Raw genomic sequence first — 72,089 nt, 5'->3', positions numbered from 1 at the left:
GGAGTAACAGAAGTGATTGATTTTGACTCTAGGTATAAAGGAAAGGAAAGGAGAAAAAGAGCAGCCTGACCTAGTTTCAGGAGTGATTAGTTTGCTAAATAGGTGGAGACGGGGTGGGTAAAGGGAGGGTTTCCAGACAGGAAATAGGTACAAAGGCCCAGAGGTATGAATGGATCGGTGTGGTCAGAGAGATGAAGTAGAAAGATTTTGCTGAATCACAAAGTTCAGAATTGCAATTAAAAGTTTGAAGATGTAGGCAGGAGGGCCTTGTTTTGAAACTGGACTTTATCCTAATGGCTAATGGCTCTCTTTAGTGTATATAAGAATCATCTTGGGAGCTTGTTAAACTGTCCCACTCCTGATTCAGCAAGTCCAGGGTCAAATCTTGAAAAATGTTTTTTTTTTTTTTTTAAAGATTTTATTTATTTATTTGACAGAGAGAAATCACAAGTAGATGGAGAGGCAGGCAGAGAGAGAGAGAGGGAAGCAGGCTCTCCAATGAGCAGAGAGCCCGATGCGGGACTCGATCCCAGGACTCTGAGATCATGACCTGAGCCGAAGGCAGCGGCTTAACCCACTGAGCCACCCAGGTGCCCTTGAAAAATGTTTTTAGCAAAAATCCTCAGTGACATTTTTGAAGGTAGTTTTTGTTCATCCCTTGAGGAAAGAGCGGTAATAATTGGAAGAGGTTTAGGCATTCTAGTCAGGAGCACAGCATTCTTCAGAATAACTCAGGGTGGGAAAAGAAGGAAATTGGATGTCATTGATTTGATCTGATCAGTAAAACCCTCAATCTGGGATTCAGGAGACTTGGAATCTGAGTTCAGCTCCCTTATTAACTAGCTGTGTTTCTTCAGAGTAGTTAATCTAATTTATCTGATTCTCATGTGCATTTTTTGTTAAAAAGTATTATGGTGAAACTTCCTTGTAAGTAGATAAAAAAATAAAAATAAAATGCTTTAAAAATGTTTATGCTTTATGCGACTTTAATGGAGGTTTCATGGTTATGAACTACGCAAATGCCACATACTGATTAGATCAAAGATATGACCCAAATTAGTAGTATTAATGGATACCAGCTAACACTTAATTTTATGTTTTTGAAAACATCTGTCTTTCCTTTTACTCTTAAATATAATGCACACTTTAAGAAGTGCATAATTCCTTGTTCTAATTAAAAATCAAGGCATGCTTTCTTCCTCATTAATTTTATTATCTGTGTTACATTTATAACTGTAAAAGATACTCCTTTTAATTATATGTGATATTTTTAAAATAACTCCATAGTTCTAGTGCAGCAGCTTTTAATGATTTACCAATAATGTGTTGGTGTATCTCAACACTATTATTAATACTGCTTACCTTTTCTGAATTTTTGGTTCATCTTATAGATTGCCTAGTAGTTTGCAGAACGGCTTTTAATTTCCAGCCTTGTGAATACATATGAAAATCTTAAGGGACTGCTTCTTTCATGACTAAATAAAAAGCTGAAAATTCAGACTTTTCATTTAACATTTCTATTAATACACTAATACAGCAAGATTAACAACTGGGCTTGTTTATTTATTTGTTTGTTTAACTTAAAATAAGTGATTTAACTCCCAGGGCCTCAATTTCTTTTTTCACTTATTTTCAATTAAGTAAATGCCTAGAATTTTTTTAAAACCTGTCAACTTAGTTGTTTGAACATCTCATTAATGGGATTGAACACAGATTCTTAAATCATATGAAAGACATTTTTGTCTTTTGTTTTTCTCTTTGCTTCAGGGCCACAAACTACAACTGGCTAGCCATGTTGCAAATACATTTATTGTATATCAGAAGAATTAAAAACAAACAAACAAAAAAAAGAAACACGGGAAGATGAATGAAAACACTTTGCCATTTATTTTGGAACAGTTACTGAGAGTATCCTTCATAATAAGGCTAATTGCTTAGGATTTAAATAGAGGTTCTCAGACCAAAAGAAGAAAGGCGTGGTCAGAACTTACCGTTGGTATCCTCCTAATAACTTCCCTACCACTACAAATTCAAATAGCTAAGAGATATTTATGTGCTGTTTGCTAGGAACTGTTATAAGCATTTTGAATAAATGACCTCATTTAATTATCTCAAGGCCACAATATGAATATATCTTAATTTTTTAGTGGGGGCCACTGATGCACAGAGGCGTCAGCATCTTTCCTAAGGTAGCCCTGGTAGTCAGAAAGTAGAGCTGGCATTCAGACTGAGGGAGTCCGACGCCAGAGCCAGCCCTCGTCACAACCTCTCCCTGAACTGGATGAGCCTCTCTTAATTTGGAGACACTCAAATAGAGTTTGTCATCGATCACAGGCAATCACTTGGGTTTTTGCTGACATGGGATGTTCTCAGTTTCAGTGATCTCTGCCAAGTAATAATAGTGGACTGTAAATTACATAAAATGAAAATATCATCTCTTTATTTTTTGCACAGAAAACAGAAGCTTGTTCAAGTCTATATTCCTACATGTTGGAACAGTTCATTCAGAAATTCATTTTAAAAGTGGGCATTAGGGACGCCTGTGTGGCTCAGTGGGTTAAGCCACTGCCTTCCACTCAGGTCACGATCCCAGAGTCCTGGGATCGAGTCCCGCATGGGCTCCTTGCTCAGCAGGGAGCCTGCTTCTCTCTCCGCCTCTGCCTGCCTCTCTGCCTGCTTGTGTGCTCTCTCTCTCTCTCTCCTTCTCTCTGACAAATAAATAAATAAAATATTTAAAAAAATAAATAAAAGTGGGCATTAACATGGATTCATGTGCAATAAAGGCAAGACCGCTGTTCTCACACAAGTGACTGGAGTTACCACAGAAAAAGTCAGGAAACCTGATTTCTTGGCCCAGGGCTGCTAGTAAACACCTGTGTGCTCCCTTTTTTTCCTTGTTTCTCCTCACCCCATCATCGCATCGCAGGACTGAACTAGGAAGCCTCCAATATCTCTTTCAGCTCCAAAATTTTATGATTCTATAATTAGGAATAAAAAATATGACCCACCCCTTCAGTTAAACATGGAAAATAGATCATCCCAGATTTCTGAAAAATATACCTTTAATCTCATGTAACACCTCAGGTTCATGGTATCTCGGAAGAGCTATACCAATCACATTCAGCTGCTTCACTTATATAGTTTATGGCGAGAATTGGTTTGCTTTAGATAACACACTCTTGTGCTGTGTCAGTGTTGCTAAGATACGGTTTTGTAAATAAAAGTTATTTTAAATATACATCCTGGTGCATGGAGGGGGGAAAAAAAAACATGGAAAGCAGTTGGCTAAAAATCTAAACTATCTTATGAGAGGACTGAGACAGCACTTCCAATAAATATTTAATAAGTGCATCTTAAAATTATTTTTGTCTTCCAAAATGAAACGAGTGAAGAGAGGGTGAGGACCCAGAGAGAGAGCAAGCAATGCTAAGGTCAACAGAGATGATGAGTTATTTTGCAACTCGGGGATTTGGCCAGTTTGAGAAGACACTGACACTGTTGCTATGTGGCTCTGTGAGGATATTTTGTTCTTGAGGTTTACTTCTCAGTCTCTTTAACCAAAAGAAGAGAATTTGATTGCCATCCTTTTAAAAAGATCAAAAAGGGCCTTATCTTAGGAATTGCTGTTGAAGGCTGAAGAGATTCCAACTGAACAGCTTTGTCCCCATAAGCAGGTTACCTGATAGAGATGACAGAGTAAGTTGTTCCCTAAGTGCTGGGCAGTAACAGACCGAAGGTCCTGTGGTCTCCAAATAATGTCTCCATCACAAACTAAGTCCCACTGTTAGATACCCACGTCTTAAAGCCCCAGTGATTTCCAGTCTTCAGGAGCCCTTTGGAAATGTGGAGTGAGGCATAATTACTTTTTGGCTCATGCGTTAGAAGTGGATTTCTGTGCAGTTTGCTGTCAACAGGATTAAAGGGTGATGAGAGATGAGGGGTCTCGAGGATACCTTGGTTGCCAGGCCAGGAAAAGAAAGAGCTGGAAGCATACTATAGGGTTTCAAAGTCAGATTGTGCGGACTTCAACCATTTCAGCGAGGGCCGACCCAGCTGCTAGAGCTTATATTTGGCTTTGTGCACGAGGCCTGTCCCGTTAGCCTATTTCATTTACTTTTTATGATTCTTGGCAAAATTCGTATTTTTCACATTCAAATTATCAGGCTTCATTCCTGGGCTGAGCAGACTTGTCCTGTCTCCCAGCTTGGGTATATTCAAGAAGTGTACCTTGATGTTATGTTTGTCAGTCAAAAGTCCATTAGGATCTGATATGCATCTGATATGCATCTGAATGGATTTAAAGCCTCACCCCTGTATGAAGCCTCCTAGGTCTTCCTAACACTGACTGATTCGGGAAGGGCCACACTGAGAAAACACTCTCTCACCCACTCACATGGTGTCAGTCATCCACATCAGCCTACCCATCAGGAGCTGTTCTATAATCAGGTCAGCACAAACAGCTCTTTTCTTCCGCTCCTGGGATCACTGCCTTCTATTCCCATTATTGTTATTACCATTATTACATGTTCAGCATCTTCATCAGACTCTCCCAGACCAGGAGTCGGTCCTCACAACCCAGACATTCTATGTCTTAGCACTCCCACAACCCCTACCAGCAATGTCAAGCTGAGTACTCTGCACAGCATTAGCTATTAGTTGATATTTCTTAAATAAATGAAAACAAGGGGTGCCTGGGCGGCTCAGTGGGTTAAGCCTCTGCCTTCGGCTCAGGTTGTGATCTCAGGGTCCTGGGATCGAGCCCCGCATCAGGCTTTCTGCTCGGCAGGGAGCCTGCTTCCTCCTCTCTCTCTGCCTGCCTCTGCCTGCTTGTGATCTCTGTCAAATAACTAAATTTTAAAATCTTAAAAAAAAAAAAAGAAAAGAAAAGAAAGAAAGAAAATGATACGAGCAGGGGACCATTTCACTGTTATTTGAAACACTATCTGAAGGCAATGAACATTCTTAATATTTCTCTCAGTTTCTTAGAGGGGAAAATAGGGCTGAAAATTTCAACAGTGATTTGGTTGTTTTTGTGTGTGCTGGTCTGAGTAATGAGGAGGAGCTCTCCTTATTACCTCAGAAGCTGGAGCTCGAAAATGGTAAGTGATGAGTATTATTTGAATCCATAGGATTTTACTTATTGTTGCCACCCTGGTTTTGCTTCAATCTGCTTTTTCTTTTTTCCCTTTTCATCTGACTCAGGATCACGTACCTTCTTGTCTTTCTGTGTCTCTCCCCTGTCCAGGTTATAAAAATAAACGAATATAAGAGTAAATAAATCACTCTGCTAGTAAATAAAAGGTTAACTTGCAAATTGCTAATGTCTGACGCTAGGCTAATATAAGGACCCATACCATATATTTCTCCTGTATGTGTTCCTGGGAAAATCCTTGAAGAAAGTGTTGGATTATGAGATTCAGGCTGTTTCACAGAAATGGAACCAGAAACAATACAAGTGGTTTTCACTGCCAAAGAAAAATCAAAAATAGAAAGCTTGCCAGAAAGGGACACTAAAAAAGTAGACAGACATAATAATAACAAACTCAGGAGTTCAAACTTATTGTCTTCAAATAATTCTATGATTCTAAAGATTTGGGCATGTTATAAAGAGCCATTTCCTAGAATTTTCAAGAAGCGACACATCCTGGGTATTTGTAGTCAACCCTAATTGTGGTTGAGATGATGCTCCACAAATTAGTAGTCTCATGGCCTTGGGTTTCTGAGCTCTCTAACACCTACTGAACCTGAAATAATGGATGGTTTTTTTATGCACAGTAGAATTAAATGCTCATTGAGCCCTCTGTGTGTTGGGCACTATCTTATTCACTATACACATGTTGCCTCATTGAATCCTCACATAACGTATGAGGTAGGAATCATCATTTGCACATGTTTTAAATGAAATAGCTGAGATACATAGAAGTTAAGTCAGTTACTCAAGGTTACACAGATGGTAAGTGGGAGAACTGGGATTCAAGCCCAGGCTAAGGGCTTGAGAACCCACACTCTTAACTATTATTCTCTAAATCAATGTGTTTGCAAAATCTTAGAAATGGAAGACACTTTAGAAAGAGTTTAATACAAACCATCTTTTACATTTGAGGAAAACACGGGCTTCCCAATCAGAGATTTGGTTGGGATCACTAAGTGACAGATTTGGGAGAAGGAGCAAGGTCTTTGCATCCACACCTTGAAGTTCACTTTGACCTGGGCTATCTGAGTACATTCAAGAAAGCAAACACAAGAATATTTATTTTGAGAAAAGTCTTTTGTATGATTTAGATAGTTTACATAAGCTCCTGTACCTGTCCTGCAGGAATTTCATTTCATCTGCAGCTTCAGAAGGAAATAGTTGAGGGGCACCTCGGTGGCTCAGTCATTAAGCATCTGCCTTCAGCTCAGGTCATGATCCCAGGGTTCTGGGATTGAGCCCTGCACTAGGCTCTCTGCCCACAAGGAAGTGTGCTTCTCCCTCTCCCATGGCCCCTGCTTGTACTCCCTTTCTGTCTCTCTCTGTCAAATAAATAAATAAATAAATAAAATGTTTCTTAAAATTTTTTTAAAAAAGAAGAAAAGAGTTAATAAAGCAGAAGGGAATAGAAAAAAAGTGGAAATGAACAGAATTGTAGCTGATTTTTGACTCACTGCTACATCTTCAAATATGAGAAGGGATGGCTGTTTGATGGTTCATCCTTGATCCATCACTTACTAGGATTTCAACTATATAAGACAACAAAAGATTTTTGCTGCTCATGGTCTCTTGGGGGTTAGTTTCATCAACCAAAATCTTTTTCTTTCTCCCAAGTGTGGTGACCTGTGGCCCAAGAAAGTATTATAATTTACATCTATATCTATCTCTGTCACTTTGTAGTGTAGGTTTTCATCCTACTAATGATAAAGGTAGAAAAATAATAGAGATGAGAGTCATGCCCTCTAAAAACAGACTACGGAGGCTATGGAATTGGAACACATACATGTTGTGGACCTTGTTATAGCAAGGCCTCTCGGTGTGTGCGTGTGTATGTGTGTACCCTGACTCAAAGGCAAATTCAGAGGCAAGTGGTTAATTATTTAAGGACTATAGAAATATGGGCCAGCCCAGACTTAAAGATTAACAGGAAATTTTCAATAAGAATTTTGTTAGGAATATATCATAAACTAGACTTCACTCAAACCTACTCTACCCTCAGATCACTGAGAAGCAAGTTATAAGGAAAAGGAAAGAAGGTATAGGTAGGAATGACGTCAATCCAGCAAATAAGACAAATGCCCAGCATATAACACAAGAGGGTCAAATTTCAGAGTGGTCTCCATTTTTCCTCCAAGGATCTGAACAGCTGTTGTCAGAATTGCCTTAATCTGTTGATTACTTAAGTATAGGTAAATGATTCTATCTATCTGATAGCTAATTGGCATTCAAGATTTTGTTGGGTGCTTAAAATAATCTTTTAAGGTTTGACACACTGTTTAAATAATTTCTAATCTGGCATTTATTATTTAGGGTATAGGCTAAGTGACTTTAATACGGACAACCCAAAATACTTAGAGCACTTTGACACTCAGAGATACTATGAGTTAGGGATTGGAATAGGACAGAGTAGAGGTGGCTTACTTTGTTCTAACATGTCTGGGGCCCCATCCAGGAGGATGGGAAGGTCTGGGGGTTATCCAAATGGCCAGGGGCAAGAATTGTCTGCAGGGTTCTTAACTGACATTTCTGTACTGTAGCTGGAAGGACTTGAAGGTTGAACTTTGCTGTGCCCGTCAACCAGGCCCACATGTGTGACCTCTCCATGGGTCTTGGGCTTGACAGTGCAAGGCAGTTAGGTTCCACAGGTTTCTTGAGACTGAGAGTCTGAGAAAAGCTGAGTGGAAATCACATGGCCTCTTTCAGCCAAGCCTTGGAAGTCACACAGTGTTACTTTAGCCAGAATTCAATGGGGGCAGATGTCACAAGTTCTTCAAAGGAAAAAGACATAGACTACACTTTTTTTAAATTTCTGGTTTAAGAAACTGTCACAAGGTGCTTAAATAAATAAACACTCCAAAGGTGAGCAGTCCAGGGCTGGGGATGGCTCTTGTCTTCGACCTGCTATTTCCAACCTCTATCCAGCTGTCACCATTATCTAGGCAACAGAAAGGAAAGAGTGCAAAGCAAGCATCCGTAAAGAGATGAGCGGAAAGTGGCAAATCTCAGATTCTTTCATACCTCATTGGCCTAATCTTAGTCAAATGTCCTGAGACTGGCAAGAGAGCCTGGGATAGTGTGTCACTATGTAAAAGAAGGCATGTGGTCAAGACTGAGGAATTCTAGTGCTAACGTCACATGAAAAGAAAGCATACAGGGAGACAGAGGGCCTCCGTCTGCCCCTCTGTATTTCTCTCCTCCTCCAAATCCTACACACTCTCTTCTTTCTATTAATATCATTCTTCCTCTTCCCCAAAAAAGACAACTCAAAATCCCTTCTGCCTTTCCATACAGCATGAAGTTAGGATTACCGGGTGACATTTAGTCTTCTCCATCCGCTCTGAGTATGGCTTCTCTTTAGCCTGGCAGACATTAAACCAAGAACCCAACAAAATGTGTCCATGCAGAGCCTCCCAGCTGGCTGTGGACAAATATCCTCTGGCTACTGTATGATCGAGAAATAAACTATCTTTTTTTTTATTTACTCTATTTTTGTTTGTTTCTGTCCAACTAATATAGCATATATCCCCAAATCACTTGAATTTCCTGTATTTATTTCAGTTTTATATTTAAAGATGACTCCAACAACAAAACTATGCGTTACAGCAATTTAGGATTGAGTGAAGTGGAGTCTATTTTGCTTATTTCCAGTTATTCGCTCAATGCTCTCAATAGACGCTACAATACAGAGCACAAAGAGAAGAGCAGATGGCCTGCAAAAAAGAATCAAAGCAAATTTGGCACTCATTGTTACCGTCATTGCCACTTCTTCTGCTTTTAAATCGGAAAAATCATTATAGCTCATTTTGCGAAATTTTCCTACAGAGTCAGTGAAACCCAGGGATGTTCTGCAATCAAGTTAGGAGGAAACCCTCTCCCCCGTGCCCACCCCTTGTCCAGACAACTGATGTGAGGCCACCTGAATATTGCATGTGGAATGACTAGGTGAGGACTATGTGCTCCCCAATGGACTTCCTGAGCTCCTACTCAACCCTTAACTATTTAGGGATGATTCAGGAAGGGGTAACAAGTAGCAAGTGTTGAAGTAAGATTCTACGCCAAAGAAGGAGCCACTCTTGCCCAGGATGTCATAAGAGCAAAATGGAAACTTAGATAACTTTCACATCCCTGTGAATGCTCTGCTCAACTGGAAATGCAGTGTGCCTGGTCAGCCAGTCCCCAAACGCCAAGTCCCCAAACGCCAAGCCAACCTTGGGGCTCTATGCTTATTTCCTTGTTCCTTATTCATTTTATTTCCACTTTTCCCTGTTCCTTTTTCTTGATCCTATAAAATCTCCCTGCTTTCTGCCCCATTTCGTAGTTCTTGAGACCCTTGGGAATGGAGGCTACCGGCTTCATGAAATTTTAATAGTTTGTTTGTATCACCTAAACTGTCTTCTTTAATCATTTTTAACACAAGTTATGTTTATTATTTTTTTTGGAAGAGTCTGTGTTCCTTGATTCTGTCCTAAGTCCTCGGATGTTTAGTTTGCAATTCTGAGATCAAAATGACATAATTAAGTAGATGGTGTGGATAAGGGATAGTCTTGTTGACTAGAGTTAGAGAAAATAAAACATATTATTTTCAATTGTAACTGAAAAATTATTTAAAAAATCTTAGTGAACCAGTCTTCCTCTACAGAACCTAGTTCCAGTGATCCTTGCTTTAAATCTGCCTGGGGTGTTGGTAGTGGACAGGGGTAAGATTCTACCCAGAGTCTACTTACAGAAAGCACCAAGATTCTCCACCATAAGCAACTTATTCCAAGAGGAAAAGATCATTAAGAGCATAGTCCAAAGTCTGAAAAGAAGAGTGTTTCTGAATACAATTGTAAGAGTGTTCCTTAGTTCAATCTCCATGAGCTCACCATTGAGTGCTAGAGCAAGAGAGTTGTAAAATAGGCCAAAAATGAAAAAAAAAAAAAATCTGGGAAATGTCAAGCACATGTTTGAGTTTCAAATATGAGATGGGGTTGGTGACACAGACATAAGCATTCTTCACACTGGGTGTCTGCAGCTGCCACCTGGCCAGCAGTGGACATTCATGTCAGTGAGTCTGCCATAAGATTTCTAGAGCCTTTGAGACCGAAAAGATTGTGCTGCTTCTCCCACATAGACATTCAAAAATAATAATAATCCCAAGCTGTTAAATAAATATAAGATCATTTAAATAAGTTATGCTTTTGCTAGAAAACTAAATCAATGAATTTTTTCAAATAGCCAATAAATTTTTTGTTAAAGTTTTTCCAATGCCTATATTTTGTTAGTGCTCTAAGCCTATAACTTAACCTGTCTGCTGGGTAATCCAGGCTGGCTTTAAAAGCAGTCTCTTTGGAAAGGAGAAGACCTGCCATTATTTTACTTGGCACAGATATCATCTTACTTAACACAAAACACCTATCACAAAAAGTGTTAGCAGAGACAGAAGACACAGCCCAGGCAAGTGGGATTGGGAGAGGAGAAGCATGGCAGGTATCACACAAAGTCAATGGTACTCATTTACTTGGGCACCTGCCTAAGATCTCCAAAAACCATTCAAAAGGAATTTGTAAGGAGTCTAGAGTTTTTGCAGGGCAGTTTAGAGAATAGAGGAAAATGGTTTATAATAACTATGATTCTATTTTTTACTTCTAGGTTGATGTGACCTGGCTATTTTATTGTGGTAAAAGACAAAGTATATTACAAATCATTGAATCCTGATGATTCAAAGTCTTGAGGTACCATAACCAGAAATCTTTGAGCATTTCTTGTATTACAAAATGGCATAGATATTAAAAAAAAAAAAAAATTGGATTACTCTGCAAGTGCCAAAACATGCCTGAAAGTTATTTTCTCTTATATCCAATGTTCTGTCATTTCACTTTTGTTCAGGGCAGCCAACACTATTTCTGTTTTTTGTTAATCACCATTTTAGGACATGTATCAGAATCTCAATTCAATTCAACCAATACGTATTGAAGACTAACCATATATCAGGCACAATTCAAGGTGCTCAAATACAGAAGATGATGAGCGCATAGTCTCTGTCCTCAAAAGCTTCACATTGAAAAGAAACACCAAAAAAAAAAAAAAAATTAGAAACAAGTATGATTAAATTCCATCATTTATAAACCTAGTAAATAGAAATGCATCAGTAATGTAGCACCACATGGAAAGAATACCTAATTTAGTTGGTGGACGTGGGGTCTCAACGAGAAAACATTTCTAAACATTTATCTTTCCTGGGGGAAGAATAGAAGTTGACCAGGGGATTAAGTAGGGGTTGGGCACTACCCAACATTGCAAAGTGTTTTTTTTTTTTTTTTTTTAAGATTTTATTTATTTACTTGACAGGCAGAGACCACAAATAGGCAGAAAGGCAGGCAGATAGAGAGAGAGGTGGAAGCAGGCTCCCTGCTGAGCAGAGATCCCGGCGTAGGGCTCGATCCCAGGACCCTGGATCATGACCTGAGCTGAAGGCAGTGGCTTTAATCCACGGTGCTTTAACCAGAGGCTTTAACCACCCAGGTGCCCCCAAATATGCAAAGTCTTGAGCATTGAACAAAGTCATAGAACATCTGGCCTAGTGAGAGACTGAGAATGCTTTGATGTAACTGAATTGAAAAGTGTGTGTGGATACTTGGGGAGGTGAGCCAGGAAGGATAGGAAAAACCCACTTAATCCTAAAAGTATGAGGAATTGCTAAGAAATGAAGCAAATAAGCAGCATGATAGGATTTGCATGTTAGGAAATTCATCTGCCAGCTGTTTGGAAAGTAGAATGGAAATGATATTTAAGGCACTACTTGAGAAGACTAATTAGGGAATGACAGGGTTTCACGTAAGGCTTTCTTACCGAGGTAGAAAAAGAGAAAGTATTTCAGAAGTAATGTTGGGGAAAAGGAGCAAGAAAATTAAGGTAATTCTCACTTGTTCTTGTAAGTGGCTGTTTCACAAACTGAAACAAGGAAAACTAAAAGAAAAAGAAAAGCTGGGCTTGTAAGCAAGGTGGAGAGTGGTGGTGGCAGCAGTTATAGAAAATAAGTTTGCAATTCTTATGAGAGATCCGTGTGGAGATATTAAAGAGGCATTTAGAAATGGAGATTTAAAGAAAAGGAGTCTAGGATGGATAAAGAGGTTCTCTGTCAATTCAATTGAACCTTGAACAACGTAGGGATTAGGGGTACTGACCATCCCCCCCCAACAAAGTTGCAAATCTGTGTATAACTTTTGATTTTCCAATAACTTAACTAGTAATAGACTTCTATGGGATACCATGTTGATAACATAAACAGTAGATTTACATGTATTCTATATATGTGTTATATACTGTATTCTTATAATAAAGTAAGCTAAGAAAAATATATTTTATTAAGAAAATCATAAAGAAGACAAAATACATTTATATTACTGTACTATAAAAAATCCATATAAATGAACCCTTGTGTTGTTCAAGGATCAATCATAACTGATCTTGTTGCGTCTTACACAGATCATCTTGCACACTGTATTTAATCATTTGTTACCAAAATGTAACATTTCCCTACTCCGTGTTCCATTGAATAGGAAACACCTTACAATCATTTTATAATATGAGTAAGAACCAATTAAATGTGATCACAGTAAGAGTCAGTTTTAGAAGTCAAAAATGCAAAGATAGTGGCTGAGAATGAATTTTCTACTACCATGTTTAAACATAGCACTTCATTAGAAGAGACTCTTTCTTTCTTTCCTTTTTTAAAGATTATTTATTTATTTATTTGACAGACAGAGATCACAAGTAGACAGAGAGGCAGGCAGAGAGAGGAAGGGAAGCAGGCTCCTTGCTGAGCAGAGAGCCCAATGTGGGACTCGATCCCAGGACCCTGGGATCATAACATGGGCCAAAGGTAGAGGCTTTAACCCACTGAGTCACCCAGGAGCCCCTAGAAGAGATCCTTTCAATTATTGTATGCATTTCTTACATTGCCAAAAGGCAATGTGGGATAAAGTTTAAAGGCATATTTTCTGGACAGACCATTTTTTGCCCCAGTTCTGCCTCCCTTGAGCTGTGTAATCTTGAACAACTCACATAAGTTCTGTGTTTCAGTGATCTCATGGGAATTGAGGCTAATGAGGCAGTAGCACACAGCACTGGATTCTTGTAAGAATTAAATGAAATGTTACAGGTTGAGCATTGAAAAGGGGGCCTGGAATATAGAAAGTGTTCAACACGCATTATGTGTCTTATCTGAAATGAACAGTAGTTTTTGTTATTCTTCGTACATAAGTCTACCCAGAATGGGGAAGAGTGGTCTCAAATTTCCTTTTATATCTTATTGGCACATGATGTACATAGAAATTGTGCTCATTTCAGAAGGGGGTTGATACAAGGTCAATACATACATTTTAATTCTAAGGATATGGAGATCTTTTCCAGCACTAAGGAAAATAAAAACATATTCAATATTTTAAAAATATATTTAGTTTGGGAGAAATTTAGCTGTTTGGCTTGGTTTCCAGTAACCAGACAGCTCAAAGTTTCAGTTTTTCCTAATAATGAAGATGCAATCCAAGTCTTAGTAAACCAACTCTGTGAAGGACAAAAAGGAGAGCTTGTAAAAGCTGCAAATGGAAACAAATGCAATTAATAAGTCTCAACCGCAAAAAAAACTGAGGGTAATATTTGTTCTTGGGCTTTCCTGTGATGCATTTGGAAGCAAAGCAAAATAGCTTGGAGAGTGAGTTGCCCATGTAGAGAAGAGGATGTGGGCAGGATCCGGCCGCATCAAAGAGGGAAGGGCAATCTGAGGAAATGAGAAGTTTAAAAAATAAAGGATTCCAAGTCAAAAGTGCCAAATCAAAAACAAGAGAACCCCGGCCCCTTCTCTGAAAAAGAACCTCTATCCCTGCATCTTGTGTTCAATGAAAGAAGCAAGAGCTGTAAGGAAGGTAATTTAGGAGCAGTACCATTCCTTGCTACGTGATGCTCAATTCAGCTTCTGGACTATAAAAATGACCTCATTCTTTCTCCTAACTTTCTAGATATTTATATGCTTTCCTCTGAATAGTCAACGGTTCTTTTTTAAAGCTTTGTTTATGTCTTACAGTTTTCTCAAAATAAGCACTGTGTTGAAAATTATGTATTTTAAAATGCACCAAAGCAGCCTCTCACACCAGTTTCTTTTCTGCATACATTTCTACTATGCATTTTATAGAGTCATTCCTGGATGAAGTTTTACTTAAAAAAAAAAATGAAAGGTAAGCATGGCAAGGCACAATGTGGAGGAAATGGAAGGGTAAGGACATGAGGACACTAAAGCATATTTCAATCTATCTAAAATAGCTTCCTATACAATGCACAACAATTAGATACATCTTTTGGAGAAAACAGCATAAAAACAAAGAAAAAAATGACCATGTAGTACATTTTGCTTCCAGGAAACCACCCAAATTTATCAGTTTGGAAATAGATCCTTAGGATATTTTTGGCAGAAATAGTTTATTCTTCTTCATGTTCACATGTTCAGATATCTTTTTCTTTTTTCCCTCTAATTTAGAGGCAAACTGGTACATACCCCTAGTATGTATAGTTTACCCCTAGGCAAACTAGAGACATACCCCTAGCTTCACCTATGTTCTGGTGTATTTTTCTTTTGGTAAAATACAAACTTAGTATTCATCTTTAGCCTCACAGAATATTGGTCTAAATGGATTCCAGAAGTGTTGGCTAAGGATGACTTTCATACAGTGACAACATTGGTTGCCAGGTTGTTATGCCCTCAGGTTGACCAACATGCTCTGAATCAGATTCCAAACTCCTGAGGAAGAAATATTAGGAAGAGCTAAGGTCACGCATCCATCCGAGTCCATCCATGGATGGGTAGGCTTGAGAAGACTAGGGTCGCATTAAAACCATGGAAGCTTTCAGGAAAGTGTGGCAATGGGCTGAGGGGAAACCATGAAAATTATCTACTATAGGTTCTATGTAGGGTTTATTCACCAACAGGATTAAAAGCAATCAGGCAGGGGCACCTGGATGGCTCAGTGGGTTGGGCCTCTGCCTTCAGCTCAGGTCATGGTCTCAGGGTTCTGGGATCAGGTCCCACATCGGGCTTTCTGCTCAGTGGGGAGCCTGCTTCCCCTTCTCTCTCTGCCTGCCTCTCTGCCTACTTGTGATCTCTCTCTGTCAAAATAAATAAATAAAATTTAAAAAAAAAAAAGCAATCAGGGAAAGAAACTGTTTGGAAGAGGTATACTTGCGATGTGGCTTTAAAAAACAAACAAACAAAAAAAAACCAAAAAAACAGAATTGTCAAGCTGTTCTCCAGGGTGGAGGACACAGCAGTATTGTGGCAATGACAAACAGGAAACACAAAGGATCTCATCTCAGCTACAGACTGGAGAGCTTGTTCTTTATCCAAGGTCAAAAAAGGCAGGATAGTTCAGATGACACCATTCCTGTCAGAAGGCCACAGAAACAGAAAATGACAGTTGCAGATAACCATGTTCTTCTACCAAGTTTCTCTGTGCTTTTCTAAGAGTGATAAATAAATAAGATCTTAAAAAAAATTATTTTTTCATGAATGGGCCTGCTTCTCCATGTGCCTGGGTACTAACTGTATATAGTCTAGGTGGTTTGTAATTTTTCTTTGTTCTTCTAAATCCTGAAACATTTCACTATAAATCTAAGTTGGGGCATCTCTCAAAACTTCTTAATTATTAGTAAATTATATTATTCTAGACTGGCGGGGGAGAAATCTTGTCTTAAAATCTCCAGTTTCTTGGTTCAGAAGTGAATCAAGATAAAGATATGGAAATTTCAAGTTTCAAGGAAGAGAGTCATTCATTTAATTAGTCTGCATTAGAAACTGAGAAAACCATGGGAATGAGCACCCAGGGTACTGTGTCTGTGAAATGGGTGCAGAGGGCCAGTGATGGAGTGAGGTATCAGAGGATGAGGTTCTGGAGAGCATGAATGACCCCAGAGCAGGGTCATTCTCCTGGAAGACTTTGGGTAGGGTTTTGACACTATTAGGTATGGGTTTTGAAGGGCCTGAAGTATCAACAATGAATGACAAAAACCAAAGAGTACATGTAGAGGTTTTTGCAGTAGTCCTAAGATATGAGACAGGACTAATGGGAGCTGGGCTTCTGTTTTTAAGTTTTTAAGAATTTAGAGACATTTAAGAGGTAATGAAATCTCTATTTGCAAATCTAACTCTTTGTGGTTAAGACTCAAATAGAAACAAAGCCTTTCTTTCACTTCTTCCAAGATTTTTGTAGACTTAGTTTGTCCCTGCTTTTTATAAAGTTGTACTTATGTGGGACATTTGGCTTAATTTTAAGGACATTTAAAATAGGCAGTCCTTTAAAAGATCATTCCTAAAAGTAGTATTTGTGAAATATTCCTGAAGCATGTACATTTTATTTATTACTCGAGGTAATCTTTTTCCTTGCACCAGACTAATAAAGAGATGTACCTGCACCACAAGATTAAAAATATTTGGGAAACCACCCTTATTTACCTGTGCTTTTGCTTACAGCAATCTTCTACAGTGAAGAGCACTGTGAGAACCTATCTTATGAAGCTCATTGCTAAACTTATTGTAAGGATGCTGTTGCAATTGTTGTTTCTTCTAATATGCAATATCCTTTTTAAGAGGACCTTAGAAGAAATTTCTCATGAGTTTCTCCTAAAAACTTATTGCTTTTATCTAATGAATACTTAATCACAATGCAAATACTTTTACTACTAGAGACTTTCATACCTCTTCTATCAAAAGTACAGAAACTGATGGAATAATTATGCAATTATACTACTTTCTACTAAGGAAGCAAACTTGATCTGTGTGGCCAGGATTTCCAGGATCCTTAGTACTCAGAGAGTGGGATAGAAAGAGGAACATGAACTCCATGTGGGCATGTCCTTTGGCCTATGGACTCCTTGCACTAGGGGTGGGGCATGGCTGAAAGAATCCTCATTAGAGGGGGCAAAAACTGTCAACAACCAACTGCTAGCTGCTGAATGGAATGAGTGCTTGAGTCTTAAAGGATAAATCATCTGACCAGCATTCCAGAGCACTACTACAAGATCAGATCAACACCAAAGTTTCTGAAATATCTCTTCAGTCACAGGTTTCATGCCCAATATCCACAATTAGGAAAAGCACAGTGAGATACCCTTACTAATAATTCAATCTCCTTAGTGGAAAATTAACAGTTTCTGAAAATCAATCATAGTTAAGCTTCAGCAGCACCGGGGTGGCTCAGTTAGTGAAGCATCTGCCTTAGGTTCAGGTCATGATTCTGGAGTCTTGGGATGGAGTCCTGTGTTGGGCTCCCCACTCAGTGCAGTCAGTGTCTGCTTCTCCCTCTCCCTATGCTCCCCACTCATATGCTCTCTCTCACTCTCTCTCTCTCAATCTCTATCTCAAATAAATAAATACAATCTTTAAAAAAAAGAATTAAGAACGTCAGGATAGACATTTATAGTGTTTCACTTCTTTATTTATAAGTCTATTTGGATTCATTGATCTTGTTATTAGAAAAATAACCTTGGTGTATTGCTAGAGTATTTGTATATGCTCCTTAAGAGGTAATTTCTGTTAGAGGTATGAAACAACATTTATAAATCTCAATAAAATCAGATAGATATTAGTTAAAAGGATAAGCAGATATCTTTAATCCACTGAACATGAATGCTTAAGCTTAGATTGAAAAGCTAAGATCAGTGAGAGGAGAGAAATACTCTCTTCTGAATGCAAAATACTGAATATAATTGAGATACACTAGAAGAGTGTTTTTTTAACTCTAACAAATTTTAGTTGAGTGTTTCATTCTATCAAATGCTTCAGACAAAACAAGAAAGACTAAAGCTATGGATAAACATTTCTGAGTAGCTCCAGGAAAGAAAACCAGTAGCCCCAGGAAAGAAAACTTACTTTCAAGTAAATCAGCCTCCTTGAAATTTTGAGATTGAAGACTCCATTGAGATTTATCTATTTATTGTTAAGATTTTATTTATTTATTTGACAGAGAGAGACACTGTGAGAGAAGGTACAAAAGCAGGGGGAGTGGGACAGGGCGGAGCAGGCTTCCTGCCGAGCAGAGAGCCCAATGCAGGGCTCAATTCCAGGACCCTGGGCTCATGACCTGAGCCAAAGGCAGATGCTTAATGACTAAGCCACCCAAGTGCCCCTCCAGTTAGATTTCTGATAAAATTAAGGGCCTCTTTCTCTCCTTTTTAGTACTCTCTCTCTTGAAAAATATGCCAGCACTAAAATATTTACCCATAAAATAATGAGGGCTCTGAATCCCTAGAGATACTTCCATGGACTCTACCATTTCAAGAAGGCCAGAAGGGAACCTCTACCTTCCAGTCCTTTTCATTCCCAGTATCACCAACCTCATCCAGACAATTTTATACCACTCTTGCTCTATGTTATCCTCTCCCAACCTCTCCTGCTGAGTTAACACTTCCTGTTAAATGTCACTATCCAGTTTAAAATTTGAAATAATTTTCCCTTTACTACTGAACAAAGAACAAACCGTTCAACCCACTATTTAGATCTCTCTCTGATTTGACCACAATTTGTCTTTTCTCCCCATAAATTCTACTTGTCCTTCCTGCTGTATTTCTTGCATATACCTAATAGAACTTTCCCATCCCCCTCCAAGTTGTTTTGCTTTTAGTGCCTTCTTTCCTGTCCCTGCTTATTAAGCTTATGATTCAAATATCAAGTTCTCTTTAATGTGGCCCTTAGGTCTTTCCACACTCTCTATATCCCCATGACATTTAGATTGTCATTCATATGGTGTTTGGTATATATTTATTTATATATGTATTTATTTATACTGCAATCATTTATATACATAATTTATCTCTTTTTAAGACAGTCAATGCTTTGGGTTTGGGATATGTCCTGTATACATTTTAAACCCACATTTATTTATTTAATAAATTTTTATTGATATCAATCACATGCTTGGTACTCGGTATAAAATCATTAGTAAAACATACATAGCCCTTGCTATGGAACATATAGATAAGCAGACAAACCACAGATAATAAATTGGCAATAAAATAAATAATTATAAAATGTGAAATTCTGTGAAAGAAATAAATAGACCATTTAGTTTAAAGGGGACAGAAAGGAAACCCACTGACAATGATTAGGAAAGGACTTCCCAAGGAGGAGATTGAACTGAGAACTTCAGATTGAGAGGGAAGCTGCTATAGGAAGAGCTTAGGGAAGAACACTCCAGATGAAAGGAAAAGCATGAGCAAGAACCCTAAGATGAGAAAAGGAAAACCTTTAGAATGTTCTAGAAACTGAAGTAAGGTCTATGAGACTAAAGCATAGTAAGCGAGAGGAGGAGTTGCACCAGATGTGATTGTAGAGAAAAGCAGTGGCCAGATTATTTACAGCTTTATAGTCCACGATAAGAATTTTAAATTTTATGCTACATGTGTGAAGTGAATTCAATTCAAGGAGGCATAATTCAATTTGCATGTAAAAGCCCTTGTAAGCTCTTGTGTGGAGAATGAACTGAAGGTGCAGGAACAATAGAGAATCAGGAAAACTAGTTAGAAGTCTAGCTCTCTGATGAAGTCATAGAACGAGATGGTGGTGGCAGTGGAGAAATACATGGTGTTGAGATGATTTATGAAGGTAAAATTAATGACCCTTAGAAATGGATTTGAAGTGGAGATGAAATAAAGAGAAGAACTAAGGATAATTTCCAAGCAACTGTGTGATTAACAGTTAATGTCAGTCTTCTTGAGGAGAAAGGGATTTGAGCAATTAATAATTTAGTTTCTGACTTGATCAAAAATCACTAGAAGATTCTAGAAAGATGGCTTGAAGATGACTCTGCTGATCTCCTCCCAACACTGGTCTAGATACTAATAGGAAACCTGACGGGAGCATCTGGGGCCTGGCTGCAGGTCAGAGTGAGAGCCAAGTCCAAGTCCAAGTTACTGCTGGTATTGCCTGTCCCTTCTGGGTTGGTCAAGAACCTTGAGATTGGAAGTTCTTGGAGAAGATCAAAATGCTCAGGAAAAGCTATAAACTGTGTCCAAACAAGGGGAAGATTATTTGTAAGAAGACCTGTGGTTCTACCTGACCCCAACAGAGAGAAACAGTGTTGGTCAGAGTCCTCCTTGCCTTTGAGTCTGGATGGAGAGGAGTGGATATTAGATTACAGAAATGGCTATGTCAGCTGTAGTAATGAATCTTGCAACACACATATTCCGTTTTGAATTCATAATGTGCCGTATGATAAATAATGGTTTTCTAAATAGAAAAGAATATCTAGAATTACAAGTGTAAAATCACCTCAACCAAGGTCTAGCATATCTAGAATTAAAAGTATTAGGCCACTTTAGGAAGACCTCAACAACTACACTGTTAGTATCCTCATGTTACATATGGAGAAACTAAGGCACACAGAGAGCAAACCACTTGCCCAAAGTCACATAGTGGCCAAGTGGTGGAGGTGATTTTTAATTCAAGCAAACAAAATCTGGCTACAAATGGCTTATAGTAATAAAGATGCCCCAGGTTTGGTGGCCACAGAAAGCAAAGCATTTTATCTTACTGTACCGTCAGTTTATCAGCTATAAAATGTGGTGTGTGGGTCAGATGACTCTTATGGTCTTTTCCAACTCCCAACCTTCCAACTCCAACCACATATCGGTGTCCTTAAATAAATGAACATCATGGATTGGACATCAGAATCATGATCCATTAGACTTAGACTTAATAATATTAAAAAAATGATTTTTGCCCTCTCAATGGAAACAAAATAATATATGGCATTGAAAAGAATTATATCAGCACTGATAGTTTTTAAGTAAACCAATACAGAGAATTTTCTTCTGTAATTTGTGGTTAAGGTAGTTTTTTCAATAAATAATATCAGGCGAAGTAAAAGAAGAGCCAATGTGAAGGTTTATGTAGCTAAAATACATCACAAATAATGGCCTAAATTAATGGAAAAATAAATTTGGTATTTAGCGAATTGTTTGTAATGCTGATATTGGAAGTAAGACTATCTTGAATCTTTTATAGTGCCTGACAAGCTGAATAAAAAATAAGCTTGTAACAGCAGAAGCAAAAGTCAATGGATTATGATATTAATGAGTCATGCAATGATGAGCAATGAGTGCAATTTTTTATAGAAGTTAATACAGTTAACTTCCTCAAGAGTTAATGTTTTTAAAACATTTTATTTGGAAATAATCATAGATTCATTGGAAGTTGCCTTTCACCAAGTTTTCTCCAATAGTTACATCTTGTGTAATTATTATACTATATTAAAATTAGAAATTTGACATCGGTACAATGTGTGTATATTCCATGTCATGAGTTTGTTTCAAACCTTAGGAAAAAAATCCTTCATTTCTTCATAATTCATGTGCCTTTTCAACTATACTTGTGGCTGAAATTTTCACTTGGGTTTGACATTTTAACACGATAAAGCCTGTTCTTAAATAAGGGGATCGTTGTGTGATCTTGCCATATTTAATGCACTGCTTAAGATATTCTCAGCTTTAACGAAAGTATATCCCCATTTGTCCAAAAGCCAGATTTTATCTTATCTTTATAGGGAAAGTTACTCCAAAGTAAAGACATAGTTGAAAAGTCTCTTAAAACATTTTTTTTAATGGTAAAATTAATCCCGGTGAATGTTTCTGCCTGAAGACAGAGCTGGTGTTTCAAATTCTCTACACTCTAAATTTACAATTTTCTTTTCTTCTAGCTGCTCTGTGATCTTATCTGCTTTAGGATTGTTTTGGAGTAATTTTCTCTGTACACCCTGATCTTCTGACAAGTATATTATCAGCTCAATTTATCATTATTGTTGGTCTTTGAGTCTGGTGGAAAAGGCAGTGCCTGAGTTCCCTCCAACACACAGAGAAGGTTACTGACCCTCAACTCCCTCCACTGTGTGATATGATGTGGAAGGACTATGTTTCAGGAAGGGCAGACTGGAGCTCTAAACCTGACAATAGCATCAGCTAGATTAGGCTTACTTAGATCTTGCTTAGCCTCCATTTCCCCATTTCTATAAGTTATAAATTCAAGGACTTCTAAGATGTGTTGTTTTTCTTCTTTTTCAGATTTATTTATTTATTTTAGAGAGAGAATGGATAGGGGTAGGGACGGGGTGGTTGCAGAAAAAACTCAAGCAGACTCTGAACTCTGCACAGAGCTGATGATCACTGGTGGAGAAACTGATCACTGAGCTTGATCCCACAACCCTGAGATCATGATCTGAATGGAAACCAAGAGTTGGAGGCTTAACTGAGTGTGCCATTCATGTGCCCCTAATAACCACTTTCTATGTTTAATTCAAGAGTTCTGTGATTTCTCCAATTACCTAGGGCATGCATATTCAATTTTGTAGCGAGCAATCCTTAGTGTAGAATGTGATCAGCAGGAACATAATTTTAATTCTTTGAAAAGATACAGTTAATATGCTTGAGACATCAGTGATAACTTGGATGATGGGTCAATGAATCTTTTCCACCGTGATATCCTGGCTTGGCCACAGTCTTGACCATTGCACATTCCAGAGTAGGAAGCCTCTGCCAGGCTTTGAGCTGTGCCGGGACATGAGCAGCAACAAATTGAAATTCCCCTGCTCAGTTGCCAAAAGTCTAAGATAATGGATGTTGTGTAGTACAATAAGAACAAGAGATTGGGTGCCAGTCCTTGGTTTGAATCTCATCCCACCTCTTGCTAGCTATATTTATAACTATATAGGTGGATCAGGACTGAAGGGTGGGTGAAATCTGGACAGAATTCTAACAACAAGCACATTTCAAACTGCCTTCTGGCAAAGAGATGCTCCTGGACCTAGAAGTGTGATTTCCAGCAAGCAGAAGTCAAAGCACTAAGTAAATCCTGCCCTTAAACTGTGCAGTCAGGAGAAAGTAGGATGACCTCACAACAGGTAAGTATGAGCCATGAGAACGAATGAAGATTAGGATTCTAGACCTTTGGATTTGGAAAAAGAGAACCAATGACCTAGCCCTCAATATCCTACTCTATCCTGACCAGTGGTTGTTGACTCTCTGCTTTGATATTCCCAACTGTGGGTAATTCACCACCTCCCTGAGTAAACAGTTTAATTTACTGCCTTCCTAATTGCCTTCTTAATTCACTCCTTCCTAATTAAGTACTGTCCTTAATTTTCTTATATTTTTCTTATGCAATGTACTGAACAGGGGGTAAAAAGGAATATGGAAGAAAAAACAACAGCAGTTGTTGCTAAACCTTGTCCTAAATGTTTGACAGTAATTTCATTGTTTCCCCCCCTCCACAGGAATGATTTAGCCTCAGAATCCATGAATTGTTATGCATAAGCAATTTTTGGTGAGCATTGCCTTTAGGCTTATTTTGAATTTTATCACTTTAGAGAGAACCAATTTATATTTCTCAAAATTTTACATTATTGTGACCAAGTTTTAAAAGAATTCCAGAATGCTTTCTTGTTTTATATCTATTTCAAGTACATAGTTTGATGTTTTCCCCAAGCTCTTGCTTGAAGTGCAAAATTGTTCCCATAGCTTTGGTAATGCTCCTTAGATTTCTTATTAAAAATAAGTTACAAAAGCATATTGTATTAAGAAAAATTAACTTTAACAAAAATGGACAGTCTTCAGTGGAACCAGAGCTACAATGACTGTTTCATAGCTGTAGCCTCCCAAATGGTTAAAAAGAATCCTTTACTTCTTTTCTCAAAATGGAGGGTTCTTTTGTATCCTTCTATGTTTCCTTAAATAGATAGGGATTATATATGAGGACGACCAGAACCATTAAAAATGAAGGGACTTTGTTTCAGAAGAATAATTTGTGTTTTCTGCAGCCACAGTGCCATTATATTTTAATATCTAATACATAATTACCAGAAATTTGCTTCACTACTCAGCTCTTCAGACTTTGCACTCCAGAAAAAAAAAAAAAAACATTATTAATTCCTCCATATATGCAGATATAGGAAAGGTTTACAATGAATTTGAAAGGCCTAACTTTTTTAAAAATTTTATTTATTTATTTGATAGCTATCACAAGTAGGCAGAGAGGCAGGCAGAAAGAGAGGAGGAAGGAAGCTCTCTGCTGAGCAGAGAGCCCAATGCGGGGCTCCATCCCAGGATCCTGGGATCATGACTTGAGCCAAAGGCAGAGGCTTTAACCCACTGAACCACCCAGGTACCCCTCAAAGGGCCTAACTCTTAAAGAGTTCCCCATCTAGGAAATAAAGATATTTTAAGAGGAATATTTATACATACTAACTTAAACAGTGAAGATTACCATAAAGTGATTTTTAAAAAATGACTTTCTACTAGTTAAATATGATTTTCCAATAAAGGTTACTAATTCTGGAGCTTGAGAACAGAGCAGTGTTGAAAGGGAAGGCTCCAGAATTTGGATTCTGAATTTGGATTCTAGCTTCACTGTTACTACCAATATGGTGCTGAGCAAGTTATTTGTAGTTAAATCTAAATCTATAATTATATGCTTAAAGATAATACTAACACAAATATTTTATCTCATTAAATCCTTGTGATGAATAGTTATATAACCCACAAAAATCACCTCCTATAGCACCTAACCTATAGCATTGCTTAGTAAATATAAGCACTATTACATTATTGCTTAACTCTGGATTCTAGAAATATTTATTGCATTTGCCATATTCTAGATCCTGTGCAAAGTACTGAGGATATAAGAATGTGAAGTTCTCTCTTTTATTGGTTCTCAAAATCTAGTACAGAGGAGAGAAATAAAGAGATATGGCAGTATAATGTGAACAGTGCAGTGACACAGAAATGCGGGAACATAGTCTAGAAGGGTCAAGGCAGACATCACAGATGAGACATTGCACTTATGGATGGCTTTATCCCTGGAAGTCTTTTCATTGATACAGACTTCTAGAAATGGTTCTTGATCCTTTACCAGTTATGCCAGACTCTCCATGAATAAAGTTTCTAGAAATAAATTATATACTTCTAAAATCTGCCATAATTTCTTTAGGCTGTTAAGAATGTTGTCTGGGCACTCTTCCAGTGAGTATCATTAAACAAGAGCATTCAAGGCCTTTCCAGAAGCGTCAAGAAGTTCTATGGGGTCTCTTGGGATTCTTCACTGATGGAAGAGAATATGTAATCTTATATCACATAATGGTTTCAGTGTGGTCTCTGGGATCAGGCTCCTGGGATTGACTTCTTCCTCTTTTATGAGCCCTGGCTTGCTGTGTGCAAAATATTCCATTTCCCTAAGCCTCAGTGTTTTCCCCTGTAGAATGGAGAGCATAATATTGCTTATTTTATGAGAATTAAAGGAGCTAATACATGTAACGTACTTGACAGATGTTAAGTGATAAATGGAACACCTCTGTTTGTAATTTAGTTCTATTTCCCTGGATAGTGAAGGGTAAAGGATTTTGTGAGTGTCAAATTAGATAAGGACTGGTTTCCATTTACATTGTTGTGATAGCTCTATTTTCTCTGTGCTTGTTCATAATGTTCTCATTTAGTGTGTAAATACGTTTTAGTCCTGACATAGTGTGCTCCTGGTTTTATGACCAAATCTGTTGCTATGCTTACCCATGGTTTTATTTTTTATATTTTAATAAGAATCCATTGGTTTACATTTTTATCAGATTCTTATGAGAATCAGCCAGAGCTAAATAGCAATGCTTTGCTGAATACCCAAGACAATAAAGAAAGGAGCAGGGCCTTGGCAGGAAGATATGTCACCCATGGAAATATGAATAATAGACTCTGGACACAGGAAGTGGAGGGAGTGACATTCATACTAAAATAAACATGCTGATTAATTAAAGTTTTACTCACCATGCTTTGCTTGTAGGAACTTCATTGTTCGTTTCACCAGCAGCCAAGCTGTATTGTCGTTCTCTGATTTCTAGAGATTATTGTCTGAAATGTTTTATTGTAACTGAAAAAAAGCAGCTCCAGACTCACCAGCCATTCCCTACCACATGATAATTTAAAAAAAAAAAAAAACTCACATTTGGTGGGTTCCAACAATCAGACATGTTTATTCAATTTCAGCAGTAGACCAAACTCTGATGATTTACCTGTTTCAATTTCTAACCCCATATCCTCATGCTGCTCAGATTTGATGGCATTTATGCAAGGTTTTCTGCTTACACAAACTTTTTAGAGCTTTTTCAAAATTGTGAAATATAGCACACATACAGAAAATTGCAAAAAGCTTACTTGGAGAACAAAATGAGTAATTATAAAGAGAATGTCCATTATGAAAACGTGATGCTTTGGGGGTTCTCTACCTCACAGTGTCTCCTCCAGATGCCACTCCTTTCCTGTGTGCTTGAGGTGACCATGGCCCTGATTTCACAGTAAAGCTTTATCTATTATTTCCCCAAATATTGTGCATCCCTAAAAGTGTAGTAGCTTATTTGGGGGTTTTTAGAACTTCATATGAACGGTATCATACAAATGTATTATTTTTGTCTAGTTTCATTTATTTAATATTGTCTGTGGAAAATTTAGAATTTTCAACTAAAATGTCCCTAAAGACATCAGGTTAGGGAAGGGCTAGTCAATAAGGGTAGTGAATTTACTTACTTCATACAAGGTATGAATGCAAAATTTTAAGAGATTTAGTGGCAGGCTTTAAGTGACACCAAAAATGGCCTTTTGTACTCCTTCTGGGATACCATCTTCTCATGTGTGTAGTCATTTGTCAGCTAACAGAGATAACAATGGGAAAAGAAGGCAATATATTTCTTTAGCCTTTGTATCAAGTCAGCCATACTACTAGGTTTCCCTAGTGTAACACACTTGTAGTTATGCCCAATTGATCTTCACTTAGTTTACTTGGTTATTATTTAGTAGCCAAAATGACTTGAATAGCAAATTGCAATGAAATAACCTTGTCAAATAAAAGTTAGGAGGAATTCAGTATAGTTAGAAATAATAACTAGCTGCATACCAAAAGAGGTCACCAAGAGAGCCTCTGCATTCCAACAAAATGGTTCTTCTTCCTAAGCTGATTTTTTGACTAACACAAATTTCTGCTTAAATCAAATAAAAGTGCACTTGAGTGTCACATGTACCTATTGCTTTCAAATTTCTAACATATTCCATACATGTCCACAATAAAATCACATTTTCCTAAGCAACCTAAATATGTTTAACTAACTTCTGAGTCTCCTGCACTATTCTAGGTGCTGCTCATATGCCAACAGCTGTATTCAAGGAAGAAATATCTTATAACAATTGGACTTGGAGCCAACAGGTTAAGGGCACAATAGGGAAAGTGAGGAAAAACTGGGAAGAAATCAGAGAGGGGGAAAAAAACCTTATGAGACTCTTGACTCCAGGAAACAGGGTTGAAAAAAGAAGATGGGTAGGAGGAATGGGATGACTGGGTGATGAACATTAAGGAGGGCCTGTGATGTGATGAGCACTGGGTATTATATGTAACTAATGAATCCTTGAACATTATATAAAAAATTAATGACATAGGCAGGCTCCAAGATGGTGGAGGAGTAGGAGACCTAAATTTCATCTGGTCCCAGGGCTTCAGCTAGTTATCAACCATTTTGAACACCTATGAACTCAACAAGAGATTGAAGAAAGAATAGCAGCAACTCTATGAACAGAAAAATGACCACTTTCTGATAGGTAGGACATATGGAGAAGTGATTCTGAGGCAATATATGGGAAGATAGACCATGGAGGGTGGGGGGAGAAAGCCTCCATCAGCTGGCTACCAGCAAGTGATACAGCAATGGAGCACAATACCAGAACTTTCAGAAGGCTGCTCTGGTGAGGGATGTTGCCCCAATGGCTAAGAGGGGAGTGGAACCCTTGCTGTGACAGTTTGGTCTCAGGACCCTCAGGGTCACAGAAAGACTGGAGTTTCCTGAGTGCAGCAGAGCTCCCAGGTATCAGAGCAGAGAAACTGGCTGCAAAGACAGCCCAACAGTGGGTTCTCAGCTCGAGGTTGCCATAAATGATGATCCCTGTCACAGTCAGACCACTGCTCTTCAACCAGAGACCCCACAATTTGCAGATCTGGGGATACCCCCCTTCCTCCACCAGGAGGAGTAGTGTGGGAGCGTGTTGCAGAAATCTGCTGGGTTTGGAGACTCCAAACCGGGTCATGTGCCAGAGATAGAAATGCTTGGTCACAGGCCAGGTAAACTTAAAGTGCAACTGGAGACCAGGGAGACAGTAGTGATTGACTGCTTTTCTCAGAATGCTCACTGAGGAGTGGGGTCCCGAGTTCTCAGCTTCTCTAGGGCCAGAAAGTGGGAGGCCACCAGTTTCATATTAGTCCTCCAAAGGTGTATGGAAAGCTTTTAGGGAACAAAAGCTATCGAGAGTAAATTCAGGCAGATTACTTAGCCTGGTCCCTGGTAAGGGCAGTGCAATTCCACCTCTGGGAAAGACATTTGAGAATCACTGCAATAAGCCCCTCCCCCAGAAGATCAGCAAGAACATCCAGCCAAGATCTAGTTTACCAATCAATGAGAACTGCAAAGCTCCAGCACTAGGAGAATACAAAACATAGGATTTATGGCTTTTCCCCCATTATTCTTTAGTCTTTCAAAGTTAATTTTTTTTATTTTTCTTTTTTTTTTTAAATTTTTCTTCTTTCCTTTTTCAACCAACTTCTTATCAATTTCTTTTTTAAAATCTTTTTTTCATTTTTATCTTTACAGTTATACTCAATACCTTCATTGTATTTACCCTTATTTGTGTGTGTGTGCATGTGTGTGTGTGTGTGCATGTATATTTTTTTCTTTCTTTCTTTAAAGTTTTGGGAAAGCAGTTTCTTCTAACAGACCACAATACACCCAAAATTCAGTGTGTGACTCTGTTCTATTCACCAGCCTGATCATATTCTTCTCCCTTCCCCCTCTGGTTTTGGGTCTCTTCTGATTTGTTTAGTGTATATTTTTCTCAGGTTGTTGTAACCATTGTAGAATTTTGTTCTCTTTATCTATTCTTCTCTGGACAAAATGACAAAACAGAAAGACCTAAAACAAAACAAAACAGGAACAAAAACAAAAAACAAAACAAAAAAACAAAAGGCAATACCAACTACCAGGGAGCTAATCAACATGGACATTAGTAAAATATCAGAACTAGAGTTCAGAATGATGACTATAAAAAAAAAAAAAAAAAACAACACAGAAGGTACTAGAGAATCCTTTTCTGGAGAAACAAAATCTAATAAAGTCAAAATAAAAAGCCTATTTAGAGTAGTACAATAAAAAAATGGAGGCTCTAACTGCTAGGATAAATGAGGCAGAAGAGAAAGTTAGTGATATAGAAAACCAAATAATGGAGAGTAAAGAACCTGAGAAAAAGAGAGATAAAAAACTACTGAATCATGAGGGGAGAATTCAAGAGATAAGTTATACCATAAAGTGAAGCAACATTAGAATAACTGAGATTCCAGAAGAAGAAAGAGAGGTTCAAAAGGTATATTGAAGCAAATTATAGCAGAGAATTTCCCTAATTTGGGGCAGGGAAGAGGCATCAAAATTCAGGAGGCACAAAAAAACCATCAAAATCAATAAAAATAGGTCAACACACTGACATCTAATAGTAAAGCTTACAAGTCACAGTGACAAAGAGAAAATCCTGAAAGCAGCTTGGGACAAGAGGTCTGTAACATACAACTGCAGAAACTTTAAACTGGCAACAGACCTATCAACAGACACCTGGCAGGCCAGAAAGTTCTGGCATGGTATATTCAGGGTACTAAATAAGAAAAATATACAACCAAGAATACTATATCCAGTTAGGCTGTCACTGTAAACAGGAGAGATAAAAAGCTTCCAGAACAAACAGAAACTAAAAGAATTTGCAATCACCAAACCAGCCCTATAAGAAATATTGAAAGGGATCATCTAAGCAAAGAGAGAGCCTTAAAGTAACATAGACTAGAAAGGAACAGAGACAATATACAGTAACAGTCATCTCACAGGCAATACAATGGTACTAAATTCATATGTTTCAATAGTTACCCTGAATGTAAATGGGCTAAATGCCCAAATCAAAAGACACAGCATATCAGAATAGATTTAAAATTAAAAAAAAAAAATACCCGTCAATATGTTGTCTGCAAGAGTCATATTTTACACCCAAAGACACCTCCAAATTTAAAGTAAGGGAGTAGACATCATGCTAATGGACATCAAAAGAAAATTAGACTTTAAGCCAAAGCCAAAATAATAGATGAGGAAGGACACTGTATCATACTTAAAGGGTCTATCCAACAAGAAGATATAACAATTGTAAATATTTATGTTCCTAACATGACAGCAGCCAATTATATAAACCAATTAGTAACAAAATAAGAGAAACATAACCGCAATAATACAATAATAGTAGGAGATTTTAATACCCCCCTCAATGAAATAGATCATCTAAGCAAAAGATCAACAAAGAAATAAGGACTTTAAATGACACACTGGACCAGATGGACTTCACAGATACATTCAGAACATTCCATCCCAAAGCAACGGAATACACATTATTCTCTAGTGCACATGGAACATTTTCCAGAATAGATCACATCCTTGTTCACAAATCAGGTCTCAATGGTACCAAAAGATCATGATCATTTCCTGCGTATTTTTGGACCACAGTGTTTTGAAACTAGAACTCAATCACAAGAAGAAAGTTGGAAAGAACTCTAATACATGAAGGCTAAAGAGCATCCTACTAACGAATGAATGGGTCAACCAGGAAATTAAAGAAGAATTGAAAAAATTCATGGAAACAAGTGAAAATGAAAACATAACTGTTCAAAATCTTTGAGATACAGCAAAGGCTGTCCTAAGAAGAAAGTTTATAGCAATGCAAGCTTTTCTCAAGAAACAAGAAATGTCTCAAGGACACAACATAGCCCTACACCTAAAGGAGCTGGAGAAAGAAGAGAAAATAAAGCCTAAACCCAGCAGGAGAAGAGAAGTAATAAAGATTGTAGAGGAAATCAATGAAATAGAAGCCAAATGAACAGTAGAACAGATCAACAAAACCAGGAGCTGGTTCTTTGAAAGCATTAATGAGATTGATAAATCCCTAGCCAGACTTACCAAAACGGAAAAAGAAAAGGGCCCAAATAAATAAAATCATGAATGAAAGAAGAGAGTTCACAACCAACACCAAAGAAATACAAACAACCATAAGAAAATATTATGAGCAACTATATGCCAAGAAATTAGACAATCTGAAAGAAGTGGATGCATTCCTAGAGACATATAAACTATCAAAATTGAACCAGGAAAAAATAGAAAACCCGAACAAACCCAAAACCAGCAAGGAAATTGAAGCAGTAATCAAATATCTCCGAACAAATAAGAGCCCAGGTCCAGATGGCTTCCCAGGGGAATTCTACCAAACATTTAAAAAAGAATTAATACTTATTCTTCTGAAACTGTTCCAAAAAATAGAAATGGAAGGAAAACTTCCAAACTCATTTTATGAGGTCAGCAAAATCAGATAAAGACCCCATCAAAAAGGATAATTGCAGACCAATATCACTGATGAACGTGGATGCAAAAGTTCTCACCAAAAAACTAGCTAATAGGATCCAGCAGTACATTAAAAATATTGTTCACCACAGTCCAGTGGAATTTATTCCTGGGCTATAAGTTTAGTTCAACATTCTTTACTCAATGTCATACACTACATTAATGAAAGGAAGGACAAGAACCATATGCTACTCTCAATAGATGCAGAAAAAGCATTTGACACAGTACAACATCCTTTGATTAAAACTCTTCAAAGTGTAGGGATAGAAGGTACATTCCTTAGTATCATAAAAACCATCTATGAAGAGCCCAGTGAATATCATTCTCAATAGAGAAAAACTGTGAAAATTTTCCCTTAAGGTCAGGAACACAGCTGGGATGTCCACCATCACCACTACTATTCAACATAATACTGGAAATCCTACCCTCAGCAATCAGACAACAAAAAGAAATGAAAGGCATCTGTATTGACAAAGAAGAAGTCAAAGTCTCATTCTTTGTAGGTGATATACTTCATGTGGAAAACCCAAAAGAATCTATCCCAAAACTTGTAGAACACATACAGGAATTCAGTAAAGTATCAGGATATAAAATCAATGCACAGAAATCAGTTGCATTTCTATATACCAACAATAAGACAGAAGAATGAGAAATTAAGGAGTTGATCCCATTTAGAATTGCAAGCAAAACCTAGGAATAAACTAACCAAAGATGCAAAGAATCTGTACTCAGAAAACTATAGAATACTCATGAAAGATATTGAGGAAGACACAAAGAAATGGACAAACATTCCATGTTCATGCATTGGAAAAACAAATATTGTGAAAATGTCTATGGCACCTAGAATGATCTACACATTTAATGCAGTCCCTATCAAAATACCATCAGCTGTTTTCACAGAAATGGAAACAAACAATCCTAAAATTTGTATGGAATCAGAAAAGACCCCAAATAATCAGAGGAATATTGAAAAAGAAAAGCAAAGCTGGTGGAATCACAGCTCTGGACTTCAAGCTCTATTCAAGCTGTAGTCATTAAGACAGTATGGTACTGGTACAAAAACCGATTCATAGACCAATGGAACAGAATAGAGAGCCCAGAAATGAACCCTCAACTCTATGGTCAACTAATCTTTGACAAAGAAGCAAAGAATGTCCAATGGAAAAAAGAGTCCCTTCAACAAACAGTTTGGGAAAATTGGACAACCACACTGCAAAGAATGAAACTGGACCATTTCTTTACACCACACACAAAAATAAACCCAAAATGAATGAAACACCTCAATGTGAGACAGGGATCCCTCAAAATCCTAGAGAAGAACACAGGTAGCAACCTCTTCAACCTCAGCCACAGCAGCTTCTTCCTAGATACATTGCCAAAGGCAAGGGAATCAAGCACAAAAATGAACTATTGGGACTTCATCAATGTAAAAAGCCTTTGCACAGCAAAGAAAACAGTCAACAAAACCAAAAGACAACCAACAAAATGAGAAAATGTATTTGCATATGACATATAAGATAAAAAGCTAGTATCCAAAATCTATAAAGAACATATCAAACTCAACACCCAAAGAACAAATAATCCAATCAAGAAATGGGCAGAACATTTCTTCAAAGAACAGACAATTCTTCAAAAAGACATCCAAATAGCCAACAGACATATAAAAAAGTGCTCAACATCACTCAGCATCAGGGAAATACAAATCAAAACCTCAATAAAATACCATCTCTCACCAGTCAGAATGGCAAAAATTAACAAGTAAGGAAATGGCAGAGGTTGGCAAGGATGCAGAGAAAGGAACCCTCTTACCCTGTTGGTGGGAATGCAAGCTGGTGCAGCCACTCTGGAAAACAGTATGGAGGTTCCTCAAAAAGTTAAAAATGGAGCTACCCTATGACCAAGCAATTGCAGTACTGGGTATTTACTCCAAAGGTACAAATGCAGTGATCCAAAGGGGCATGTGTACCCCAGTGTTTATAGCAACAATGTCCACAATAGCCAAACTATGGAAAAAGCCTAGATGCCCATCAACAGATGAGTGGATAAAGAAGATGAATATTAATGCAATATTAATGAAATATTATGCAGCCATCAAAAATGAAATCTTGCCTTTTGCAATGATGTAAATGGAACTAGTTAGGTATTATGCTAAGTGAAATAAGCCAATCAGAGAAAGACTATTATCATATGATTTTGCTGATATGTGGAATTTGATAAACAAGACAGAGGATCAAAGGGGAAGGGAGAAAAAAATGAAACAAGATGAAACCAGAGAGGGAGATACACCACAGGAGACTCTTAATCCCAGGAAACAAACTAAGAGTTTCTGGAGGGGAGGTGGATGGGAAGGATGGGGTGGTGGGTGATGGACATTGGGGAGATTATGTGCTATGGTGAGAGCTGTGAATTGTGTAAGACTGATGAATCACAGACCTGTAGCCCTGAAACAAATAATACTTTACATGTTAATTTAAAAAAAACCCTAATTGTATACTATACTTTGGATAACTGTATTTAAATTGAAAAAAGAATAATTCTTAAAGATGTTGATTATATTCCAGGCAACAAAAAAAGCAAAAAATTCTAAAATTTTTCTTGTGTGCTATATGACTTGGCCATATTAAGATTCTCTATAATTTTTCCTGTCATCGAGTAGTGGGCCTTAACACAGCTAAGGCTCTTGCTCACTTTCAAGGCTTGGTTTAGATGTCTTTCAGAAGGTTCCTTCAGTCTGACTGAGTTAAGTACCTTCCAGAAAATGTATATATACATTTAGGGTTACCTTCACCACCGGCTGTATGTTGCCTATGTTATACATAATTCATACATTCAAAACAAAAGTCATTTTTGAACATTTAGTAAGAACAAATATTTTTGCTGAGACAGGAGCTAACATTAACCAATGATAAATGTTAATAAAATCTCAGCTAATGTTTATGTTGCTCAATTCCAGGACCCTGGGATCATGACCTCAGCCGAAGGCAGCCGCTTAACCACTGAGCCACCCAGGCACCCCCAAATATATTTCTAAATATCTTGTTCTGTTCCCAGTTTCAAAATATCTTTTATATGACCTTTAAAAATAGTGTCCCTTTGGAAACTCAGGGGCTTTCACCTCATTGACTCCTCTGTACCCCTGACTTCCCCAGGCTCCCTCAGTCTTACCTTCTTTTCTAGCCCAACTTTTTTCCCTTGGTCACATGTTTTAAATGTTTTAGCGTCACATGTTTTAGATGTTTTAGCGTCTGCATCTTTCCTCAATCTGTCCTTATGTATGACACAGGCTTCTCTCTTAACTTTCTCATACCATGACTCGTGCTTTTTCAAGATACTTCCTCTGAGAAGATTTGTTACACATAGAACATTTTGCCTGCAAACAGTCCCTAACCAGGTATCCCCTTTCTATTAACTCATTCCTAGATTTACTTAAATGGAATCACATAATTTTGGAGCTTTTATCTATCTTAGATGTAAGATAGAGACTGTTTACTCTAGATATAGATATATCATATATATAAGGTATAGATATATCTACATAAGATACAGATATTTAGCCTAATTTTCTCATCTTGCAAATAAGAGTGCTGAGGCCCAAGGAGATCATTACAAGCATTGCATTTAAGTCTATTAAGATTACCTAGAATAAATGAAAAGTCGTGTTTCAAAGGGAAATAAGCAATAAAACAAAACTAATGGAATGAGAGAAAATGCCTGAGATGGATGTTTACTCATTTCACTAATTTTTTTAAAAGCCATAAAATACTAAGGTTCAAGATAGAAAAGAAAATTAAAAACTAGGGGCCAAAACTCCTAGCAAAATTTAATTAAAAAAAAAAAAGAAAAATTAGCCATACTTTTTTTTTTTTTGGTCATTTGAGAAAATTACAGTTTTTTGTTACTTTTCCTCACTTTTCAACCGGTAATATGAATTGCATGAAAAATAAACAAAATAATTAAACATTATGGTTTCATTCCAATGCTTGCTGGTGTAGATGTATAAAAGAACAATCCATGGATTTTGCAATCAGATCTAGGTTTCGATTCCCATGGGCATCAGTTGACTCATTTGCAATATCATGAGTTAATGTAGAAATAAAAACATCTGGTAACAGACCTTGAGTCAGACACATAATTTAATGCAACATTCCCAAGAGGTAATTAAGGCAACCTTCCTCTTCTATTTCCCATAGGAGTATAAGATGTAAATGCAAAGCCTGACATCAATACAGGTCTGTATTTCATTTACTTTGTCTCTGGGGGATATTTTGTGCATATCCAGTGAATTCATATGAGTATTAATACAGCAGCTTTCCCTGGAAGAAGTTGGAGCACTGCATAGATATAAAAAGAATGACACAGTTAGAAGTTTTGTTAAGAATTTCCAAAATGCAACAGACACATGAAGTGAGCAAATGCTGTTGGAAAATGGCACCAACAGACTTGCTCAACACAAGGTTGCCATAAAACTTTGATTTGTTAAAAAAAAAAAAAAAAAACATAGTGTCTGCGAAGCACAATAAAGTGTGATAAAACAAGGTATGCTTCTTTGTAACATTCTGGAAAAGGCAAAATTTTGTGGAATAGAAAAGGGGTGAGAATATCCAGCTAACAGTAAAGAAATAAAACTAATATGAATGATCAGATTCCATTTTCAAGTAGAATTTCTAATTCAGAAGGGAATCAGAGATACACAGAATTCTAATGGCCATTTTCTCTCAAATTTTTTTTTTTTTTCATTTCATTCCTTTCTACAGCCAAAATCAGAAAGAAGGTGAATGGTACTATCATGCCTTAACAATTCAACTTGGAAAGAGAGAGAAGTATTTCTAAAACTCTATCATAGGTCCAGCTCACTGCTTAGTTTAGTGTAGTTTAGTGGACAGATTGGCTTGATCCTTCCTCCCCCGTTACTCAGTGTGGGGCTCAAATTTTATAACCTGAGCTTCGGTTTCCTCTTATGTGAAGTGATCACATTAGTCACACACCCTCACAAGTACTTAAATATTTGACATAGTACTTGGTACATGCTAAGTGTTTAAAATTTCTAGCTATTAGCATTTTACTCTGAATTTATAGAAACTACATCGTCATTATATTCTTGTACCAAAACAGTTGATAGATTTTTGTTCTTGGGTTTCAGAAAACCCAGTGGTTCTATAGTTGGTATTTAGTGTGTACATTTATTTCTTCTTCAGTCACTCTAGATCCATTGGTGACTGTTGGCTTTACTCTTAGTTCATTGCCATATATTGATAAAAAAGAATTTTATATTCGGTTCATTAGTTATGTAAAGATAAGGAATCAGCAACCTACATAGCTGAATGAGGATCTTAGAAATGGTCGTTTCAGCAATTGTGCTGACAAAGAAGCCCCTACGTATTACAGCTGTTCTCAAGCAGCAATTTATTTCCATAGCACCTAAGTGAAGAAAGACAAAATTTCCCATTAGTCCCCTGAAGCAGAAAAATGTTTAAAATTCCAGGTTTGGGTAAGGAAAGGTGATGGTATTTTCCAATGTATGTTCAAAGTTGGTTTTAGAATTTTTTTCTTTGTTAACAAAAAAGTCATACCTCATAAAGGTAGAATTTGAATCCATCTGCACATTCACCCTGTAAAAAGTTCAGTCTGTGTTTGAGTTACAGGACCAAACATGCAAGTTTCTGTAATCAAAAATGTCATTTTTGCTTAGTTTAGAAGGGAAAATAACATAATGAAAAGGGCAAACATCTTCTTGGTAAATATGAACTTTGGAGGAGGAGGCCCTGAAAATTTTAAGATGCAAAGTCTTTATGATTATAAATGAGAAGGGAGGAAATTTAGTTATTATTGACTTATTTGTTTCAGAACTGCTTTTTGAAAAACTTGTAAGTACCTGGCACTGTGGTAAATGCACAGGGGACATGTTGTATAAAATAGCCCCTGCCTCCAAGAAGCTTCAAGAAGCTTCAAGAAGCAGAGGAGGGAGAACACAGGGTAGAAAATGTTTCATTAATAAGCAGAAATGGGATATTGTGGGAACATCATGGGAGGGAAACCACGAGTTCCAAAAAAAAAAAAAAGAAACAAACAAACAAATAAACAAACTGAATAGAAACATAAGGAACTAGTCAGAAAAAGCAAAAACAATTTTAATAAAGAAAATGTCTGTCTTTCTAAAATCAAACACATTTAATACTTTTATAATACACTGAAGTTGTATCTTGTTCCTTAAAATATCTTTGCTCCAAATGATTCTGAGGCTCAATCATGATATACAATACATAAAATTAAATATATTAACATGACACAGCCACTTAGTAGCTTATAAAGTACATTATTTATGACTCCACAAGGCACACAGTTTATACAGGTTAATATGGGTTATATGAAGTGTTCTCAGTTTTCAGGTATTTAGCCCTGCTAGCCAGAGTGAACATTCTTTTAACAGCATACTTTGGTGTCCTTTTTTGAAGAATGGACATTGAAAAAGTTATAAATGTGTTACTTTGTAGGCACTGATGTATGGAAAATACACTTTGTGTTTTTATGTATTGTAAGCTGGAAATGTCTTTTGAGTCACATATAGATTTATGCTTGACAAACACTGAACAGTCTGTGAAGAATGAAAACCTCATGACGAACAATTCTGAGGAATACAATTCAAATATATGCTGCAATACTAATTTTCTTGTTAAATTAATTACTCTGAAATCCTTTGGTTGTCAGGTACCAAAATAGTTTTGAAGTTAGAGAATTGCTTTCCCACTTAATTCTTGTGGGTGGCCCAATTCCCCATGATATTCACAGCTGATAAGTATTTTTAATGCATTTTTATCTCAAGTGATAATCAGGAGCAAATTAAATCCGGTCTTACAGCAAAAAAAAAAAAAAAAAAAAAAAAAAGCAAACAACTCAGTGACTTCAGACTGTAGGTCTGCAAGACGGGTAGGCTTAACTCCACATCTCAAATGCTGCTCTTGCATGCTATCACCTCTGTAACAGACTGAAATATGTCTATCATTACATCAAGATTGCCCAGTCCAATGACCGTCTAATCTAATCAACACAGGATGGCCTGACCTAATGAGTCTCAGATGCAGTGCTTCTAAAGTCAGTCAATAGTAATAATTTAAAGAAACTTCATTCCAACAAATTGAATATAAAAGTCTTTGTATTATATGCAGAAGTTTACAAAAAGCACTTCAAGGATGTCTGGTCAAAACTATTGCCAGAAGATTCCAAAGCCCATACATTTTGTCCCAGTGTAATTATGACAGCTACAATAAAAGCATTAAAAAGCAAGACAAGCAAATCTTGGTCTTTCTTAAATGATTATAACCTCATTCCCTGGGGGAACAGGTAATGAAAAGATGTTACAGGTTGTGCTTGTTTTTAGACAGATGTCATTTGGGACCATATTCTACAGGAGTTTCAGATTTTTTCATTATCATCAGTGTTGATTTTCTTAAATGCGACTGGGCTTGCTTGTTTCAAAGAAGTCTTAGAAACATCTGTGTGCATGGTAGACATGGCTATTGTCTCATAATCATCATCCCGAGACCGGAAATCACAAAAGTTAAAGAAGAACTGCAAGTCTCTCTGGAAATTTTTGTTCAGAAATCCATAAAATATGGGGTTGACACAAGTAGAAATCATTGCTGTAAGGTGGCACAGCAGGAATAACAGATTGTGGTTGCAGGTAGCAATGATCTGATGATTCCAATCAAACACAGTGTTAAAGATGGTAAGGGGTAGCCAGCAGACTGCAAATGCTACTACGATGGACAACAGCATGATGTTGATTCTTTTGGTTTCACTGGACCTGTATTTATTGTCTCTCATCTTGTCCATCATGTTGTTTCTCCTTTTTAAGCGTATATATATCTACAGAGAGGGGGGAAAGAAAAAAGTTCAAATAGAACCACGAATTTAATGTGGAATTCTGTGGAAAGAAGGTTAAAATGGAAGTGGTAGGGGAAAATGTTTTCTTACCTTGAAGTAGCAAATAAATATAAAACAGAGTGGGCCAAAATACTGCAGCATCAAGAGGAGAGTTGTATAAGATAACCTATGGGAGTCCGATGGAAACTTATCAAAGCACACGTATTTGTCCTTGAATGCGTCAAGTGTTACATTCTGGAACGGCTCATCTGTCAATACTTGATAGATGAGGAAAGGTAGAGAAGAAACCACAGCAAGGACCCAAATGACAGCAATACCTACATAAGCATGTCTGTTACTGGGTCTCCACCCTCGCGGGTTGATTATCAGCTGATGGCGCTCCACAGCAATGAGAACCAGAGAGAAAATGGACACGGTGATTGAAACACATTGCACAAAAGGATTCAACTTGCACATTGCCTCACCAAAAACCCAGTGGTCCATTAAGGTGTAGACAAATGTGAAAGGGAGACACATGATGGCAACAAGCAAGTCTGAGAAGGAAAGGTTCACAATCAGGATATTGGTAACATTTCTCATCTCCTTTTGTTTCAAGATGATTATAATTAAGGCCAGATTTCCGGAGACCCCAAGAATAATTACAGCTCCGTAAGCGAGAGCTAATGTAAATATCATGGCCAAGGGCAGATGACAATCATCGCTTTCAAAAGCCAAAAACTGGGAATTCTCTGAAAAATTACAGAAGATTGAATGATTTTCAACCTGGGAAAATAATGTTGAATTCATTTTGATTGGTTTGGTTGTTATAGATTACGCTAGACAAATGGAAAATATGTTTCTTCAAAGCAGATCAAATGTTCAGCTTTTTCTTAATTCTCCATATTGGAATCCATTTCTCAAAATAATTCTGAATTCTTCATTCCCTTGAACTGAACAATCTGTAAAGAGAAAATGACCAATGGCATTACTAATTTTATTCAGAGAAGTCAGTATAAATTCTGACTCATAGTACTGTTTTAAGTGAAGACATTGAAATAAATAAACAAATGTAATCTGTATAAACATCTTTTTAAAACAGCAGAGACCGTGCAAACATTTTTAGAAAAACAATTCTAATATTTTTAATTGGACTTGCAATTACTACATTTTGATTCAGCAAAATGTAGTAGTCTGTAAATTAGTAAGGTGTATGTAAATCTTACCCCCAAAAGTTTTATAGAAACCAATGTTACAGATTCCTAAACATTATAAAAATATGATTATGGAAAAAAATAATGCACATATTAACACATAAGCTATGAAATAAAGAAAAAACAATAATACAAATTTCCCTTATTCTTCCTACTATAGAAATGAACTAATTCATTAAGTTGTACTAAAAACTCAACCATATAGTGACCTGCTCTTTAAGGCAGACATTATGTAGCACAAGTATATGCAAAAGGGGATCATCAATACAGTGAAATATCAGAAACCTTTGTTACTCCAAAGGGCTGATATCCAAGATCTATAAAGAACTCCTCAAACTCAACACACACAAAACAGATAATCACGTCAAAAAATGGGCAGAAGACATGAACAAACACTTCTCCAAAGAAGAAATACAAATGGCTAACAGACACATGAAAAAATGCTCATCATAATTAGCCAACAGGGAGATTCAAATCAAAACCACATTGAGATACCACCTTACACCAGTTAGAATGGCCAAAATTAACAAGACAGTAAATAACATGTGTTGGAGAGGATGTGGAGAAAGGGGAACCCTCTTACACCATTGGTGGGAATGCAAGTTTCCACCCTTTGGAAAACAGTGTGGAGATCCCTTAAGAAATTAAAAATAGAGCTTCCCTATGACCCTGCAATTGCACCACTGGGTATTTACCCCAAAGATACAGATGTAGTGAAAAGAAGGGCCATCTGTACCCCAATGTTCATAGTAGCAATGGCCACAGTCGCCTAACTGCGGAGAGAACCAAGATGCCCTTCAACGGATGAATAGATAAAGATTTGGTCCGGGGGCACCTGGGTGGCTCAGTGGGTTAAAGCCTCTGCCTTCGGCTCAGGTCATGATCCCAGGGTCCTGGGATCGAGCCCTGCATCAGGCTCTCTGCCTCACAGGGAGACACCTTCCCTTCCTCTCTCTCTCTGCCTATGTGTGATCTCTGTCTGTCAAATAAATAAATTTTTTAAAAATCTTAAAAAAAAAAAAGATATGGTCCATATATACAATGGAGTAGTCCATCAGAAAGGATGAATACCCAACTTCTGTATCAACATGGACGAGACTGGAGGGGATTATGCTTGAAATAAGTCAAGGAGAGAGAGTCCATTATCATATAATTTCACTTACTTGTGGAGCATAAGGAATAACACAGAAGACATTGGGAGATGGAGCAGAGACATGAGTTGGGGGAAATTGGAGGGGGAGACAAACCATGAGAGACTGTGGATTCTGAGAAACAAACTTTGGGTTTTGGAGAGGAGGGGAGTGGGAGGTTGGGTGAGCCCGGTGGTGGGTATTAAGAAGGGCACGTATTGCATGGAGCACTGGGTGTGGTGCATAAACAATGAATGCTAGAACACTGAAAAGAAGTAAAATAAATTGGAAAACAAAACAAAAAAACCCTTTGTCATATGAAGGACTGTGGAAGGGACAGAAGATGTTTAATCCAGAAAAGACCAGGAACGGTATAGACGTCTTCTCATATTTGAATGGGTAGCATGTACCCTGGGGAACTGGGCTTAAAATATCATTCCTAACTATACAAGTAAGAAATAGGACCAGGGAAAGTATAACACAGTGTGCATTAAAAATAAAACAAAACAGGGGCACCTGGGTGGCTCAGTGGGTTAAGCCGCTGCCTTCAGCTCAGGTCATGATCAGGGTCCTGAGATCGAGCCCCGTATCGGGCTCCTTGCTCAGCGGGGAGCCTGCTTCTCTCTCTGCCTCTGCCTGCCTCTCTGCCTGCTTGTGATCTCTGTCTCTCTCTCTCTGTCAAATAAATAAATAAAGCCTTTAAAAAAAATAAAAATAAAACAAAACAAATTTCACATCATTATGAGGAACAAAAGTTTAATGAAAGAAAATCAACTGCCTGCAAAACTCTGGGATGCTCCATACACAAGAGTTTGCAGCTACTGTATGAAAGACTTTTGGGGAGCTCTTACATTGTATGGGAGATTTAAATGACTGTAACTGAAATTCCTTCTAACTTTAAGGTTCTAGGATTTTAATACATCAGCAGTTTTCAAAGGATTTTTAAGGTTTTATACATGTAAATATCCTCCCTCCCCACTAGACTGTATACTGATACAAGGCAGGGACCTACACGTTTGGGGTAATTTTGATCTTTCACAGCATTTTGTGACACAAAGACTCTTTTCTAACCAACAAGAGAAATTACAGACAGTGGTTTTAGAGATGAAAAGCTCCTTTTAAAAAAATCTGATTTCCTCTAGTTTGCTAAATAAATATATGCGATTCAGGGTTTCTTATGTTAATTAACAGGCCATTGTGCCTGTGTTAAGAAAGGGAACTGCATTTATTTCTTTTTCTATGTGAGAATAAAGAAAATCATGCAGATTTACTTCCAGTTCAAAGGAGATAAGAAATTTAGTGAACATTTGCTTTTTAAGAGGCACATCTAATGAAATTTTCCTTGAGTGTTTTCGCTTTCTAGAATATGAGGTGTTTTTTATTATAAAACCACAACTTGACTTTAGAAAACTGAAGAATAAAAATAAAGTTTTCTGGGCACCTGGGTGGCTCAATGGGTTAAAGCTTCTGCCTTAGGCTTGGGTCATGATCCCAGCGTCCTGGGATGGAGCCCCCCATAGGGCTCTCTGCTCAGCAGGGAGCCTGCTTCCTCCTCTCTCTCTCTCTCTCTGCCTGCCTCTCTGCCTACTTGTGATCTCGGTCTGTCAAATAAATAAATAAAATCTTAAAAAAAATACATTTAAAAAAATAAAGGTTTCTAACATTTAGTGATAATGGAAGAATTAAGACTAGGAATGATTTCAAGTGTAAACTTTTTGTTTGTTTTTCCTTTCTTTTTTTTTTTTTTTGTAATTATGTTATGTTAGTTACCATACAGTGTAAATGTTTTTAGAAGTATGGCTCCCCCTTCCTCTGTGCAACAACCAATGCATAATGGCTCCTGAACTCATGCAGCCATCACCCTTTATCTCTCAAGAATGCCAAAGGCATGGGGTACGTGGTTGGCTCAGTCGTTAAGCATCTGCCTTCAGCTCAGGTCATGACCCCAGGGTTCAGGGATTGAATCCCACATAGGCTCCCAGCTCGCAGAGAGTCTGCTTTTCCCTCTTCTACTCCCCCTGTTTGTGATCTCTCTTTCTGTGTCAAATAAATTAATAAAATCTTTAAAAAAATGCTAAAGGCAGAGAGAATAATCTTCTTCTTAGTGTCTGAGAACGAACCCTGAAGAAGTAAGTAATAATCTAACATTTCTTTACAAATTCCTCACTGAAGAATTCAAGAAAATTTTCCCATCATACCTCATATTCCTGTTGCTGCCAAGTTATTCAACATGACTTATTAGTTAATTGTGAGTTTCTCTTCATTATTTAAAGTAAAACTAGCTTGATTGGAAAGTGCATCCTCTTTATCCCACAACTTCTCATGGCTCCCTGTCACTACACACACCAGAGAAATAAGTATCCTGGTAAAAGACATTATGAGTGCATTCCTCAGCCTAACACTTGAAGACCTCTACATTTTGCTTCCCTTTGCCTTTCACTTCCTGCCGCAAGAGCCCCATGGTGAATGCTCTATTCCAAGTAGGTCAGTGTCTTCACAGTACACCAAGTGCCCCCTAGCCTGTTTTAGCTTCTGTATTCATCTCTGTCTCTGCCATTGCTCTTGCTGGGTACTCTGTCTCATCACCAATTCAAATGCTACCCATCTTTCAAAGCACCATTTAGTGCCCCTGAATCCTTAACTGGCTCCTCCCACTTACGCTATAATCTTTTTAAGGCACGTAGTGTATATACCTCATAGCACCTTCCAAATACTAGATTTAGAACAAAAATCTGTTGACTGACATTGTAGGCTCACGGCTGGAATAGTACATTCTTGTGTGAATTAATCCTAACATCAATAACTGAATTCTGTCATAGTCCTTTTACATGGCTGATGGATACTAATTACAATACTCACTATATTAGGTCAGGTATATAAGGGGAAATGTTCCATTTCCATGTTTGTTTGTTTTTTTTAAAGATTTTATTTATTTATTTGACAGAGAGAAATCACAAGTAGACGGAGAGGTAGGCAGAGAGAGAGAGAGAAGGAAGCAGGCTCCCTGCTGAGCAGAGAGCCCGATGCGGGACTTGATCCCAGGACCCTGAGAACATGACCTGAGCCGAAGGCAGCGGCTTAACCCACTGAGCCACCCAGGCGCCCCTCCATTTCCATGTTTATAAAAAAGGAATTGTTTCTGAAAGAAAATTCATTCATCCAGTAAATATTTATTGAACACTTAGTTTGTGTCAGGCATGGTTTTAGTGGAGACAACAGTGACCTTGTCTTTTGAGTTTCTAGTCTTGTGGGCAAAAAAAGCCAAGAAAAAATAAATTGGTACAGGGGAAAGTATGGCAGATGGTAAGTATTACACAGAAAAGCAACGAAGGGGAACTGGGGTTGTTGGAAGTTACACTTTGTTACTGGGTGGTAAGGAAGGCCTCTGCTTGTCTGAAAAGATGGCATATGAACTAAGACTTGAAAGTGGTAAGTGAGGAAGCCATGTATGGGATATGTCAGGGACTGCATCCCATGTGAAAAGAACAAACATAAAATCCTTAAGGCTGGAGTGTTCCTGGTACGCTAAAAAGCAATGAGAAGTGCCATAAATAAGGGAGAGACTAGTAGAAAGTTAATTAGAAAGGGTAAACTGAAGAGGAACAGATTACATTAAGGACTTATTCCACGGGACAGTTTGACTTTTTCTTGGGAAAGATGAGGAATCACTGGAGAGTCTTTGGTAAAGGCGTGAAGTTATATGGCTTGTTTTAAATGTTACTCTATTTGCTGTTTTCAACAGACTTAAGATAGGAAAGAGAAGAAGGAGAGAGATTCATTAAGAGGCTAATACAAAAATCCAGATTAGAGATAACGGAGGCACGGACTAAAGTGTTTACCGTGGAAAGGAAGAAAAATAGAAATTTTAAACCCACTGACTTATTTTGACAAAATCCAACACATAATACATTGTGTGGGCTACAAAGGCAGTTTCTTATGGTCTTAGGTGAATACTGAAATTCAACTCTGACACCTTTGAAATTATATTTTTTTTAATGAAATTATATTTGATGGACATGCTCTGGTAAGGAACAGTAGTCTTTCTACTAAGTAGACGTTAAGTTAGCTATACAGAAAATGTAAACTAATTTTTTTTTAAAGTATTTGCAAAGCTTCCTTTTCTAAGTGCATATATGATAGTCATTCTAGTTTGATAAAACAATTCTGCATTGGATAAAATGTGTATTTTCAGCCTACCTTAGTATAACTTCAAGAAAGAATAGTTGTCAGAGAATAATACTGAAAGGAATTTATATACATTATCTTTGAAAAGGAAAATAATTTGATAGTTACCATCCCGATATTTATAATAAGATACACAACTACAGACACTGCAAAAATTAAAGCCTGTTAAATCTCAGCATAGCTGTTATGAGCAATTAGAGACAATAGAGATACTACATGCATCAATAGTTGGAAACGTGGTCCCCTTTCAAAGGGAAATTTCCTTCTCCTTTCCAACGACAATGCTGGCCTTTCACTGCTTGCCTTTCTTAGTGCTGTCACTACCTGAAAATACAACTTGCTGGTCGTAGTCTACAGCAGATACATTTTTTCATACCTCAGAACTGTCTGTTCACCTTACTTGTTTTGGAAAAGAAATGCCAGGCTTGTTACACACAGCCTCCCAAAGTTACTGCTAATTTGTCTGTGTGATTACGTAATCCTGTTTCTTCCTCCCCTGGTTCAACGACAGCTGCCTTAAAATGATAAGGGAAGACTCAGAATGCGGTAGTCACCCCCCGAAAAGCACTCACGCTTTAGACATAGGTGGGCAGCTGGGCTGGATAGCTTTCTGCTCTCTTCTTCACCAGAGAAGCATTCTAGAGTCTTGGGACTGCCAGATACTGCTTCTACGTTTCTGTGCAGGTAGAGACAGGCAGGCTCTGAACGCCCCCCCGCCTGTGTGTCACCTAGTGAGTTAGGCTTTTGCACAGGATCCAGGTGGGCATGACAAATCTGAGCACTCTGGGGTGGGGGGGGGGAGAAAAAGTGAAAATAAATGTCAAAACACACTCCCTCTCTGCCTTCCCCTAGGTTTTTCTGTGCTCCAGCAGTTGGCAGAGAAAGAAACGGCATGGTTCAATCAAAATTCCATGCCCACCTTTTTCATATTGTGTAACTAGGTAAATTGCCCCAAATTTTCCTCATCCTTAACCTTCCCGCCCTCCCCACCCCCCACGCCTTCACGAACACCCGTTTGCCACCCATGTATCAAGGAACATCTCTACCTATGATGATGAGACTGGCAAACAAAGGCATCCAAACCAATAAAAAAATTTTAAAAAGGGGCAGAGTCCAAATACAGTTCTCTGTGACTAACATCAGTTCTTAAAACATTCGCCGCTGCAGTCTACCTGGAGACCAGCGGAGCACTCTTAAACCACCTGTACCTCCCGTCCATACCCGATCTCCTCATCTTGCCAGGTTCCGTCATCGCTGTTCTAAAAGCAGCTGAAGAGTTCAGTGATTGAAAGAATACGGCTCAGGGTGTACTACCAGGGCGCACAGACTGGACGGGTCAGCACCGAGGGAGAGGGGCTCCTTTCCTGGCCAGATGCGCGGAACCCACAAGTGTCCGGGGGGGCGGGGGGACCGTGCCTGCGCTCAGGTCCGAGGCCCCCCAGGCAAGCCCGCGCCTTCGCCAGCTCCCTGCGGAACACGTGGGGCGCGAGGGGGACCAAGGGGGACCGCCGGCCAACCCCCCGCCCCCATTCCCCAGACCATCCCAGCGACCCGATCCTCGACTGGGCAGCCGGCTCCAGAAAAACGCCAAAGATAAGAGAGGTCAGGGGAAGACGGTCTTAGGAGAACCCCAAGTGGGGAGAACTTGTACCCCGGTGCAGAAGCCTTGGGGAAGCAAGGTGTGCGGATGCCGCCAACTCCCGGTTCCTAACGTCGGCCCGCATCCGCGGGCAGCAGTCCCGGCGCGGTCCGATCCTCTGCAACACCTTGCGACCTGCCTGCACCGAGAGCCCAAGGGAAAGGCCGGCCGCGCCCCACCTCAGTTTCCCAGAGTCAATTTCGGGCACTCGTACTTTTTTTTTTTTTCCCTCTCTCATCCTTCACGCCATCAATGAGAGATTTCTCCAAAAGTCCCTTAAAACGTGTAAACTTGAAACTTACCCTCCGTTGGATTCGTCTTTTCCGCCCGTTTATGAAAGCGGGAAGAACGGTAACGGAAGGGCGCAGAGAGGGGAGAAAAGATCCGCGGGTATTTCTCCTGCTCAAATCCTAAAGATTGATGAAGATAGGAAGAGACGCCCCCTTAAAGCCGAACTCCACCTCATCCCCGGATCACGTGACGGCGCCCCGCGAGTAGCGCCCGATGCTCCCCCCCGCAGCCACCCCGGCTTGGACGTCCACCTCTGGGGCGCGTTGCCTAGGAATTCTGGAAAGAAGAGCAATTAAACCTATCCGCACGTTGTTCGACACAGACGCACGGAGCAGAGCAAAGTAAGCCCTCGTCTGCGCACTCCTCGACTCCCGGGAAGGCGAGACGGCGTTCGGAGGCTCTTCCGAAGTCGGAGCCGCGGTGTGTCCCTTTGTTTGCGGGTCAGTGCCATCTTGTGGCCGAAGTTGTAACCGGCCGAAAAGCGGGAGCGGCCGCCGAACTCAAGAATGAAAGGCATTGGTATTTGGGAGAAAAGGAAGCGTGGAAGTCACCGCAACAATGCCACTAATAGGTTTCTCCCTTTCTTTTGTGACGTTTGTATATTTCGCACAGCAGTGCCGAGAAGATTTTTCCCCGTTTTAAAAGCGAACAAAGAGACGACCTTTATTTTAAAATAATAATAATAATAATGATAATGATAATAAAGTAGCAAATCTCGGAGGAGACAGCCTGACCCTGCAGTCCTTTCTTTCCACTGAGAAAATGCCGTCAGGTTTGTTCCCAGTGCCTAGCTGCATTCTTTAGGGGAGCACGATGAACAGAACATTTCCCTACTGGTCAAAAAGAGTCAATGCCATTGCCTCGGAGCTTAGTCTACTGCTGTACTGAACGTTATGAAGGAAAGAATGGCATGTACACAAGAGGACCTTGACAGTGGCAAACCCATCATGGTGCCGGGGGATTCTGGATAATTACTGATACACTGATCTTAGATGTTTTGCATAGTTGTGTTCCACTTTGAAAAACCAAAGTTGTGTATTTCGCAAACACATGCACACAATAATTGTTTACTGGTGAGGATGAATACAACTTCTTCCAAATCAAGCTGCCAGAAAATAAAGATAAACAACACTGCCTAGGATACGCACAACAACTATGATTGCATTCTGTCTTCAAACTAAGACAAAACAAAATTTCAAGAAAAATGGAATGACCTGAACTTTACACTGTTAAAAGATGTTTTCTTTCTCTGGCTATTAGGCAAAATAAACACTTAAAGTTCAGTATAAGTCATAGCTGGTTTATTTATATAGTGATGTAAACATTTCTGGGTTTTTTCCCCCAGGAAATCTTTCTAAATTATTTGTTATTAGAAATATTTTTATACACTTGAAAAGGGAAAGAATTAAAATATCATGCTCATGTAATAAACTACAATAATAGATGTGAGCATACATTTTACAAAATCCTACTACTGGTTAAACAGTAAAATGGCATATATATTTTCTTTTTAAGTTCTTTTCTTTCTTCTTCTTCTTTTTTTTAACCAAGGACAAAAATATAAAGCCTAACTTAGGAACCTCAGTTTTTTAAAGAGCAATAACTCTTTAGATTTCTTGTTGCCTTCTGTCTACTCCATTCCCTCAAGTCACATTCTGAGAAGTTTGCCCCAAGGTTCTGATTATCAAATTGACTGTTCTCAGTCTACTGCAAGAATTACAAATTAAGTTATCTAATCTTCTTTGAGGAATACATTTTTATGTAGCATTTTTACTATGTCAGCAAATATTTTGGAGTTGAATATGTAATCTGGACTCATTAGACACTTTCTTTTCTGTATTTTCCAAGAATGTTAATAAAGGCATGTCTATAATAATGTTTAAACTACTGTGGCTCATGTAGTTTACCATTTTATTAACTGAATTGTTACAAATTGTCACCCATAAGGCAAATTTATAAAGTTGCATCCTTGAAATATTAAATATCAAATACCAATCTTTGAAAGATCATTGGTCTCAAAGACTTTTCTATGTCAAATTTTGTGGTACAAAAAGAAGTTTCAAAATGTTCAACAACAGCAACAAATTGTATAATTCTCAAGAAATATCATTTATTAAGAACTGTCCCATGGTGTAAAACATAAATAAAATTTTTTAAATTGTAAAATAAAAAAAATTCAGCATATATAATAACCAAATACACCATAAGATCCTCTTATAATGTAATCTTATGGAAGGTTTGATATAAAGTAATCTGAGTTCCTCAGAAGACATGTGTTAAAGAATAATCTGAATTCCTCAAAAGATATACTAAAGAGAATATATGTGTGAAATAAAGATAAGTTCTTTTTCTACTGTTTAATGAACAGCCAGTTGCATACTTTCTTATCTGGGATTCAAGCTAGAAAAAACCTCATCTTTGTTAGGGAGAGAGAACTTTTTTCCATTTCATGTATTTCTTTCTGAAATTTCATTGCCATCTGGCCTATAAGCCATGACTAGGAGAATTAAACTAATGACCTGTTCTCATGTGCTCTTGGGCAAGTTTTTTTTCTATCATTTAAACAGAAGGCCCTGCTCATTAAATCTCTATAGACCTTAGTTTTATCATCTAAAACATGGTCTGGCCCTTTAAATAGAATGATTCAATGACTGCATAGATAAAAGTGTATCACTATATCTGCTGATGGAATTTATCCATTGTACCTTCTTTTTTGGTCTCCTGATAAATTTCTGCTGCAAGGGTTAAAGATTCTAAAATGCTATTAGGCTCGATACAGGAAAGTTATCATAAATTATGACTCAGAAAAATCTTGATAGACATTTACACTACATATGAAAACTATAAAGTGGATGCCACTGAAGGAAAAAATTCCATTGGGGTAAAACTTAATATGAACCATGAATCAGTTCATATTCTATGCATTAATTAGGTGCCAGTTTTTCCTTCTTTCTGTAATTACCTATTGCATTTATTTGAATCAGTGATGTCACAAAATATAGATTGCAACATTATTTTATGGACCACTGAAGAAGAAAGAAAATGCTTCCAGTAAAGCAATGACACATAACCAATTGTAAATGAATCTCAAAGTTAGAGTACTAAAATATTTTTTAAATTCCTCATCTTCGAACCAATGAAATACAGGAGGTAAAGAGTTTTGACTAAATTGCTTAATATAATCAAATGGTCAATACAATCACTTAATTCAATTGTCTTTTAAGAATTAACTTGCAGAAAGAAGTAACAATTTAGTTAAAATGTTAGTATACACGTAGGTAGGCAAGCAATTCAATTACCTTCTTTGTGTAGAGAAACTAAGTAGTATTTATGGATTTGTTCTTGATTTGAAATGAGAATGCACTTCAAGAAAGTTCTCATTTCATTACATAGACTACAAATTCAGAGCATTTGTTTTAAAACTGTCAGAATAAGACTCTAGAGGACTAGGGTCTTCAAATTATTTAGTAAATATCCAAACATTCTCCTGCAGATCCCACCTTGTCTGACACCCTTTAGACAGTCAACAAAAGTGTAATGCTATTTTACAAAAGTGTCACATCGTGTATTTATTACATGGTATAATGAACAGAGCTTTGTGAATGTTACTACTATTGCTTTTGATGATAATTATTACTATTCCCTTCACATCTCCATACTCAAAGGTGTGGAGTGGAACAGCTGGTGAGAAGGGCAGGTGTGAATGCCCCCTCCAGACCTGCCATCATCTATGACAAATATCTCTGACAGCTCATCTGGCTCCACTTCCACCTCACACCACCTCCACCCCAAAATCTCATCCTTAGTATTAGATCCTTTCACAACACAACACAACACAACACAACACAACACAACCATACAAGCAGCCAATATCATTAGACCAGACTTGGCTCTGTAATGTAAATCTATGTCACATCCCTGAGATAGTGCAATTTTTCCCAAAGGAAAAACTAAAAAAAGACTCCTATGTCCACATAAACATTACAAACTGGACAAAGGTGGTATGAAATGTTCCTAGGTGTCACTTTGCTTAGGTAAGTTTCCCTTCTTCATTCCTTTGTTTAAAGTCTAGACATTGCTTTTCTTTCCCCAGATAAACAGAAATCTAGAAAGAGGATAAATATCCAAAGATGGCTGGCGTATAATCGGACTCTTCAGCACCCAGGAAATTGCTTGACTACTACCCTCTAGTAGCATAGCATAAAGATAGAAATCACTGAACTGCACAGATTATTCAAAACTGTAGCTGAGAGACACCTGAGTGGTTCAACCCATTGTCTACCTTTGGCTCAGGCCAGGATCCCAGGGTCCTGGGAAGGACTTCTGCATCAGGTTCCCTGTTTGGTAGGGAGTCTGCTTCTCCCTCTACTTCTGCTACTCCCCCTACTTGCGTTCTCTCCCTCTGACAAATAAATAAACAAAGTCTTAAAACAAAACAAAACAAAACAAAACAACCTTAGGGGAGCCTTAAATATTACCCAGAAATTCTTGGGCTTGAGTGACTTCCTATTTCTTTCCTTTTAGAAGATTCTTCGAATTGTCCCCCTTCTCTCCCAGCCTCCTATTTCATACCCTCAGTTTCAACAGACTCCTCCTTCCTTCTGAGTTAAGTAAAAGCCATAGAGCACTTACTCCCTCACTTCTCCATCCCTCGTTTCAGCAGTGACTGCTCTGTCCCAGCTGTTTCAACCCCCAGGCTTTGAGTCAGTCTAGCCCAGAGTTTTCTCAGCTGACACCCCAAACACCATGTGACAGAGACAAGCCACCACCACTGTGCTCTCCCACTCAATCCATGAACATAAAATTCATGAGTGAGTTGTTGTTTTATTCCATTAAATTTGGGAGGTTTGTTACAAAATAATATAACACCAGTTTATTTAACAATTCAGTGTTCTTGGTGAAACACTAAAATGAAAATAAAAATAAAATTCCTCTTTCTTCATTGTATCTTCCTCACCCATGTCATAGTTTCTGTAGCTGCCTTCTCTTTCCTGGTAACTTCTCCAAAAACAAACATTTACTATCCCCGTCTTTGCTCCTCAAATATGGCCCACCTGAAACCACCCCTGCTATGACACCAATGATCAAAGCCAGTGGAAACGATTCAGACATTATTATATTTATTCTTTATGTTGTGTTTGACTCTCTTGACCATCCTCTGCTCTTGGAATTTTCTTTTCCTTTGACTTCATAAACTCCACACTTCAGGCTTTCCTTGTTCCTTATTAGATGTTCCTTAGTTTTCTCTCCTAGGTTCTGCTGTCTCCCTCTATTTCTTAGGTGTTTCCCTCCTTAGGATCCTGCTATATAAACAGGCCTGAAATAGCACCGGTGTATTTGCCTAAAATGGCCCCCATATTGTTTTCTTCTTTGCACAGCAGGCTTGGATTAATAGCCCAAAGCCAGACAGCACCAAACTCAAATTCCCACACATCTAATTGCTTTAAATGTAAGCTAAACAAATACGCTTTAACCAGTTAGAGCACATCTACTTTTCATACCCTGAGAAACTGCACCCATCATCTGTTAACCAGAGATAAGACAAATCCTGTTGCCATAAAAGACAGCAAATTGTTGCCAAGCTTTGGCGCTCTCTGAACCAAGTCTCCCCACTTTGTTACTTAGTGATATCACCTAGGCAAGTGAACTCACTCTCTATTTTCCCCTTCTCCCCCAGAACCCCCTGTCCTATCTCCCTTCTGGATGGTAGCCCCAAGCTGTTGTCTTTGGAAGATCTCTTGTCTGGAGAAACTTCCCCTGTCATGCAACCCTGTCCAAGACTACCCCCCAAAAGCTTGTGTGTTACTGCCTATCTTTTCCCTGATTGACCTGAAATCCCCAAATTTATGACAGACCTCATTCTTAATCTTCTCTCTCTCTCTTTTTTTTAACCTTAATGCATAATCATACCCTCTGTCACCAATTACCTGTCTGTAGGCTCACAATTCTACACATCTCCATCTAAAGGACAGATACCTTTCAGGTTTCCTTGGCAAATGTGCTTTCCAGTGGACAGGAATCTCAGTCTTGTCATCATCTCCATCCTTCAAACCAGAATCTAAGAACTGTGCCACGTTTCTCTCTCACACTCTCAAATTCAACTGCTCACACATTCCCATTGATTTTTCTCTTAAACATCTCTCCAATGTGTTCCTTCACACCATCAAGCTCTACTTATTTCTTTGCAAAAGGGTCTTTCTGCCTCAGTGGTTTTCACAATGGTCCAGTTACATCCCTCCTCAGTTTAAACAGTCTAATTGCTCTCCAGACCCTTCAAGTGCAATGTCCTTTTAACCAATATTTTCAGTATCACCCTCCACCGCTTCCCACACACTCAGTCACATCACACTATTTGCACTTCTCTGACTGTTAACTTCCTCTCTCACCTTCACGCTATTTCTCCACCTTTTACTTGTCCATCCCTGCCATCTGGGGATTTAACTCTCACCAGTTCCTCAAACTTCAATTCAAAAGCTTCTCGACTACAAAGCCCTATTTTATTTCTCTCCATATCCCCAAATACCCCATAGGCTGAATGTGCCTTATTCATATGCCTGCAGTACTCTAAGTTTATTTCTAACGTAGAATTTAGTACATCAGATGTAATGAATTGTTTATTTGCACAGACCCACGCTGTGATCTCTGGAAGGCAGTGACTACTCTTTTCACCTCTCTAAACTTACAGCCTAAAATTCTGTCTGGTAAATCACAAGATAGTAAAAAAGTTCATGGAAGAACAAAGAATAATGTAGGATAACATAAATTATGAACATCACAAATCAAGCCCATTTGTTCATCTGAAACATTTAAAACTACCTTGGGCATTTTATTTATGATGAATTACTGCTCTTTTATACACACACATTATATATTATATAGTATATATATAATGTAAATGTAAATTCTACATATATTTTATACATATATATGCTTACTATATACTTCTCTTGACGATTCTTCTCATTTTAAAAATTTCCTTTATGTGTTAATTCTGCTTTTCTTATTAAGTATAAACTTGAAAGATGAATTCTACTGGCTTTAAAAATGCAGGAGTACCTGGGTGGCTCAGTTGGTTAAGTGACTGCCTTCACCTCAGGTCATGGGTTCTGGGATCAAGCCCTGCATCTGGCTCTCTGCTCAGGGGGAAATCTGCTTCTCCCTCTCCCTCTCCCTCTGTGATCTCTCTCGCTTTCATTCTCTCTCAAATAAATAAATAAAAATCTTTAAAAAATGCACATATTGTCCAGCAGAAAAGTGTCTTATGAGCTTTTCTACCTGCTGAATAATATGCTTTTAAAAGCGGAATTACCCATTAACAGGATAAGAGTAAGAATATGGTAACAGATACCTTGTGGAAGAGCATATCATTTAACAACATCAACTTTTTATTCTGGGCTTATAATTTGAACTGTTCTCTAAACATTCTTTTTAAAGACTATTCAAAACAAACCAACATACCCAAAACAAATAAACTAGTTCTCTTTCATTTCCACTTAAATATAGTGAGGCTATATTTAGACTTATAAGTAGATTTAAAATACTAACAATGAAAACTTAGCTAAGAAATGAAAATTTATTTTTTAAAAAGCATATTGGGGGATACTTTTCAACATCATCATTTTTTGTTTGGATTTACAACAGGGAAGAATATGTGGTCTATATATGGATTTATTTGATAGAAATATTTGATAGAAATATTATGCCTCTGAAGGAATCTATGTTCTCTTCTTTTATATGTTTTGTACTGAATTTTTAATAATATAATAAGATAAAGAATCATTTGTTGGTATGTAAGACATACAGGGAAGAGAATGTGCCAGTAATAATGGAAAGCTATCAACAGTATTCCTTTTTTTTTTTTTTTTGAATATGGATAGCAACCATTTCTATGATCATCAAATTTTTCTAAAGATCCAAAAAGTTTCTCTTTCTACACATATATCTATAATGCATGCTTGTTAATGGAATAAAGTCATATGTAGTCAGAGCTTAAAGGACTTTATATATCTACTAGTTAGAACATTTTATTTTACAAAGGAAGTGAAAATTACAAAGGTCAAAGTGTTTTGTCTAAATTAATTTGTCCATTAAATTGGAGTAAAACCTGGATGAAATCCAGGTGTTCTGACAGGTGTCCATTACACAAATACATCTGTGGTATGTGATTGTGTGTATATACATACATATACACACACACGCATATATATGTGTGTATGTATTTTTTAACATGGAAAATTTATTTTTAAAAAAAGAACTGTACATTCTGTCTGAAGATCAGTCACTGCTTTATATTTAATGATTTAATTGTTAGGGAATCAAAAGGAAAGATATAGTATTGCTTAAGTAGCAAAATGCTTATCAAAATGCTTATCATTATGTTTATCCTGCCCTCTTAGGACCTCAAAATTATCATTGAATTTTCTGGGAAAATGTCTCTATGCACCCAAAACATTAGGTTAACTTTTTTTTCAATTGCCTTTGTTCCTTAAAAAACTGCACGTATTTCATAATTATGTTAGTTCCTTGTTTTGAGTCCTAAATATTGATCATATGACAAACTGTTACAATTCCAAAGAAATCAAAGCAGTGATGCACATCATAAAAATATTTTCATAACATGTGGAAATGGCCCTTTGCATGTCTTTTAAGAATTAAGGATTAAACTTACCATGATAGAAACAGTGGAAAAGAAATGTTTACTCTTAATGAATAACTAAAGTTTTCACAGAAAAAAAATGCATCAAATAAAATAATACTATTTTTCAACTTTTTGTAATCACCACTATTCTGATAACTAATATACAAAGATCACATGTTGTCTGAGATTATGTCAGTGCACTTTAGTAACTGTTTTTTGCAAATGGTAGCTGTTATTAAAATGCAGCAATAATTTTGACAAAAACCATAGACAGGTTCCTCAGAGAAATGTTACCCCAGGCATCGTTTGGAGAGTGTTTTATTATTCAATAATTTGTTGTAAGAGCCCCAAGAGGTTTTAACTTTCACCTTTATAGAAATGCTTTCTTTCATAACTGATGAAGAACAATGAAAACTGGAAAATAGCCAGTTTAATTTTGTAGCACACATAAAATCCAGCTTAATTTCCCAAATGTGCATTTTATAAGTAGTGAGTAGGAAAAAATACATAGAGCAGAGGTGGACATTACTATTTGTGTTCCCAGAGGTAGTACTCTACCTGCTTGAATTTACTCCATAAAAAACGAAAATTACTTATTATCTTCTACAAAGAGTGATGATGATTAGTCTTGAATCCCTCCTGGGAAATTTGAAGATAAAAGCACACAGATCTTCATATCTTCTGATGTAGCATATTGTTGGAATTTTCAAGTTGACCAAATCTTCAAAAGAAGGATTTTTTTAAATAATTTGTTTACTCTACATATATTGAATGTGTATTTAAAGAAAGCTTTTTGAGGCTTCCATGCTTGTATGTGCAGTGGAAGAAAAAGGTGGGTTAATTGGAATCTTTATCTCAATGACATGTTGGCCTTTTATTTTTAATACTCAATAATAGCAACAGCTACTTAAATTTAAGGGTTGAGATTATTAAAAGAAATAACAAATTTGTGGAAAAGAAAAAAAATCCATCTTGTATTTTTAACATACAAAAGCTTGTAGCATAGGTTAGTATTTTGGAAGATAGTCACAAAGGGATTTATTTGGAAGTTGTTTTAACAACAAAGCATATTTGAAGTAAGTATGTATTATAACCATGCAAGGGATGGAAGAATAGAAATTTTTGTGACAATGTGTATTTGATTGACCGTATTGATGTTGGAGTTAAGAAAGTCTAAGAACCAAACTTTGTTTTCTTACCAGTCATCCCTTCTTCACATATAATCCCTTAGCTCACCAACTACAGAATCCAGTGGGCCTGTTCAGACTGCCTATTTTGTCCAGCTTTTGGGGGATAATGTACTAGTATTCCAGAAACAAGACAGAAAATAATGAAATAGGTACTGGATTTACTTGAGGTATTTAAGAGCTCTTGCCAATACAATGACGTCTATATAGATTCCTCGAGTACTGAATATTAAAATACAGGAGAGAAGAGGCACAAGAATTTTTGTCCACTTCTGGGGAAACAGGTAGGGTTTGCTGCCCCCAGAAACTAGATTTACAAGTTGCATTGCTACCAAGGGATACAGTCCTCCCCAGTTTAGAGTACCAGTCCTATGGGATTACACTCATCACCAAATCCTTGATCCTATGATTGTCACATGGTCATTTTTCAGTTTTGTTATATACAAGAAATACAATCTTTCATCTGCAAGGCCATGTTCAAGAACATATGGACCTCTTTCCAATCTCTCCAGTGTCTCTCCGCATTCCCTGCCTCCTACAAACACACACACACACACACACACACACACACACACACACACAGATACACTGAGAATACAAAGAAGCCTAAAATACCTGCCAACGAATGACTAACAAAAATAAGGCAAACCTGCAATAAAGATTTGGAAACAATGGGGATGGAAATCACGTTGAGGAGAAACAGAGGACCAAATTTTGTAGTGTGTTTTGGTTGCTGTTTTAAAAACAACAACAAACAACAACAACAAAAACCTATGACCACTCTTTTTACCTCTCCCCCACCCCAATCCAGCTCTGTCCATCTTCTTTATGTTACCCAACAGTCCTGAGAAACGTGGATTCCGTTTCAGCCTTACTCCCCAGTTCCACGCCGCTTGCCCACGCCCACAACTACCTCTCCTTAGGAATGGGAATAAACCCTTTTTCCTATTCTGACCCCGTTGTGTCTCCTGCCCCTTCAGATCAGCCTCCCTGCCTAGACTTCTCCCCTCTTCATTCCAAAAAGGTGCAAAAAGAGCAGCATTCTGTTTTGGTTTTGGTTTTTATTTTTTTCGAACAAAGAGAAAACCTGGGCCTTGAAGCTTTTTCTCATGGAGCCGAAGCTCTTAGAGGTACCCCAGCGCTCATTTCCACATCAGCTCAAGACTCCTCCGAGTTCACTTCACCAGGCTGGGGACAGAACCGGCAAAAATCTTCCTGCTCGGCAAGTTAACTTGGCCTCGGCCGAGAACCAGAGGCCAGAGTGACGGGGTGTCATCTCGAGGGCCTGCAGCTTCTCCCTGGGGCCCCAGACAGCAAGATAGAGGCTGGGATGCCCCGAACCCGGGCTTGGGGAGAGGCTGTCGCGGAGCAGGCGCCCTAGAGCAGGGTCTCCGGGGTCCCCGGGAACAGTCACGTGTTCCCGAGGCGCCTCTAAAACCCCCGCTGCTCCCCGCTCCTTCCTCCCTACCCCCACCACATCCCCACCGCCACCTCCAGGCGCTCCCCCTGCAGTCGCCGCCGCCCGGGCGCAGAAGCGACCGCGTTCCCGGGAGCGGAGGCACCAGCACCGGCCCGGGCGCCCCGAGGTACCGGGTTCAGCCTCTCCCCACCGCTCCCTTCGGCGCGGGGGTGGGCCTGCAGGGAGGGGCCGAGGCCGTTCCTGGCTCGGGCAGGAGTCGGTGCGGGGCCGGGGAGTCGCACCCGTCCCGGGTCCCGGGTGTAGTCTGGGCTCCCCAGAGGGCTAGTGGGGAAGCCAAAGGCAAAGCGAATGGAAAAGTGGGGGTTTGGGATGGAGGAACAGGCAATTGTAGGCGTCAAGGGAAAGGGGGAAGGGACCAAGCGGAATTCTTTGGTTGGGGCAACTACTCACCCGGGGTGGGACAGGCGCTGGCCGAATCCAGGAGGAGTGTCTGGAATCCGCTCTGGGGCTGGATCGGGAGCTAGCGGGAGGGGGTTCTGCAGGGACCTAGCGCTTCCCTTGGGGGCGAGCCGCGAGTGCAGCCCGGCGGAATCCGAGGCAGGGGGACCGCAGCCCACAGGGTGTTCAGCTGGTGCACAGCCGTAGCCGAGCTCCGGCGCGGTCCTGGGGCGCAGTCCACCGGGCGCCCCTCGGTCAGTCCACCTGCCGCGCAGTCCCGCAGCTGGCCGCAGACCTGGAGGCAGCTGCGCGCCTGGATTTGCGTTCCTGTTTGCAAGGTGGCCTCATAGGACAAATGCGAGCAATACCATACATGTACACACCTTGAATTCCAGAAACAAGGAATTTTTTATCCCCAAGTTCACAGACCTTCAGTTTATCTTTTAAAGGAACTTAACCATCGTGTTGGATCAAAGTCGAAAGACTTTGCCAGAGACCTTGGAATAGCCTGAGGCTCTCAGCAGAATTTTGAGCCGGAATGCAATTTTACATTTCAGATTTCTCAAGGGAAAAGAAACTCTGCTGTTAGAATTAGGAAAGCGTGGTGCGAGCCTGCGTGTTTGTCAGCTGAGCAAAGCTGTATTTATCTTTCCAACTCAAATTTTGCCAGATTCTAGCTTTAAAAATAAAATCATGGGAATATCTGAGAATATGGAATCTCGCCATTGTTCCAGGATCATAGCAAAATAGGCAATAGCTGATATTTTATCATTGCTAGAAGGGGGGAAAAAACATATATTTTATTCTTTTGTGTGTGACTGTCATCCTTTGTGAAAAGATGTGCCTTATCAGAAGACAGGGAATTATCCTAACAAAGGAACCTTATTTAAATCTAGTAGCTGTCTTTCAGTATCCTTTGAGTTCCCCGCAGTTCCTCCTATTCTCTTTAAGAACTATCTACTTAACATACCTAAAGTCTATTCGGAAGATTTCATTCATCTTGGTGTCAGCTATAGATCAATTTTTATATGAAAATTATGATATCAGAAAAGTGCACAAGTCTACAAAGACATTGCTTTCTAAAAGTCACCACATTTTGACAAAGAACTTTTCACTTTTTACTCTGAGAATTAAGTTTGATGTTGCAGCCTGGGAATTCTGATGGTGGGAGCTAAAACTAGATACAAAAGAAAATGTCTAAGCAAACACAACAAAGGTTTCACACAGTCAATATTGAATTACTTCGAAAATAATATTTCATTTCTAAAACTTTCTGGTTACATTTCATAATTTTTCTAGCACTCTGAGATTTTAAAAGCACACATATTGCATTACTCTTATTATGTATAAAGTATCTATGTTTTTATAAATTGTACAGTGTTCATTATAACACTTGCTGAAAAGTAGATAATTATTAAACAGATCTACATTTCCACTATAGGTTTGCTTATAGTTCTTTTCAGAGAAGTGAAGGAGTAAATTTAAGAAAAGAAATCCTTTGTGTGTGTGTGTGGTTTTTTTTTTTTCTTTCATTTTCTCTACCATTGATTTTCAATTTAAAAAAAAAGACAAATCTTATTAGACAAATAATTTCTACTGTTTGAATTATCCCCTGGCTATTGTCAGGGAGGAAGAAATTTTTCTTTGTCCAAAGTTCTTCTAGTTGGACTAAGAACTAAATTTCCATGAGACAGATTAACAGAAGAAAATCAAATTTAGTTTCCTGCCTACAGGGAATCTGCACAGACATGGAAATTCCAAAGACAGGCAAAATGAGGTATATATGTCATCCTGAACTAAGGAGAGGGGAAAGGGAGAAAAGCCATTGGCAGGAAGGTGAGAGGAGATGTTTGGAAAATGAAGGTTGCCCTGTTGTGCACATATGTTTCTTAGGCAAAAAGGAATCTCTATAAATAGCTCTTTTCCGGGTGCAGGTCCTCTATCCAAATTTTTTTAGGCAGTTGGTGGGGAGGTCAGAGTTTCTACCTGAGTCTTTTGGGTCTTGATTATTTTCAGCTCAAAATAATCTACCTGCCATTGTGTGGCCCATGTTGGGTATCCTGCCTTTGGCCTCCATACTACAAGATTGCAAGTTAAAGAAACAGCTTAGCATTCCCTTCCTTCCCCCTGGCCCCATTTGCAGTATCTCCAGTTGTAAGAAGTCACTGGAGCAAAGATTCACAAAATGCTCATTTAGGGTAGAGCATGTTATTAGGTGTGTGTGTGTGGTTGTGTGGAGGTGGGATGGATGGCCTGGGGCTCCAGGGAAAGCAGCACAAGGTTGACTGCAATCACACCAAAATAAAATGAATAAAAGAATGCTAGATGAGTGAATGAGCATGAGGAGAGGGAAAAACATAAGAAAAAACTTTTTATGGGGTATGATATTAGTATTATTTCTACATTTAACTTCAAGATCTAAATTTTCCTTAGATGATATGAATTTATTCAATCTTTCTAAAGCTGAAAGTTATTTTCAATTTTTAAATTAAAAAATAAACAGGTAAATTTTCTTTTTAAAAACACTAACAGGTCAGTGGCTATCCTAACTGTGATAATCTGGCACATCTCAAAGGACTAAGAATTGATCAGGGAATGACTTTGCCATTGAGTATTGTGCACACAAAGTCAATAGTACAGCTTGATAAACACTTAGTAAGCGCCTGTACTATAGACTAACTCCTGGATAGTGTTTCTACATTTGAGAAGCTACACTTGAGAAGCTTCATTGGAATACACATAAATTAGATAATATTTAGGGTACTAGACATTTGTTTGAATTTTTTATTTTTCCATAAATATTTATTTAGCACCTACAATGGTGGAGTTACTGGGTCATGTATTGTGGTAGATACCACAATGAGTAAAAGGCAGTTTTCTGCTTTTCCATTGCTTATTAATAGATAATGTAGGCTGCTATGTTTTTTAATTGCATTGCAAAGCAAATTGTCACATATAGCACCAGAGAGCTGTAAACAGATCAATGTGGGCATTCCAAAGAGGAGACCCACAGCCAATTGAGTAGATCAAGGAATACTTCAGGACAGGTGGCTTTTAAGTTTGACCTTGCTTGAAGTTGGAAACAAATGAATGTTTAAGGTAAGAGTATACGACCACACCATAGTAATGAGCTATTGTAAATTGGATATCTTGAAGTTTTTATATGCATTTGCATTTTCCTTCCCTTTCATTATATCTACGTAAATCTAAAAAACATGATCTGCTATTTAAACACAAGGTAACACACCATAGAAATGACGATAGACTTAGATTTACTGTAATTGTTATTGGCTGATATTTGCCCTGCACTTGGAACCAATTAAAGACCTCAGGAAACTTTGTTTAGGAGATTAATAAAGTATGGGAACAGATTTTAAAATTTCATTTCCCTCTCAGTGGATTAATGTATAGTAGTCATGTAATTTTTTAAAAGTTGATAACTAATGTCTTTTTATTCCAAGCAGAGCTATAATATGGATTTAGAACTCCAGGAGTTTTATAACAAGACCCCTGCCACCGAGAACAATACTGCTGCCACTCGGAATTCTGATTTCCCCGTCTGGGATGACTATAAAAGCAGTGTGGATGACTTGCAGTATTTTCTGATTGGACTTTATACGTTTGTAAGTCTTCTTGGTTTTATGGGCAATCTTCTTATTTTAATGGCTCTCATGAGAAAGCGTAATCAGAAGACGACGGTCAACTTCCTCATAGGAAACTTGGCCTTCTCTGATATTTTGGTTGTGCTGTTTTGCTCCCCTTTCACACTAACCTCTGTCCTGCTGGATCAGTGGATGTTTGGCAAAGTCATGTGTCATATTATGCCTTTTCTACAATGTGTGTCCGTTCTGGTCTCAACTTTAATTCTGATATCAATTGCCATTGTCAGGTATCACATGATAAAACACCCTATATCTAATAATTTAACAGCAAATCATGGCTACTTCCTGATTGCTACCGTCTGGACACTAGGTTTTGCAATTTGTTCTCCCCTTCCAGTGTTCCACAGTCTGGTGGAACTTCAGGAAACGTTTGGTTCAGCATTGCTGAGCAGCAGATATTTATGTGTTGAGTCGTGGCCATCTGATTCATACAGAATTGCTTTTACTATCTCTTTATTGCTAGTGCAGTATATTCTTCCCTTGGTATGTCTCACTGTAAGTCACACCAGTGTCTGCAGGAGTATAAGCTGTGGGTTGTCCAACAAAGAAAACAAACTAGAAGAAAATGAGATGATCAACCTAACTCTTCATCCATTCAAAAAGAGTGGGCCTCAGGTGAAAATTGCCAGCAGCCATAAATGGAGCTATTCATTCATCAGAAAACACAGAAGAAGATACAGCAAGAAGACAGCCTGTGTGTTACCTGCTCCAGCAAGACCTCCTCAAGAGAACCACTCAAGAATGCTTCCAGAAAACTTTGGTTCTGTAAAAAGTCAGCCCTCTTCATCCAGTAAATTCATACCAAGGGTCCCCACCTGCTTTGAGATGAAACCTGAAGAAAACTCAGATGTTCATGAAATGAGAGTAAACCGTTCTATCATGAGAATCAAAAAGAGATCTCGAAGTGTTTTCTATAGACTGACCATACTGATACTAGTGTTTGCCGTTAGCTGGATGCCACTACACCTTTTCCATGTGGTAACTGATTTTAATGATAACCTTATTTCAAACAGGCATTTCAAGTTGGTGTATTGCATTTGTCATTTGTTAGGCATGATGTCCTGTTGCCTTAACCCTATTCTGTATGGCTTTCTTAATAATGGGATCAAAGCTGATTTGATTTCCCTGATACAGTGTCTTCATTTGTCATAATTCTGAATGTTTACCAAGGAAAGAATAAATGTTGAGACCGTCTAAAACATATTCACAATAACTCTGTATGTAAATTAAATAAATTTTAGTAACATGAAGTTGAATTTATGTAACAGAGTTCTGGAGTTGAATGTCAGTTCATAATATGTGGAAAATAACTTTAATGTGTTATATATAATATGATGAATTCATTTAGTTGTATAAAGTTGGTGTCAATGCGATCTATAATTTCACTGTAACAAGTAATTGTATTAACGTTCATTTCATCTTGTCTTGTAAACAAATGAATTGTAACTTTTGTTTAAAATAAAAGTTGTATCTAACCAACTCTGTATTTTTGGTTCAAAATTATAATAAAAATATTTTTCCTGAGACTCATTTAATTTTAGATATGAGGAATATATATTATCTATTTGTCTTCATTTCTGCTTCATAGACTTCTTAATATTTAGTCTGTGAAAATACAGAAAACATTTAGTATGCTCAGCGAATCATAACAAATGATAGCTGTACACCCAAGTCATGATTATAACTAAGCAATGGGTACAAATTTGGCAGGAAAACACTGATTTCCTATTATTGCTAATTGGTCAGATTGTTCATTTGCCCCCACTCTCAAGTAACACACAATTAATTTAACAAATAAAAGTAGATTTTAAATCTTTTCTAGTCTTATACCACATTAATGCTATCAAAGAAAGATTGTTTTTATATACATCTCTTACAATCTAAAATGTGAAATATAAATAGTATCTGTATTTCCAAATATTAAATAATTTAAAAATACTTTGAGTATCCACAGCAGGGAGAAAAAGGTTAAATTTTTTGGTCAAGATACAGAATGATTGATAGACTCTGTGCTATTTCAGTACTGAGGTCTCATATACTATCTTAGTAAGCTTTACAATTAAAACTTTTTATTTCAGAAAGTTTTTTGAAAAACTGAGTCCCCGAAAATCATTGAATATTTTAACAAACAGCTCATATGTACAAAATAACATTGCTGTCTTCAGTTCCTATAACTGATTTAACCCTCCACTATATTGACTCCTGTCCACAAAAACAAAACAAAACAAAAACAAACAAAAAATAAAACAAAACAGGAAACATTTTAGGTTTGCAAATAGGTAAATCTGGTAGGTATCTAATCTATTGAAAATCCAGACACCATGGAGTTTTTCTTTCACACACCCTCCTGCTCCTTCCCTAGATGTTGTCTACACATGGGGAAGTTGAAAATGGTGCTGGTCCACATGGTGCCTTACGCTGACTCTCACTGAACTCCAGCGGAGGAGTAGTTCTCCTGCCTGGTCTCCATGTCATGTCCACCTGTATAATGTATGGCCTGTTCTCAGCAAGGTGAGGAGCTGAGAGTCCAACCCCAGTCCACCCCTGCTGACATTTCATTAACTGTGTGGTCACATGGAGACTCAGCCATACTTTCGGTTTTGTACTGAGCCCACACTCTCTGCTCTATTGTTCTTGTACCTGTCAAGTTTGGCAACTACTGGGAAACTTTAAATTCATGATCAAGGACTCTGCAGCAGCTTATGAAATTCTACTACTTCTATAGATCACTAAGAACTGAAGCAGGCAGCTTGGGTTACTGAGGCCTTCTCAGCCCAGACACTCTCAGCTGCCGTATCTGTGCTGTTGTGCTCACTCTACATTGCGATAAAAGCACTCCGCTTTTCTGTCTCTTTCTAGATTTTCAAATATGAAACCGCGTACATTTGCCTCTACTTTTAGCTTCTCTGATCTGTCGGTGCTATATGAGTGCCCACCCCAAGTTTTTATATGACAACAGGTAAAAAAAAAAAAAAAGTGAAAGAACTTGGGTCCACTCTTGCTTTTCTCTTTCTTTTCTCTCCTTTTTATTCTAAGGGCCTGTACTTCTTTCTGCCTATCAAGAATGTCCCCCAGATCTTTATTTTTCTTTTCACTGTGGCTTATAGTAAAACTGCTTAGAACATCAAGGTTTGCTTTTTTTTTTTTTAAGATTTTATTTATTTATTTGACAGACAGAGATCACAAGTAGGAGGAGAGGCAGGCAGAGAGACAGGGGGAAGCAGGCACCCCGCTGAGCAGGGATTCCCAATGCGGGGCACAATTCCAGGGTCCCGAGATCACAACCTGAGCTGAAGGCAGAGGCTTAACTCACTGAGCCACCCAGATGCCCCCAAGGGTTGCTTTTGGAAGAGAAAACTTTTGATTTAAAACCTTTGCCCCTCAGAGTGCTTAGCTTCAAGACTCTTGTCTTACACTAGACCAAAAACTAGGAAGTCGAAGAATGAACTCTTGTTTTTTAAAGCAATAGGTATTTTCACTTTCACTGGGACAGTCAATTTCAAGGTTTAATTTTAGTGTGTGTGTGTGGGGAATCTCCCCATAAGTGCAAATATAAACAAAGACAGAGATATTTTATCCTGGTAGAGTAACTTACTTTAGTAAATGTAGAATACCTGTAAAACTTCACAGATTTTATGCTTGCTGAGAGATGAGCTTAGTCAAACTCGATAAACTAATTTGGAACTTTTAGACTACTGAACTCAAAGGAGGAAATTTTTCTACCCTAACCAGAAGTTCTTAATTAAAAGTTGAGAAGTCTGAACAGATTGGTGGCTGGAAGTCATTAAGCGGGGAAGGAAGGATAATAGTTTTGAAAATTTTTTATGAATGATCATTTTTTCTATGGAGACTTGGTTAGGGAGTTAAACAATTTATGTTCAGTCAACTCTCCATTGCTCGAGAGCTGATTATCTTAACTCTCCTATTCTCTTCTGGTATCTGACTTGATTACTTGTTACATAGCATCTTCGCAAAGCAAGGCTAGAGGAAATAAATAGACATGAAATTCTAAGCGGTCAACCTCATTACTTTTAACAATTATTTTAAAATATTTATTTCAGAAGAGATGTTAAATCGAGTTTTGGTGCTTATTTAAATTATTCCTGCTGACTATGCTGTCAGTTACTATGGGTAATAAAACACTAAAACAACAGCAACAACAACAACAACAAAAACAGTGACTGGGAGATACACAAAGAGCAACTAAAATGATTAAATGATGAAATTTATACATGGATTACTTCATTCAGATAGTGTTGAATACCTGCATTGGGCCAGGAACTCTTGTAGGTGCTTTGGAAATAGCAATGAAAAACATCCCTCCTGTTTTATGTTTGCCTTGTGGGAGAAGGGAGTCCATAGCAGGAGGTGGACAAACAATAAGCAATAAGAACAATAAAAAGTGAATTAGATAGTAATCACATAGTATACAGATAGATGTGTTCATTTCCTAAGACTGCCTTAACAGAGTGCTAGAAGCTGGGTGGCTAAAAAAAAAAAAAATAAAAAATAAAAAATAAATTGTCTGACAGTTCTGAAGTCTGCAAATCTAAAATCAATGTGTCCACAGGGCAACGCTCCAATGAAAACTCACAGAGGAATTCTTCCTCGCCTCTTCCTAACGTCAGGGTTAGTCAGTGATCTTTGGTGGGTTTTGCAGGTGCATAACTAATCTCTGCCTTCATCCTTGCATGGTGTCCTCCCTTTGTCTATGTTCAAATTTCCCTCTTCCTAGAAGGACACCAGTCATGCTGGAGGAGCCCCCACCCTTGCCACCATTCCAGTAAGACCTCATCCTAATTTAACTAATTACATTTGCAACGACCCTATTTCCAAATAAGGTCCCATTCTGAGGTCCTGGGTTAAGATTTTAGCATGTGTTTTGTAGGAGATGGGAGGGGGTTGCAGTTCAACTCATAGCAATATAGTACTGAATGTGAGTAATGATAAGAGCCTTAGAAAGATAAAGAGGAGAGTCAGAAATGGTGTGTATTTGGCAAGAGAAGTAGGAGAGTTGGAGGTAATTTCTAACGGGATGCATCCATAATTCTCATTGAAAAGAGAGCTTTTATGCAAAGGTTTGAAAAAGGCAAGAAGTTAGCTGGGTGGCAGTAAGGAAAAAGAGCACTCTAGACAGAAAATACAGCCAATGAAAAGGCCTTGAAGTTCGAGCACATTTCATGTGTTAAAGAACAGGAAGGAAATCACTGAAGCTGGAGTATAGTCAAGAGAGAGAGATGAGATAAGGAGCTAATTCAAGGACAGCTCTTATAGGTTCTTAAAGACATTCAGAAGGACGTTGATTTTAACTCTTCAGAAAATTGAGAGCTATTGTGATTTTGACCACAGATAGGATAAAATATGACTTACATTTAAAAGAATCACTCTAACTATGAGAAGAGACTATGTTCCTCTGTCTTTTTTTATGATGTCAAGCAAACATGAGTGTTTGTTATCTATCTATCATCTATCTAGCTATCTAGATATATATATTAAGGCATTAAGCATACATGTATATGTGTGTGGGTGTATAAAGAGAGAGACACTAAGCATTCCTTTTTCCTAAAATAATATATATGTATATGCATGTGTGTGTATGTCTTAATTCCATAATTTCTTTTACATTTTTTACATTAAATACATTAATGAAAGGTGTTCTCCTTTATCCATTATTTGGCTACCCAATGGTATAGTTCTTTCAGGAAAAAGAAGATGCATGCTTAATACTATTTATCTATTTCCCAGGTGTTGGAAAGTGATCAGCACATGGATTTGAACACATTTGATGGGTTTGGATCCATTGCCTTTATTTTCATCATTGAAGAAGTTCAAATAGTTTCATCTTTGGCCAGTGAAAGCTTCTGTAAGTTGGCTCTGGGTCATAATTTTTTTTTTTTAGCCTAGTATTTATGACTGTTACCTTGGGAAGATCAGGCCCAATAAAGTCTACTCATCTACATCATATGTGGAACTTCATTATGCAAATTCTAAGTCATAGAGGATTAAGAGAAAACTTGAAAGAATAAGAGTTTCTCAACTATGGGGTTTCAAATCTCTCTTCCTTTCTCTCAGAAGGTATACTAAGGCATTGAATTTCAAGAGCTAGACAGTATAATATAGAACCTAGATAATTTAAGAAGTAACCTTTTCACATAGTACAGTGGCCAGAGTCCTTCACTATTCTCAAATTTACTACAGAAACGTTTTTGAGGATAGTGATTTAAGGAAAACTGTTTCTCTACCCACAGAACATTTTGACACCAAATGTGTGGGGTTTTCTCTCACACCAACCACCATTTCTCCAACTCTTAGGATATTAGTTGGGTGTTCTACAGTTTAATTCAATTCTGACACTAACTACCTGGAATTAGCACAGATCTCACAGGCAAGGGCTTGATCCCACAAAACTGCTCCCATTTCAGACACTAGATGTAAATCTCATGTTGTCAACCAATTTACTATAAACCCTGGGTTCCTACAATCCTTCCTTAGGTTTGATAATTTGTTATAATGGCTCACAAAACTCAGAGAAATTATTTATTTACATTTATTGATTTATTATAAAAGGGATTTGCAGTATACAGATAAGTAGCCAAATGAAGATGTACATAGGAAAAGGTCTGGAGGAGTCCCAAGCCCTAGAGTTCTGTCCCTGTGGAGTTGGGGTGTTCCACTCTCCCAGCATGTGGATACATTCACCAAAGGAGAAACCCCTCAAACCCATCATTTAGAGATTGTTGTGGAGGCTTCCTCATGTATGCATGACCAATTATTAACTAAATTCCCAGCCCCTCTTACCTCCCCAGAGGATGGGAAGGTGAGATTGAAAGTTCTAAGTGTCTTTTTTATTCCCCCCTCTTTTTTTTTTTTTTTTTTTTTTCAGACAGACAGATAGAGTGCTTGAGAGAGGTGGGGAAGAAGAGAGGGAGAGGGAGAGAAAGAATCTCAAGCTGGCTAAGTGCTGAGTGTAGAGCCTGTGGAGCCCAAAGATCTCACAACCAGGAGATCATGAGCTGAAATCAAGAGTCTGTTGCTTAACAAACTGAGTCATCCAGGGGCTCCTGAAAGTTCCAAGCTTCTAATAATCATGGCTTGTGGTTTCTGGTGACTAGCCCCCATCCCAAAGCTATCCAGAAGCCTACCAAGAGTTGCCTCACTAGAACATAATACATTTCTATCATCCAGGAAATTTCCAGGGATTTAGGGGATCCATGTAAGAACCTCTTAACAACCCCATCACTCAGAAAACTACAAGGGCTTTAGTAGCTTTGTGTCAGGAACATGGGCAGAGATCAAATACAGATTTCATTTTATTTCACAGTGATAATGCCAACATACTATGACTATATCTACTTACACATCATACATTAAGACTTCTTTTTCCTACTATTCCATCCTAAATACATGTAAAAAAATTCTTATCTACAATTGCTGACCTGATATAATCTAAACTTACATAAAGCTCTGTATAACCTTTATTTATAACACTTAGTAGATATATTCATGCATTTTGCTGCAGAAATATTAATATTTTTGATTATGAATGCTACCCCAGACCATACTAAAGGTACTAAATAACAGAAGGTAGGATCTCATGATATTAATATTTTTAAACACACCTGACTTCAGAGTTATGAATGAAGTTTTGAGGTTATATAATGTATATACCTACTAATTACTTATTCCCTATCAACCACATTTTAGTAAATTTTTTTGAATAATCTCTTTATCTTGTGTGTGTGTATGTGTGTGTGTGTGTGTATTATTATTATTATTGTTTTTAAATTCCCAAGTCTCTTCTACTTCTAAACTTCACATCCTTTTCTTGGATGCTACTTTGGGTGATCAACTGTCATTTAAACTCCTTAATCCTTGAGATAAGCCCTCTAAAATGGTAATCCCTTTTGTCGGGCAAAGTCAAAATTAGTCTTGGATGCTTGGACACCACACAGGAAGGTTGTAAAGGCTCCTCTGGTCTCTGGAGGGAGGCGTGCAATGACTGGTGATCAGCACCTTCCCTGGAGGAAGAGAAGCCAGAACAGAGAGCAGCATTATTGTTGATCATTCTCTAGTTAAATCTCTAAACCAGGCACAATTTCTAGTATGTCTTAAAACATATTGAATTGAAACAGCACTTAATAGCATTATGCTAGTATTTAGCATGATTGAAAAATAGAATAGTCATTCATCATTACCTTCATCATCATCATCATCAACAACAACAATAGATGCTTACTAGCACTGAAAGTGCTTTACATGAATGGTCTCATTTACTACTTTGCCTACAAGGACAGCTCTATCTGGTACTGCTTTGACCCAGTGTATCTTTGTTGTGGTCTACAGACCTTTATGGAACTCATGGAAGTGTTTTGGGCCATTGAAATCATTAAGGATACAAATAGGTGCTATTCAAGTGTCTATTGAAAATAATATTCATTATGTCATCAGTCTCCTTTCTTTTAACAGAAGAGTTTTGAGAGATCCCACATGCATACTGAGTAGGTAGGTGGTGTAGGTAGGTGTAAGCCAAAGAGGTAGATGGTGTAAGCCAAAAGAGCATGCTGGTAGCACAGTAAGTCAGTTGAAAAAGCACTCAGCTGAACACTCTAAACCACAGTGGTACTTTTCACCTTTACAAAGTTTGTAACTGTTTTTAGTCTGATACTCAAATTGATTCATATAGACTGTTGTTTCAGAGAAGCATAAGGAATACTGTGTCAGACTGCA

The 72,089-nt window shown here is 38.0% G+C and overlaps 2 protein-coding genes across 6 annotated transcripts; one reads left to right on the top strand and one right to left on the bottom strand.

Annotated features, from left to right (window-relative positions):
* Positions 1–37,802: 37,802 nt before the first annotated feature.
* NPY1R (neuropeptide Y receptor Y1) lies at positions 37,803–60,114 on the bottom strand. 5 transcript variants are annotated; one of them, XM_059374300.1, is made up of 5 exons: positions 48,326–48,433; positions 48,029–48,136; positions 46,660–46,870; positions 39,673–40,520; positions 37,803–39,564 (listed from the first exon to the last, which is right to left on the bottom strand). In XM_059374300.1, exons 4-5 carry the CDS (start codon positions 40,366–40,368, stop codon positions 39,112–39,114), a joined length of 1,149 nt encoding a protein of 382 aa, XP_059230283.1. In that variant the 5' UTR covers positions 40,369–40,520; positions 46,660–46,870; positions 48,029–48,136; positions 48,326–48,433; the 3' UTR covers positions 37,803–39,111. The 5 variants fall into 5 exon arrangements, with proteins under 5 accessions (XP_059230283.1, XP_059230303.1, XP_059230277.1 ...); XM_059374320.1 differs by lacking the exons at positions 48,029–48,136; positions 48,326–48,433 and adding an exon at positions 59,713–60,114; XM_059374294.1 differs by having other exon boundaries at positions 48,029–48,433.
* NPY5R (neuropeptide Y receptor Y5) lies at positions 59,140–64,904 on the top strand. The gene is made up of 2 exons (XM_059374280.1): positions 59,140–59,428; positions 63,165–64,904. The coding sequence occupies exon 2, from the start codon at positions 63,174–63,176 to the stop codon at positions 64,512–64,514; it is 1,341 nt and encodes a 446-aa protein (XP_059230263.1). The 5' UTR covers positions 59,140–59,428; positions 63,165–63,173; the 3' UTR covers positions 64,515–64,904.
* Positions 64,905–72,089: the final 7,185 nt, after the last annotated feature.

Source organism: Mustela nigripes, chromosome 1 (genome assembly GCF_022355385.1).
Source record: "Mustela nigripes isolate SB6536 chromosome 1, MUSNIG.SB6536, whole genome shotgun sequence".
Taxonomy (NCBI): Eukaryota; Metazoa; Chordata; class Mammalia; order Carnivora; family Mustelidae; genus Mustela; species Mustela nigripes.
This window is presented reverse-complemented; position numbering and strand designations above follow the sequence as displayed.

Coding starts and splice junctions, on each gene's coding strand:
- NPY5R (XM_059374280.1), top strand. CDS start 63,174: ATGGATTTAGAACTCCAGGAGTTTTATAACAAGACCCCTGCCACCGAG.
- NPY1R (XM_059374320.1), bottom strand. CDS start 40,368: ATGAATTCAACATTATTTTCCCAGGTTGAAAATCATTCAATCTTCTGT. Junction 39,565..39,672: donor TATTTATTTGCTACTTCAAG/GTAAGAAAACAT, acceptor CCCTCTCTGTAG/ATATATATACGCTTAAAAAG.